This window comes from Chlorocebus sabaeus, chromosome 12 (genome assembly GCF_047675955.1).
Source record: "Chlorocebus sabaeus isolate Y175 chromosome 12, mChlSab1.0.hap1, whole genome shotgun sequence".
Lineage (NCBI taxonomy): Eukaryota > Metazoa > Chordata > Mammalia > Primates > Cercopithecidae > Chlorocebus > Chlorocebus sabaeus.
This window is the reverse complement of record NC_132915.1, coordinates 9,931,340-10,003,428: the sequence shown is the minus strand read 5'-3', so window position 1 is coordinate 10,003,428 and position 72,089 is coordinate 9,931,340. Positions and strand designations below refer to the sequence as shown.

General features: G+C 45.4%; 1 long non-coding RNA gene across 1 annotated transcript; it reads right to left on the bottom strand.

Annotated features, from left to right (window-relative positions):
• Positions 1–21,823: 21,823 nt before the first annotated feature.
• Positions 21,824–54,142, bottom strand: LOC119624390 (uncharacterized). Its single transcript, XR_005240476.2, has 6 exons — positions 53,955–54,142; positions 53,615–53,715; positions 41,369–42,703; positions 31,704–31,771; positions 27,545–27,722; positions 21,824–24,451 (listed from the first exon to the last, which is right to left on the bottom strand). It is a non-coding gene; the product is annotated as an uncharacterized lncRNA (long non-coding RNA).
• Between the last annotated feature and the right edge of the window lie 17,947 nt (positions 54,143–72,089).

Genomic DNA, 72,089 nt, shown 5'->3' with positions numbered 1-72,089 from the left:
CCCGACTACTCCTGCCAGCAGGGCTTCCCAGGGGTCCCGAGCAACGTGGGCAGCTTCTCTTGGCAATCGGAGGTCGCTTCGGGCCAAACTCCCCTCTGGGGGCACGCTGGTGTCCCGGGCGCAAATGTGGCCCCCGCTGACCTGGAGATGGCAGTCAGCGCGCCGGGCCAGCCTTACGCAGACGTCCCTTGCTCTCTGCCCTCGGGCTCAGCACTGCTTCCAGGTCCCACTTGCCACCAGCCCTTCCCGCACCTGGAAGCTGACAGTGCTGGGCAAGTTCGTCCCGGGGCACCCAGCTTGCTCTACGCGCACGGGGCCTGGGTCCTGCCGGAGCCAGGGCCGCGCCTTCCCGCCACAGAGCAGCAGCCGAGGTGGGGCTGGAAGCCAGGGGAGGCGCCTGGGTGAGCGGGGACCTGGGACGAACCCTCTCCGTCCCCGCCCCAGCAGCTCTGGCCCCACCCCGCGTCTCAGGCTCTTTCCTGGCCGCAGCCACAGCCACAGCCTTCGCAGGGTCCCGCTGAGCGCTGGGATCGGGTTCATTCTCTTCCTCCTGAATCCAACCCGCGCGGGAGGCCCCAGCATCCCCGCCCCAGCGGCGGCTGTGGGGTCTGCACCTCTGGGGGCTGCACAGCAAACCCCTGGAAATGACCTGTCAGTGTCGGGCGATGGGAGACAGATGAACTAAGCTAGGGCTCATCGTGAGAGTTCGCATTACGAAAACTGAAGAGGAATATCACGATTTATATAACTTTGTCATAGAAAGGCTTGCAGACATACTTTTCAGGGAAATGAAGCTGTTAGGGCGGAAGGGCCTCGGGGTGCGTGGGATCTAGGGGTTTTCCTTAGATAGGATAAGAAAGGATTGACTTTATAAACTCGTCTGTCCTTCCATTTATTAACCGTGTAAACATGGAGCACTTACAATGTACAAGGTCCACTAGAGAGAAGGGGCACGGCAGGGTGAGGACAACTTTGTAGAAATGTATTATTTTGTAATCAGTAAAGAGCAATGATTTCTACTCACCCTTTCTGTGTCCCGCTGATGCTCCCTCTTCTCTGCCTCGTGGTGACTTCTCCCGGCCTGGCGTTTGTGCTCCTCCCTAATCCATCCTTGCTTCTGCAGCTTTAACCAACCTTCTTTTCCCTGCGTCCAGCCAAATGGAGTTCTTTCTGGAAGTTGAGCCTGTCCCTGCCGCTGGGCAAACAGTTTTCTGAAACAGTCCCCTCCCTGCCACTCACCTTTCGGGGCCTAACAGTAATCTCCACAGTAAAATTTAAGGGTGGGTCTGAGAGAAAGAAATACATTTCTTCTGTCTAAGGGTTCACAGGGTCTAGCATATAGTGTTTCTGCCCCGTGCAACATTTGTCCAGTCATGCTGAGACAGAGGGAGATGGAAAGAGAGAAGGGGGATGGGGGAAGGGGAGAACACCAGCACAAAGGTGATTCACCTGACAGGGAGGGTGGATAGTGCTCCCTCGTGGTCCAGGAAATAAAGACCCCTTTCATTTTTCAGGAGACCACACCTTTGGGGTTACTGAATAAGGATCTGGTGTAAATCAGAGATGAAATTAGGGAGACAAGTGACCTGACACAGTCTAAAACCAGAAGCCAAGCTCAGTGCTGCTTGTCCACAGGAATGCTTGTCACTACCATGTTTTTTGTTTTGTTTTGTTTTGTTTTTGAGGCAAAGTCTTGCTCTTGTAACCCAGGCTGGAATGCAATTGGAAGGCAATGACACGATCTCGGCTCACTGCAACCTCTGCCTGCCAGGTTCAAGCAATTCTCCTGCCTCAGCCTCCGGAGTAGCTGGGATTACGGGTGTGTGCCACCACACCCGGCTAATTTTTGTATTTTTAGTAGAGACAGGGTTTCACCATGTTGGCCAGGCTGGTCTCAAACTTCTGACCTCAGGTGATCCACCTGCCTCAACCTCCCAAAGTGCTGGGATTACAGGCGTGAGCCACTGCACCCAGCCTGTTTTTTTTTGTTGTTGTTGTTGTTGTTTTGAGACAAGTCTCCCTGTGTCGCCCAGGCTGGAGTGCAGTGGCATGATCTCAGCTCACTGCAACCTCCGCCTCCCGATTTCAAGCGATTATCCTGTCTCAGCCTCCTGAGTAGCTGGGATTACAGGCATGTGCTACAACGCCAGGCTAATTTTTGTATTTTTAGTAGAGACGGGGTTTAGCCATATTGGCCAGGCTATCTCGAACTCAAGTGATCCTCCTGCCTCCGCCTCCCAAAGTGCTGGGATTACAGGCGTGAGTCACCATACTCCCATGTTTTATCCCCAGGTTACCTTATCAACCTGGGAAGTTAGGAAAGAGCTGACACATTCGGGCATTGAGCATGTAACTGACATGTAATTGTGCATGTAATCCATCTGTCCTCTCCATTTGTCTGATGCAGGGATTGGTCGGTGGGGTGGGGCTCCTGGCTGTCAGGCTCTGGCCACACAGCCTGAAGTCCAACACTGGACCTACATCAGTGCTGCAGGCTCTGATGCCGAAGGGCTCATGTGTTCATCAGTAGACATCTTTGGAGCTGTGGCTCCTGCACATCTATGGCCACTTACTTTCCTAAAATGACAGTCTAAGCTGAAGCGGGCTATAGCATTTCTCACCAGACTGTGAGATCCTGGAAGGCAGAGTCCCACAGTCCAGTGTACCATGATCACTTTCAGGAATCTGTTGAGTGAGGAGAGGTTCTGGATATCTCATTGCCAATGCCACAAGAAGGCATGAGAGCAGAGCTGCCCGGCACCAGGAGTGGGCAGCAGTCAGCTTCCTTTTCCATGGCCTTTGGGAAATTTAGCAGCCCCCTGAAGCGTCCCCTTCACTTCCTAGGCTCTTTCTGAACCGAGATGTTGTCTGATCTGAGAAGGGCCCTTGCAGGCTCTTCCCTCCATAGGCCTGGGTTTCAATTCTGGCTCCCACACTTTCTTGACATAGGGACCTGGGCCAGCTTTCTTCTCTCATGGAGCCTGGTTTCTGAACTACAAGATGGCCTGTGAGTGACCAGCTCAGTTGGGGGAAATAAAAGCATAAAGAAATACATAAAAAGAGAAAAGCATAAAAATAAGAAAAACAATAGAAAAGAGCCAACTCTGCTGTTAATGGAAGATGGGATACACAGAACTCGAAAGGCAAATGACACCAGATGCGGTGGCTCATGCCTGTAATCCCAGCACTTTGGGAGGCCGAGACGGGTGGATCGCAAGGTCAGGAGATCAAGGCCATCCTGGCTAACACGGTGAAACCCCGTCTCTGCCTGGGAGGTGGAGGTTGCAGTGAGCCGAGATTGTGCCATTGCACTCCAAGTCTGGGCAACAGAGTGAGACTCTGTCTCAAAAACAAAACAAAAAAAAAAATCTTTCTTAGGTTTGCAAAATTAATCATTACTCTTCTTGATTTTTCCAGCTTTCAAAGTTGATTGCTGTTTTCTCATTTCCTGTTAAGGGCATATTAGATTTTTCCAATGTTGGCTACTACAATATCTCTAACTCTATATCCTCTTCTTGCAATAATTTTGACACTTGAAAACTAGAGTCTCTGTTTTCTCCCCTTAGATTTGCATGGGATTGTGACTAGGATGAAGTTGATTCTCTGCAGCTTCTAAGATGAGGTCATAAAAGAAGGTTATTGCCACCTGGTTTTCTTGGGAAGCTATGTCATGAAGAAGCCCAAACTAGTCCATGCAGAGACACCACATGGGGGGCCATGTGTAATTGTTTCAGCCAAAAGTCCAGTGAAGCCCTGGTCAACAGGCATTATCATTTTTTTTATTCTTTTAATTTAATTTAATCTATTATTTATTTATTTATTTATTTATTTATTTTTGAGACAGAGTCTTGCTCTGTCGCCCAGGATAGAGTGTAGTGGTGCGTTCTTGGCTCACTGCAACCTCGGCCTCCTGGGTTCAAGTGATTCTCCTACCACCTCAGGCTCCCGAGTAGCTGGAATTGTAGGCACCCACCACCACGCCTGGCTAATTTTTCTATTTTTAGTAGAGACGGGGGTTTCACCATGTTGGCCAGGCTGATCTCGAACTCCTGACCTCCTACCCACCTTGGCTTCCCAAAGTGCTGGGATTATAGGCGCGAGCCACTGTGCCTGGCCTCTTTTTTTTTTTTTTTTTTTTTTTTTTAATACATAGAGATGAGCTCTTGCCATGTTGCCCAGGCTGGTGTCGAACTCCTGGGCTTAAGCGATCCTCCTGCCTTGGCCTCCCAAAGTGCTGGGATTATAGGCGTGAGCCATCTTGCCTGGCTATCAATTCTTTTTTATTTTTTTGAGACAGAGTCTCTGTCATCTAGGCTGGAGTACAACAGGGAAATCTTGGCTCACTGCAACCTCTGCCTCCCAGATTCAAGCAATTCTCCCTGCCTCAGCCTCCCGAGTAGCTAAGATTACAGGAGCCTGCTGCCACGCTTGGCTAATTTTTGTATTTTTAGTAGAAACAGGATTTCATCACGTTGGCCAGGCTGGTCTCAAACTCCTGACCTCAGGTGATCTGCCCACCTTAGCCTTCCCTCAAGTCAATGTGCGCGACTCTTCAACCAGGCTACCCACAGAGCTTGCGCAGAATAAAAAATCCCGCCGCTTCTTCAAAGAAATGAGTTTCCATTTTTGAGAGTCTTATTTTAGAGAAAAATCAGTGGTTTGCCTTTCCTCTTATTTCTTCAATTTCCTTCACCACAAATAACTCAGTGGTCAATCCCGCCACATCGACACCTCTGGTTTTACCTGACCCGCCTTTGTAAGACAAGCACAAGAAACAATAGATGTATGTGTGGGAGTTAGCCCAATTGTTTTCTCCACTTCTCTCCCAGATCTGATTTTTTTAAAGATCTGCCTTTAAATTTGGAAGTCTCACTTTTGTAACTAAAGACTGAGAGTTCTAAAAAGACAGTTTGATATGTAGCATATATATAACGTATCTCATATATAACATATCATATATGTAACATATATCATGTATGTAACATATATATCATATATGTAACATATATCATGTATGTAACATATATATCATATATATATTTGAGACAGTTTCTCTCTCTGTCACCAGGCTGGAGTGCAGTGGCGCGATCTGGGCTCACTGCAACCTCCACCTCCCAGGTCAAGTGATTCTCCTGCCTCAGCCCCCTGAGTAGCTGGGACTACAGGCACGTGCCATCACACTTGGCTCATTTTTTGTATTTTTAGTAGAGATGGGGTTTCACCATGTTGGCCAGGCTGGTCTTGAACTCCTGGCCTTAGGCAATCCACCCACCTCAGCCTCTCAAAGTGTTGAGATTATAGGCGTGAGCCACCACGCCCGGCCAATTTGATATTCTGTAAGGGCTGTTTTGTAACAAAATGGAAGCAGTGGCAGGCAAATGAAAGAATGTGTCATGCGCGTCCATGTGAAGAGACCACCAAACAGGCTTTGTGTGAGCAATAAAGCTTTTTAATCACCTGGGTGCAGGCGGGCTGAGTCCGAAAAGAGAGTCAGCGAAGGGAGATAAGGGTGGGGCCATTTTATAGGATTTGGGTAGGTAAAGGAAAATTACAGTCAAAGGGGGGTTGTTCTCTGGTGGGCAGGAGTGGGGGTCACAAGGTGCTCAGTGGGGGAGTTTTTGAGCCAGGATGAGCCAGGAAAAGGACTTTCACAAGGAAATGTCATCACTTAAGGCAAGGACCGGCCATTTTCACTTCTTCTTTTGTGGTGGAATGTCATCAGTTAAGACCGGGCAGGGCATTTTCACCTCTTTTGTGATTCTTCAGTTACTTCAGGCCATCTGGGTGTATACGTGCAAGTCACAGGGGATGCGATGGCTTGGCTTGGGCTCAGAGGCCTGACAGAATGTACTTGGTTCTGAGCTCAATTTACAGTCAGAGTGACATGGTTTGGACCTTGACCCCTCCCCATTTCACGTTAAAATATAATTCTCAAAGTTGGAGGTGGGGCGTGGTGGGAGGTGTCACAGGAGTGGATCCCTCCAGAAGGGCTTGGTGGTCTCCCTGTGGTAATGGGTCAATCCTTGCTCTATTAATTCATGCAAGAGCTGGCTGTTTAAAAGAGCCTGGCATCTCTTTTGCTTCCTCTCTTGTCATGTGACACACTTGCTCCCTGCTCATCTTCCGCCATGAGTGAGTGTCCTGAGGCCCCCCAGAGGCCGAGTAGATGCGGGTACTGTGCTTATACAGCCTGCAGAACTGTGAGCCCAGAAACCTCTTTTCTTTAGAAATTGTCCAGTCTGAAGAATTCCTTTAGCAATGCAAAATGGGCTAATACACACATTGAGTAAAGAGATCTAGGGGCAATTTAAATACATTTTAAAAGTTATTTTTATTTCAAGAGTCATCTTGCATCAGTCGACTTCCTACTTACAGGCTGAAAGCAGTCACCACCCATTACTCAATAAACAGGTAAGAAGAAAATGGGTAATCTAGTCATCTTCCAGGCCCTGGGTGTTTCTTCCTTATGCATATGCTAAACATCTTGAACTCCTTTAACAAGCAGCTGGTTCTGGTCTTGATCTGTGTATGAGAAAATGAAGCCAAAGAACATATGGGCAGAATATGGCCTGTGCATTGTGTGTACCCGGAAGGGGAGAAGCCGGCTGTTGGTAGGGGGGCGGGGGACGGGGAAGGGGTATATGTGTGGGTATCCCATGGGAATTTTGTCTAGGTCCTGAAGGAAGACTTAAGTAATATATTAAAAAATAATAAGCCAGATCGTTTGATTAAAAATTCTCTTTCTTTTTTTTTTTTTCTTTTATTGAGACGGAATTTCGCTCTTGTTACCCAAGCTGGAGTGCAATGGCGCGATCTCGGCTTACTGCAACCTCTGCCTCCCAGGTTCAAGTGATTCTCCTGCCTCAGCCTCCCGAGTAGCTAGGATTACAGGCGCGGCCACCATGCCTGGCTAATTTTTGTATTTTTAGTAGAGACAGGGTTTCACCATGTTGCCCAGACTGGTCTCGAACGCCTGACCTCAGGTGATTCCCCTGCCTCGGCCTCCCAGTGTGCTTGGATTACAGTGTGAGCCACTGCACCCAGCCTAAAAAATTCTTTAGTGTATTAATTAGGATTTACTACATAGCTCTTCCATGAAATACACCTTTATAAGTGTCAGGAGGAAATATGTAGTATCCCTGAACCATGGAAATATGTTCAGTAGAGATGTAGGGAAGAACATAGAAAGACAGGACGATACGTAATAGCCGATGAGTCTCGAAGCCCATAGATAACACGGGTACCATACAATACAGGTCGCCAGAGTTTGTTTGTTTGTTTGTTTGTTTGTTTATTTATTTATTTATTTATTTTTGAGGCGGAATTTTGCTCTTGTTGCCCAGGCTGGAGTGCAGTGGCACGATCTCAGCTATCTAAAACCTCTGCCTCCTGGGTTCAAGCTATTCTCCTGCCTCAGCCTCCTAAGTAGCTGGGATTATGGGTGCACACCACCATGCCCAGCTAGTTTTTGTATTTTTAGTAGAGACAGTTTTACCATGTTGGCCAGGCTGGTCTCAAACTCCTGACCACAGGTGATCCTCCTGCCTCAGCCTCCCAAAGTGCTGGGATTACAGGCGTGAGCCACCGCACCTGGCCAAGTCAAAGTTGTTTTAATTTGCAGGGCTCAGAAAGGGCTTTGGAAACTTTTTATTAGATTTGAGGAGTAATGGGAGAGACTTCATGCAAATTCATGCAAAATCCATAAATGATAATAAAAGGTAAGATATGTTCTGGGGACGAGGAAGGGACCTGCTTGTGGATCACATGTTGGTGATCACTGATGACTATTTGAAAATGGCTGCAGATCCTGCAGCTTTTTTCTCCTGTTATCTGCATAATAGGCTGCAAGAGCAGCAGTAGTTCGATGGTATCTCCTCAGGTGACTTCCTGGCACTCATTCAGTCAATAGCTGATGCATGGCCTGCTAACTTGGTTATGTTTCACTTCCCTCTGAAGCCTGTTTCTCAAAGCCACTACTTCAGGACCAAATAGGCAGTCATTTGTAGATGCCTTTGTATGGGAAAAGAGATATCAGTGGGGACTTAGGAAATCATCTAATTAAGAGGCTTTCACTCGAAGGTCTAATTTGAATGAATTCACATTGTAAGAGGGAAGTGAACTGTTAGGATTGGCTGCAAGCTTTCCTGTGTCTCAGTCCGGTGCCTGTTAGCTCATGGCAGAAACACATACTTGTCAGTCAAAGAAAGTTATTATGCATTACTTTCTCCACTTCCAGAGAAGAATGCAAATGTTCCCTATGAAAGCAAAGGCAGTAGGAGGAGGGGGCGGGCTGGGGCTCTTGGCTTACTACCTGTCGCCCCTAAATCCTAGTCTTATTTAACACCGCTTGGCAGTTCTCATGTAGCATTTTTGAAGGACTTTCTTTCTTTCTCTCTTTTTTTTGAGACGCAGTCTCGTTCAGTCGCCCAGGCTGGAGTGCAGTGGCGCGATCTCGGCTCACTGCAAGCTCCGCCTCCCGGGTTCACCCCATTCTCCTGCCTCAGCCTCCCGAGTAGCTGGGACTACAGGCGCCCGCCACCACGCCCGGCTAATTTTTTGCATTTTTAGTGGAGACGGGGTTTCACCGTGTTAGCCAGGATGGTCTCCATCTCCTGACCTCGTGATCCGCCCGCCTCGGCCTCCCAAAGTGCTGGGATTACAGGCGTGAGCCACCGCGCCCGGCCTGAAGGACTTTCAATCCAGTGCCACCCCAAGGAAATACGTCTTCTCCGTAGCTGGCTGTCTGGAATGGACTCTGGGGGAGATTGGCCCCTCTGAATTCCTGGCTTTGCGGCACATGCAACCATCTGATCCAGACTGCTCCCAGGAAAGGGACAAAATTTGGCAGAAGGCAATTCCTGGGGGCAGAGGGCAATTCCTCGGAGCCCCCAGCAGGTGGCACTCTGGCAGTTGGGGAGGGAACTGGGAAGTGGTGGAGAGCCTGGGTTCTGGAGGGGAGGAGTAGAGTTCCCGCCGCAGACCAGTCCTTTTGATACTTGGCAAAGGCCCTGGCCCTCCAGGAAGCAGCTGTTGTCTTTAGCCTTGATATATCATGGTCATGTTTCTCATCTCAAATATTTTATGTATCTCTTTATTATGCTAAGCAGTAGCACTAATTAGTTGCCCCATAGAAGTTAGCACCCAGAGAAGAGCTGTTTCTCCATAAGCCATTTCACTTAGGATGAGTGTGTCAATGCACAGGGAAGACCCACTGCTGTAAAGCGGCATGGTCAGAGTCTAATTCTGTAGCACTGCCACTCATGACGCAGAGTCAGCAGCAGGGGCTTCCCCATGGGGAGGGCCTATTTGCTTAGCATCATTCCTGGGGTCATTTGTGTGTGCCACGAAGAGGGGGCACCCCTTTCTCTTTCCTAACTCTGATCTTGAGAAGCATGCAATGGGTAGAGGAACTTGCAAATCCCACTTGTTTGAAAGTGATGTCCCGCCAGGTGCGGTGGTTCACGCCTGTAATCCCAGCATTTTGGGAGGCCGAGGCAGGCGGATCATGAGGTCAGGAGATCGACACCATCCTGGCTAACACGATGAAACCCTGTCTCTACTAAAAATCCAAAAAAAAAAATTAGCCAGGCATAGTGGCGGGTGCCTGTAGTCCCAGCTACTTGGGAGGCTGAGGCAGGAGAATGGCGTGAACCCGGGAGGTGGAGGTTGCAGTGAGCCGAGATCGCACCACTGCACTCCAGCCTGGGCGACAGAGTGAGACTGTCTCAAAAAAAAAAAAGGGGGGGGATGTCCCTCCTTGAAAATTGCATTCATCAATTTAAATGTAGACATTTTGACCTTACAATATTCTGAAGATGGGATTAACAAATTCCTATTTAAAGCTACTTTTGCATTGTTGAGGAATATTGTTGCATGCATTTGTTAATTTGCTAGGGCTTCCGTAACAAAGTGCCACAACAGGGGGCTTTAAGAACAGATATTTATTCTCTCATGTTCTAGAGGCTGGAAGTCCAAAATCAAGGTGTGGGCAGAGTTGATTCCTCCTGAGTCCTCTCTTTGGCTTGCAGAAGGCCGAAGCTGTCTTCTCCCTGTGTCCTCACAGGGTTGTCCCCACTGTGTGTGTCTATGTCCTCATCTCTCTCTCTCTCTTTTTTTTTTTTTGAGACAGAGTTTTGCTCTTGTTGCCCAGGCTGGAGTGCAATGACGCAATCTCGGTTCACCGCAACCTTTCAAGCGATTCTCCTGCCTCAGCCTCCCGAGTAGCTGGGATTACAGGCATGTGCAACTGCGCCTGACCAATTTTGTATTTTTAGTAGAGAAGGGGTTTCTCCATGTTGGTCAGGCTGGTCTCAAACTCTCAACCTCAGGTGATCTGCCTGCCTCAGCCTCCCAAAGTGCTGGGATTACAAGCGTGAGCCACCACACCCAGCATTTTCTTATGGGACCCAGTCAGATTGGATTAGGGCCCCCATATCCATATGACCTCATTTTAAATTGATTACCTCTGTAAAGGCCCCTCCTCCAAATATAGTCACCTTGTGAGGTTCTTGGGGTTAGCACTTCAACATACGACATTTGAGAGGCACCATGCAGCTCAACACACAGCATCATCCGTTAGTCTCAGTACTCAGGGTCTGCTCTGTTAGGACCCACTCTCCCAGAGAATTGCTTTTAGACCTGGGTCCCAAACGATTTTTCCTTTAAAAAGCTGCTATTCTTATTTTTATTTATTTGTTTATTTTTGAGACGGAGTCTTGCTCTGTCACCCAGGCCAGAGTGCCGTGGCACAATCTCGGCTCACTGCAACCTCCGCCTCCCAGGTTCAAGCGATTCTCCTGCCTCAGCCTCCTGAGTAGCTGGGACTACAGGAGCCCGCCACCATGCCGGCTCATGTTTTTTGTATTTTGTTATAGAGATGGGGTTTCACTGTGTTAGCCAGGATGGTCTTGATCTCCTGACCTTGTGATCCGCCCACCTCGGCCTCCCAAAGTGCTAGGATTACAGGTGTGAGCCACCGCGCCCGGTTAAAAAGCTGGTATTCTCTTGTAACTTTCTTTATATATTGGCTGCAGCCGTAGTCATTGTGGCTCAACCTACATTTGCAGCTCACGTTCAGAACAGAACAGTGGTTCTCAAATTGGAATGTGCATTGGTGTTAGAGATGGGGTTTTGCTATGTGACCCAGGCTGGTCTCAAACTTCTGGGCTCAAGCGATTCTCCCGCCTCAGTCTCTCAAACTGTTGGAATTACAGGCATGAGGCGTCGCACCTGGCCATAATTTGCATTTCTGACAGGCTCCCCGGTGATGCAGATGCTGCTGGTCAGGGGCCAGATTGCCAGAACTGAGAACAGTTCATCCTTCTACTCCAGAGGTAGGCCACCAGGGGGCGCTGTGGGAGCGCCTCTGGCCTGGGCGATCACTGCTCCCGCCGTGTTTCAAGCTGCCTGGTCCTAGCTCGCTTTTTCTTTTTCTTTCTTTTTTTCTTTTTTCTTTTCTTTTTTTTTTTTTTTTTTTTTTTTGAGACGGAGTTTCGCTCTTGTTGCCCAGGCTGGAGTGCAATGGTGCGATCTCGGCCCACCGCAACCTCCGCGTCCTGGGTTAAAGCGATTCTCCTGCCTTAGCCTCCAGAGTAGCTGGGATTACAGGCATGAGCCACCATGCCCGGCCAATTTTTTATTTTTAGTAGAGACGCAGTTTCTCCATGTGGTCAGGCTGGTCTCGAACTCCCGACCTCAGGTGATCCGCCCACGTCGGCCTCCCAAAGTGTTGGGATTACAGGCATGAGCCACTGCGCCCAGCCCTTAGCTCGCTTTTATGTGGGCACCAATGCGCCTGGAACCTTCCTTACCACTCATTGACATCCTTGTCCTTGCAGGAGGACTCTAACCTTAAACTGTTACGACACAGCCTCATCTGTGACATCCAGATTTCAAAAGTAATAACATTTTAAATGAAATAAACTGGTAATGAATAAAATAGTCATGAACTGTCTTTATCAAATAAGGGACCTTTTGTTATCAAAGTGATCCATACATGCAAAAAAAGTCTAGGAATATAAAAGAGTCTGACTGCCAAGCGTGGTGGCTCACGCCTGTAATTCCAGCACTTTGGGAGGCCAAGGCGGGCAGATCACCTGACGTTGGGGGTTCGAGACCAGCCTGACCAACATGGAGGAATTAGCTACTAAAAATACAAAATTAGCCAGCGTAGTGGCGCATGCCTTGTAATCCCAGCTACTCGGGAGGCTGAAGCAGGAGAATCGCTTGAACCTGGGAGGTGGAGGTTGCAGTAAGCCGAGATTGTGCCATTGCACTCCAGCCTGAGCAACAAGAGCGGAACTCTGTCTCAAAAAAAAAAAAAAAAAAAAAGTCTTACTTTTGCATTCTTGTTCTTACATTTTGTCTGTCAGAGTCAATAGAGGATCCATTTACTTGTGAAATTAATTTCCTAACCATCTGCCATCCTTCCTCCTAACTCCATAATTTTCTTTTTCTTTTTTTTGAGATGGAGTCTCACTCAGCTGCTGAGGCTGGAGTGCAGTGGCACAATCTTGGCTCACCACGACCAATATCTCCCAGGTTCAAGAGATTCTCCCATCTCACCCTCCCGAGTAGCTGGGATTACAGGCACCTGCCATCATGCCCGGCTAATTTTTGTATTTAGTAGAGACAGGGTTTCACCGTGTTGACCAGGCTGGTCTTGAACTCCTGACCTCAGGTGATCCGCCCGCCTCAGCCTCCCAAAGTGCTGGGATTACAGGCGAGAACCACCGTGCTCAGCCCTAACTCCATAATTTTTGCATGGTACAATGTGACCTATTTCTGCCTAAAACTAAAATACGCTTGTGATTGACAGCAAGATAAGCATAAGGTTTTGCATGACTCAGCTAGGTTAATCAAAGAGGATGGTTGCTATTTTGGGAGAAACGAAGTTAATTAAATATATAACTAATTTTATATTAGAGAAAACTAATATAATTAAACTGCAGTTTTGAGTGGTATGAGTCAGTATAATGATTAAAAGGGGGAGTCATGAAAAAATACAATATTTATTAACTATGGGGGGGATTGACAAATGAAGTCTTCATAAAGTTTGGAATGGGCTTGGTTATGTGTAATCCTCATGAATTTTTTGTTCAAGTATTTAAAATGTTCAGTGAAAGCTATGTAACTGCATTACAAACTTTGTGATTTCTAGCAATCTTCCAAGTGAGGTGGAGAAATTAATGATCACGAAGGCACCTCTCTTGGCCAGAAGCAGTGGCTTACGCCTGGAATCCCAGCACTTTGGGAGGCCGAGGCGGGCGGATCACAAGGTCAAGAGATTGAGACCATCTCGGCCAACATGGTGAAACCCTGTCTCTACTAAAAATACAAAAATTACCTGGGCACAGTGGCGGGCACCTGTAATCCCAGCTACTCGGGAGGCTGAGGCAGGAGAATCGCTTGAACCCAGGAGGCGGTGAGCCCAGGAGGCAGTTGCAGTGAGCCGAGATTGCACCATTGCACTCCAGCCTGGCGACAGAGTGAGACTCTGTCTAAAAAAAAAAAAAAAGGAACCTGTGGAGGAAAACAATTCTATTAGAGGAAATAAAAGGCAGAGGGAGGAATGTCATATTATTTTGGTACAAGCAGATTTCCAAATACTTAATTAGCAAAGAGTGTTTATCAGAAATCTTTTTTTCTTCTGTATGTTTCATCACACTTCAAATTAGCAAAGACTATTGCCTTTCATCAACATCAGGATGAGGAGAGAGAAATTCTGCATGTTGCAAGGAAGAAGAAAAATAATGAGTAAGGAGGAGCTCACGGCAGGGATGATTCTTGGCAGAAGCAAGTGGTAGCGCACAGAGGGCGGTGGGCGTGAGGAAATGGTTCCTGTCCACCCCAGGGCTCAACCCTCAGATTTGTGCTTATGTCTGGTCTCCAGTCAGGAGCAGAGAAGAACTGAAGGATATAACAGGAAAATCTTTTGAGAGGGGCAACTGAGATCCTCAATCACAGGTTACTGTAAGGTGAAAATTGCTTGTTCTTTCTTTTTTTTTTTTCTTTGAGACCGAGTTGCTCTGTCGCCCAAGCTGGAGTGCAGTGGCACCATCTCAGCTCACTGCAACGCCCACCTCCTGGGTTCAGGCAATTCTCCTGCCTTAGCCTACTGAGTAGCTGAGACTACAGGTGCCTGCCACCACGCCCAGCTAATTTTTGTATTTTTAATACAGATGGCGTTTCACCAGGTTGGCCAGGCTGGTCTCAAACTCCTGACCTCATAATCTGCCCACCTCGGCCGCCCAAAGTGCTGGGATTACAGGCGTGATCCACCCCACGCAGCCTGCCTGCTCTTTCAAATGGAATCCTACAGTTTTCACCTCTGGGGTAGGTGCACTATTGTCTTCTTTATTGTAAAGGAAAACTGGCCTTTACATGGCGTCTCAGTTTGCTTGGGCTATTGTAACAAAGTACAGCAGGTCCTAGAATAAGGTCATTTTGTTTTTATTTATTTTGAGACAGGGTTTTGCTCTGTTGCCCAGACTGAAGTACAGTGGCACAATCATGGCTCAAGTGATCTTCCTCCATCTCAGCCTCACAAGCAGCTGGGACAACAGGCCCATGCTGCTATTCCTGGCTAATTTTTAAAAATTATTTTTTGTAGAAACTGGAGTCTTCCTATGTTGCCCAGTCTGGTCTCAAACTCCTGGGCTCAAGCGATCCTACTGCCTCAGCCTCCCCAAATGCTAGGATTATATTATATTATATCCATATATACCGCCCCTGGCCTCAACAGGGCTTTGTTATAAGGTCGATGAGAAAAGACTGATCCTCATCTGGGGCCACTACCTGTGTTGGAGTCTGTCTGCATGTGCTTCCCGTGTCTGTGTGGGTTTTCTCTGGTTGCCCTCGTTTCCTCCTTGATCCCAAGATTGTGCGCATTAGGTGAACTGATGTGTTTACAAGGTCCCAATGTGAGTGAGGGTGGGCGTGTGTGAGTGCGCCCTGCAAAGGGAGAAGTGTGCTGTAGCAATTTAACTCTTGTTTATATCAATTAGCCTATTGATTAGAAAATTGATTTTGTTATATCATTTCACTTAAAGTCAGTTTCCAAGAAACTTACTGACAATGTTAAGTGAGGGCTTTTTGTATCGCAGAATGGGCAGCTTAAACAACAGAAATGTGTTTTCCCACAACTCCGGAGGCCGGAAGTCTGAGCTCAAGGTGTCTGCAGTGTTGTTGTCTCCTGAGTCCTCTCTCCTTCGCTTTGCAGATGGGCGCACCTGCCCTGTGTCCTCATCTCCTCTTCTGATAAGGAACACCAGTCATACTGGATTAGGTTCCACCCTAAGGACCTCGGTTAACCTTAGTTATCTCTTTATTTTTTATTTTATTTTATTAATTTATTAATTTATTTTGAGACAGTCTCACTCTTGTCACCCAGGCTGGAGTGTAGTGGCTCACTGCAGCCTCTACCTTCCGGATTCAAGCGATTCTCCTGCCTCAGCCTCCTAAGTAGCTGAGACTACAGGCATGCGCCACCACACCCAGATCATTTTTGTAGAGGCAGGGTTTCTCCATGTTGGCCAGGCTGGTTTTGAACTCCTGACCTCAGGTGATCTGCCTGCCTTGGCCTCCCAAAGTGTTGGAATGACAGGTGTGAGCCACCACGCCTGGCCCGTTATCTCTTTAAAGACCCTGCCTCCAAATACAGTCACATTCTGAGACACTGGTGGTTGGGACTTCAACACACGAATTTTGGGTGCCCAGAGGACAGAGTGTTATCTGCCGCAGCAAACTGACACACACGGCTTCCAGCCAGGAACATCTTGGAGAAGCTTTTCTCAGAAAGTGAGTCCATGACTTGGCAACTGTACCATGCGTGTCCCCTCTGAAGGGGACAAAGGCCAACCAGTTATTAACGGCTCATGTGGGGTGCTGTTGGTTAATTAGAGTAAAGGGAGCCCAATGGTAGGTGTTCTACTTCCAAGGAACAAGACACTGATACATTTACAATGTTTAGTAACAGCTAAATCACAGATGTTGATGGGAGGCTGATGTCTTTGGTTTTAAAATGGTAAATATGTTTCCTGAATTATGAAAAAGCTCCTATGTAGCAAATGCTGAGAAATACCATGGTGACAGTATTTTTGTGAGCCTGTCACCACAGACAGAGCCAATGCAAAAATCCATCAGGCCCCTTCACCAGCCTCATGCTCTTCTTTATTCTAAGGAAGTGAGTGTGGAGAGGGCCATGGTCCAGTGTGGGAAAATAAGTCCTTTCAATGACACTTAAAATTTAAATGTAATGAGCATTAAATGAGCAAATGAATTCACAGGAGCACTTGGTGCTTCTGCCTGAAAGTGGAGAAACGCATGTTTCTGGCGAAGCAGAGACACAGTGGCGGGGTGACACAGCCAGCGCTCACAGAGCATCCCTCAGGTGGGCGATCCGCAGTGCAAGGCCACCACACAGCAATGCCACCACACTGGGAGGGGCTTTGTAGCAGGGATCCTCACACAGCAGCACCGCCATCACCTGGAAACGTGTCAGAAATGCAGATTCTTGGCCAGGTGCCGTGGACCATGCTTGTAATCCCAGCATTTTGGGAGGCTAAGGCGGGAGGATCACTTGAGCCCAGGAGATCGAGGCTGTAGTGACCCGTGATTGTGACACAGCACTCCAACCTAGGGAACAGAGCTGAGATCCTGTCTCAAAAAATGCAGATTCTTGGGCCCCATCCCAGATCCACTGAATCAAGAACTCTGGGTGTGGGCACAGCAATCAGTGTAGGTAGAGCAAAAACGTAAAACACACAGTTACATTTAATTTTAGATAAGTGACATCATTTTTTAATATGAGTATGTCTCAATTATTGCATGGGACATGTTTAATACTAAAATTATTTGTTGTTTAACTGAAATTCACCTTTAGCTGGGGTTCTGTATTTTCTTTCTTTTCTTTTCTTTTTTTTTTTTTTTTTTTGAGACAGAGTCTCTCTCTGCTGCCTAGGCTGGAGTACGGTGGTGCGATCTCAGCTCACAGCCACCTCCGCCTCCCAGGTTCAAGTGATTCTCTTGCCTCAGCCTCCCGAATAGCAGGAATTATAGGTGCGCGCCACCACGCCCGGCTAATTTTTGTATTTTTAGTAGAGACAGGGTTTCATCATCTTGGCCAGGCTGGTCTTGAACTCCTGACCTCATGATCCACCCACCTTGGCCTCCCAAAGTGCTGGGATTACAGGCATGAGTCACAGAGCCTGGCCTGGGGTTCTGTATTGTATCTGGCAGCTCTGCCTCCAGGGGATTCTGATTCATGCCGAAATTTGGGAAGCCCCAGCATGGAGGCTTTGCCTAGGTCCAAAGCCCTGTTCTGTCCATTTCAATGATAAAGAAAGTATCTGATCCCCACATTCATTTCCCTATTACCCTCTTTACCTCCCTGTTTCCCTGTTACCCTCTTACCTCCATCCATCTTGTCTGATTCCCTCTGTTCACTCATTTACATTTCCTGTGCCTGTTCACATTCATGACTTCTTAGTTCTGTCTGTGATTTTATAAAGATAACTCCCAAATAAAAATTGCATGGATCTACTGTTTATTGGTTGTGGCTAACTCAGCCAGAGGTTAGACTGTGCATATTTTGACACAGCAGCTTGCCCAGGTTCATAAGTGCATTTATAAGACCCTTCTGCATCCTGCCTGCGTATGTACACATTAAATAGGTCTAGTTACTGAGAACTATGAACTTGAAGGAAAGGTAAACTCCATGCTTAAAAACGGTAGAAGAACATGCTCTTCATTGATTCTGGGTTGGACTCAGCTGCATGGAACTGTTGATGCTTAAAGAATCTTCAATGTGGGAGGTAGAGGAAATGGTGTATTGTATTGTTATGACAGGTAATAACGAACCACCAAGGTTAACTGGATGATTGACTGAAGGTATTCATTGCCAAGGATCTAAGAGCATTATGTAATATTTTGCCAGCATGTTATACAGAGAAATGGAGATTAAGTATTCTCTATTCTTGGCTGGGCACGGTGGCTCACACCTGTAATCCCAGCACTTTGGGAGCTGAAGCAGGTGGATTGATTGAGCCTAGGAGTTTGAGACCAGCTTGGTCAACATGGCAAAATGCCATCTCTACAAAAAATACAAAAATTAGCCAGGCATAGTGGTGCACACCTGTAGTCCCAGCTGCTCAGGAGGCTAAGGTGGGAGAATGGCTTGAACCCAGGAGGTTGAGGCTGCAGTGAGCTGAGATCATGCCACTGCACTTCAGCTGGGCAACAAAGTGAGACCCCGTCTCAAAAAAAAAATTTTTTTTTCAAATATTCTCTATTCTTGTTAATGACACATTTAATTACAAACAGAAAATGTTAGCCCCTAATGTTAGCCCCTAATGTCTGATGAAGGCTTTTTGTTTTTACTTTTTATTTTTATAAGCTCTGTTGGACTTGTGAAAGCTTTTTAAATTTTCTTCTTTTTAAGCAGAATCTGATCAAATATTCAACATAACAGGAAACAGTGCATTTTATGCTTACGGAGAAGAAACTGTAGCGCATCATGATTCAGGTTTTTAATACATTTCTATTTTGCAGATTGGGATGGAGACAGTTATGTTTGGTTTGGACAGTGACCTCAGCGTGATGACTATCTGCCTGGCCTTAATGTTGATTAGGGTTTTCTCATGAAGGATCATTTCAAGATCCATACAACCAAGACTTCAGGACTGTTGGCAAAATAGGAGAAAGTAAGTCATTACGGTGATGCAGACACTCAAACACGTCTGCATCGGGAAACTACTTCATTTGGGTTTACAATGACCACTTTTTTTTTTTTTTTGTGACGGAGTTTTGCTCTTTCACCCAGGCTAGAATGCAGTGGTGCAATCTCAGCTCACTGCAACTTCCTCCTCCCGGGGTTCAAGCGATTCTCCTGCCTCAGCCTCCCAAGTTTACAGGCTCCTTGCTAATTTTTGTATTTTTTTTTTTTTTGAGATGGAGTCTCACTGTGTCGCCCAGGCTGGAGTGCAGTGGCGCCATCTTGACTCACTGCAAGCTCCGCCTCCCAGGTTCACGCCATTCTCCTGCCTCAGCCTCCTGAGCAGCTGGGACTACAGGTGCCCGCCATGCCCAGCTAAATTTTTGTATTTTTAGTAGAGATGGGGTTTCACTGTGTTAGCCAGGATGGTCTCGATCTCCTAACCTTGTTGATCCGCCTGCCTCGGCCTCCCAAAGTGCTGGGATTACAGGCATGAGTCACCGCACCCAGTCACCTATTTTTTGTATTTTTAGTAGAGACAGGGTTTCACCATGTCGGCCAGGCTGGTCTCGAACTCCTGACTTCAGGTGATCCACCCGCCTTGGCCTCTGAAAGCGCTGAGATTACAGGTGTGAGCCACCACACCTGGCTATAATGACCACTTTTTACATAGTAGTCAATATAATGCATTTGATGCATATTGATTTTTATCTTGTAGAAGCAGCCGTTAGACATAAACATGGACAAACCCAATATAGTTGCAGAATAGAATGCAAGTGGGCAAGTCTCAGTGCTGTCAAAATTGGAGTGCTGCTGGCCAGAGCTAGGAGCGGCCGCTGTGCCGGTGACCGAACAGCAGGTGCTGCTGCTCTCACACAGCCCAAGGGCAAATTAAATTGACAAAACAAGAAACGGAGTTTTGAGGTTATTATTTGAAAGTGTAAAGATAAGCAATAAAAGAATCAAAATGAACTGAGGATTTATAGAATAGTAATAAAAGGGAAACTGTAGGATTTTAAAGAAGAACAGAGTTAACCACCAGAAAACACCACAAGTGTTCCCAGCTTTGAAAGTTTTACCTTTTTTTTTTTTTTTTGAGTTGGAGTTTTGCTCTTGTTGCCTAGGCTGGAGTGCAATGGTGTGATCTCGGCTCACCACAACCTCCGCCTCCCGGGTTCAAGTGATTCTCCTGCCTCAGCCTCCCGAGTAGCTGGGATTACAGGCATGCGCCAGCACACCCGGCCAACTTTATATTTTTAATAGAGATGGGATTTCTCCATGTTGGTCAGGCTGGTCTCAAACTTCCGACCTCAGGTGATCTGCCCACCTCGGCCTCCTAAAGTGTTGGGATTACAGGCATGAGCCACTGTGCCCTGCCTAGGAAAGCTTTTCTTTACCAATATATCTGAGTGGTGGGGAGGTGGAGAGGACTGCAATTTAATTGACAACAGAAAGAGGAACAGCAGAAAAGTTTGCTTTCACTGTATTTAGGAGCCCTCCAAAAGGAGTGGCTCCAGGAGCCGCCAGGGGTGAGAGTTCATACATCAGCATCGTAAAAGCGGGGTGGTAAGGACTTCAGGGGAAAGTATGGAAGGTTTTCAGAGGGCTTGCTTACACAGGGTTTAATCTTGGTGTTAACAGGCACCTTGAGAAGGGAGGTATGGCAGCTTCATGATCAGAAATCTGCCTTTAACGAGATATGAGAAGCTCAAAAAAGGCCTCTAGGCTGGGCGCAATGGCTCACCCCTGTAATCCCAGCACTTTGGGAGGCCAAGGCAGGCAGATCCTGACTTGAGGTCAGGAGTTCGAGACCAAATCTGGCCAACATGGTGAAACCCTGTCTCTACTAAAAATACGAAAATTAGCCGGGCATGGTGGGTGTGTACCTGTAATCTCAGCTCCTCGGGAGGCTGAGGCAGGAGAATCGCTTGAACCCAGGAGGCAGAGGTTGCTGTGAGCCAAGATTGCACCACTGCATGCCAGCCTGAGTGACAGAGAGAGACTCCATCCCAGGAAAAAAAAAAGTCTCTAGCTGTGTCTGCTGTATCTCAGATGTCTTCAGTCTAAAGCAGGGATCTCCAACTCCCAGGCCATGGACTGGAGCTCGTCTGTGGCCTGTTAGGAATGGGGCCACACAGCAGGAGGTGAATGGTGGGTGGGTGAGCCAGCATCACCTGTCAGGTCAGCAGCGCCACTAGATTCTCATAGGAGTGGGAACCCTGTTGTGAACTACACATGTGAGGGATCTACGTTGCCTCTTCCTTGTGAGAATGTAACTAACGCCTGATGATCTGAGTTTCATCCTGAAACCGTCCCCCCACCCAACCCTGGGTTAAAAATTGTCTTCCACAAAACTGGTCCCTGGTGCCAAAAAGGTTGGGGACTGCTGGTCTAAAGCGATCTTTATTCCCTCCTGGTGGGTTGTAGGTCCTTTTACTGGGAAGCTGCATTCCAGGTGGGGAGGAGCAAGGCAAAGGAAATTTTCATTGTAAACTTTTCTGTGCAAAAGTTTACAATGTGCAATTTGACTTCCTTCCATGCTTGTAAATTACATCGATCAAAGAGAAAAGGGGAGAAGAGCCCCAGCCCAGCTTGATCCAGTGAGCTGTGGCTGGAAAGGAAGCTCTGGGCAGGGGCTGGGTGTGGTGGTGTTGGGTTCTGTTGGGGGACAGGCCAGGGAAGCTGTGGGACAGATGATGAATGTGATGGGATGCACCAGCAGAGGCTGGCGGGGCCAGCGCATCCCTCCTACCTTCCTCCCTTCTGTGGACACTTGGGGGAAGTCATAGGTGACTAGTGAGTTAATAAATGAGTTACCAATGAGTAATTAGTTACTGATGAGGTTTTAAGGTTGCAATTATTAATGAATCCATGAGTTATTAGAGGAGTGTTAGCTATTAATGAGATGCTCTCTAACTCCAGTTCCTATGGTTCTGTGTTCCAGCTTCTAAAAAGAATAAACGCGGAATCAATTTCCAAATGTTATGCTTTAAAATTGTATCTGTCAAACCTCACAGTTACCTCAAAGAAGACATTTTTAAAAATAAGTGGAATATTCACTGTTGGAAACAAATGCTCGGTGCCACAAAGTGAAACCATCACTCAGGCAAGTTTTCTCAGCAAGGCAATTTACTTCTGCAGAAGGGTGCTTCTTGCATCAATCAAGATCACAGCAGCACACTGAACAAAGGAGGGAAAATGTTTTTATCCCTAACACAGTCTCTACCTCTGTGTCACTCCCCCAGGACTGGGGTCAGACCACACATTCTAAGTTGACCCGATTGGCCATTTGTGAAGACTTTTACAAATAAGGAAGGGAAGGGGGATGTGAGTTACAGTGGTGGGACATGCAGTTTCTGTGGGAAGAATGGGTGCAGAGTGGGTAACCAAGGGAACAGATGTGAGTTATTGATTAGAACTGGCGGGAAGGTTGTTCACAGTAACTAGGGACAAGGAAGCGTGGAGAACAAGGAAGTTGAGTTTGAGAACAAAGAATAAGGAAGTTAACAGACTAAATCTTTGAAGAGGAATTTACCATATCTTATAATTTTCCCCTTTCAATTTTTATAGTCCCTCCTCTTCAAACCTTTTTAACATGTCTTGGCTTTGCTGTTCGACTTGACCCTCTGAAAGGAAAAGCTTATCTGAATAAGGTGGAGGAAAGCTAAGGGAGGTTATAGTACGTGCTGTTTCTATAAGCCTCTGTACTAGCCCACGGATACATGGTATGACACAACACCCAACAAGAATGAGTACACCTATTATGGCTGCAAGAGAAGTAAGAATTGAGTCTGTGATTCCTTTCCATTTACCAAACCACCTTTCTAGCCATCCTGAAAAAGGGTCATTGGCTCCAGAATGTTTAGCTAATTCACTGGATAAAGCAGTAAGGCCTTTTAAGGCCCTTGGTATGCTCCCACTGGGGGCAGTATTGTTTGGGATGAAGGTACAACACTGAGTTTTGATCATAACACAAACTCCACCTTTTTTGGCTAATATCATGTCTAGGGCCATTCTGTTTTCCCAAGCCATCTGGCTAGTAGGCCCTAACTGTTCGGCTATTCCTTTGACAGCATCTCTAGTGTAGTTAATAAACTGCTGCTGGTTATAAAAGATGTAATTTATCCAATCTATATTTTTATTGATAGTTACCCACCAAAGTACTGATTCAAATCCTGCAGCTATCTGGTCTTGAGCTTTGAATTTGTCTAGTACTCCTGTGGGACTCCAACTGTGTCTAAATAAACTTGAGAGTCAAAAGACCCCTAAGGGGCTTCTCTTATTTTATGGTGGTGTGGCTTTTTCTGGTTGAAGAAATGAAAGGGCGAAAGGGACAGCCAATTGTACAAGAGCATGAGTACCACTCTAGTTACTTGGCAGAGTATCCAGTAAGGGTCCATCACAATACCACCATACATCCGCTCAAGGATGACTAAGGGCAGACTGATGGGTAAGCTCTTGGAATGGCTTAAGCTCACTACATCCTGTTAAACTTCCAAGGAATGCCAAGTTCTCCCTTGTCATTAAAGACATGAGGTGAAACTGACATTGGGAGACGGAAGCTGGATGACCCTTGGGGGCTGACCCGCAGGGTGTTGAACTTCAGGATAGAGCAGAGAGACAGCTTGGCATGATTTATTGCCCCAAACTGTAGAATCCTGGAAGAGAGCTACCATACAGCCTATGCTTGGTCGACTGGAGGACCATCTGAGTAGAAAGAGGACAATCTGGGCCTCTGGCCTGCTGCGCGCACAAGCATAACAATTGCTTTTGTTTAAAGTGTGTACGGAATATTTAATCCATTCCATCAGGCATTTGCATCTTGATATCCTGTTTCAATTGCTAAAGTTTGTTTTAGGTCATTTACTTCTACAATATCTATTTTGGTTTTATCTTTGGGTGGAGGAAGAACAGAACATTGGGGGATAGTGTAGAAGGAGATGTAGGAGGTGAATGAATAATAAAACATATCTCAAAAGATCCAATAAGATGTGTCCCTGCTATTTTGGCTCCCATGCCATATAAGCAACTTAAAGTAGGTTTAGGGTCAGTAGAAGTGGGAATGAGAATAGAAACCAATGAGAATTACATTGGTTATACTGGCAGTTGTGGGAGGTACTTCCTTTAGTGAAGCAAATGTATGGTTTTAAGGACACACAACCACCTGTTGATGAGGTCCAGCCTTGATAGTCAGTTGTCCACATAACATCATTCCAGCTATGGCAGACCTGTTTTCCTGCATTCATTAAGGAACAAGGGTCTTGATAGGGGGAGCCTTTTATCTTAAAGGGGCAGAGATATTTCTCTGAGGCTGAGTGTTGCTTTTGACTTTGGAGATCTCCACAGGGTATAACAAGACATGCATCAAAGGTAATAGTTTGGGGTGAGCTTGACGTGGTTACATTAATAATGAGGTGGTCAGCCATAGAATGAGGAAAGAAGAAGGAGTAGTAGAATAGATGAAAGAGAGTTAAACTTTTCTTAGCATTAGTTTGGTAGGGTTTTCCCCTGGGATAACGGCTCCTGACTCCAGAGGTGGTGGTGCTTTCTTGACTCAGGTGTGATGGGTCCATCCTTTTTCTGCTCTCTGGACTGCGGTTTCAGTGGTTAGAAGCAGCAGGTAAGGTCCTTCCCAGGCTGGTTCGAGTTTCTCCTCTTTCCAGCTTTTGATGAGGACATGATCCCCAGGCTGATGTTGATGTACTGAGAACTCCAGGGGCAGTGCCTGTGTTAGGAGACCTTTGGTTTTAAGAAAAGAGAAAGTAGAATCTGTCTGATGTAAGGTTTTTATTTTTACTTTTTATTTTTATAAGCTCTGTTGGACTTGAGAAAGCTTTTTAAATTTTCTTTTTTTTAAGCAGAATCTGAATATTCAATATAACAGGAAACAGTGCATTTTATGCTTAAGGAAAAGAAACTGTAGCATATCATGATTCAGGCTTTTAATACATTTCTATTTTGCAGATTGGGATTGAGACAGTTATGTTTGGTTTGGACAGTGACCCCAGCATGATGATTATCTGCATGTCCTTAATGTTGATCAGGGTTGTTCTCATGAAAGATCATTTCAAGATCCATACAACCAAGATTTCAGGACTGTTGGCAAAATAGGGGAAAGTAAGTCACTATGGTGATGCAGACACTCAACATCTGCATCGGGAAACTACTTCACGTGGGTTTATAACAACCCCCCCCCCCCTTTTTTTTTTTTTGAGACGGAGTTTTGCTCTTTCACCCAGGCTGGAGTGCAATGGCGAGATCTCGGCTCACTGCAACCTCTGCCTCCTGGGTTCAAGTGATTCTCCTGCCCCAGTCTCCCAAGTAGCTGAAATTACAGGCACCCAGCTACTTTTTGTATTTTTAGTAGAGACAGGGTTTCACCATATTGGCCAGGCTGGTCTCAAACTCTTGACCTCAGGTGATCCACCTGCCTTGGCCTCCAAAAGTGCTGGGATTACAGATGTGAGCCACCGTGCCTGGCTTAGATGATTTCTTCACGGCATATATCATTAAAAATGTATCCCAAACACTAGACATTAAATGGGAATATCATACTCCTTGGTACCCACCTTCATCAGGTAGGGTAGAAAGGATGAATCAGACCCTGAAGAACCACTTAACCAAATTAGTTCTAGAAACTCTGTTGCCATGGATTAAATGTCTTCCTATTGCCTTGTTAAGAATCTGAACTGTCCCTTGGAAAGATATTGGCCTTTCTTCTTATGAGATGCTCTATGGATTGCCTTATTTACACTCCACCACTAACATTCCTACATTTGAAACAAAAGACCAATTTCTCAAGAATTATATACTTGGTCTCTCCTCTACTTTCTCTTTAGAAGGCCTGGGAAATGAAGGCTTAGGTACCCTAGTTGGAGGCTTGGGTCCTTTGAACAGGGGTCTGGACCCTTTATAGTTTTTGGCCCCCTGGAGACCTTGTTTAGAAGCATATGGGTTTGGAGCCATCTGCTGGAAAGCAGATAACACGAATTCTGCCTTTTGTTTCTGCTTTTCTTCATCTCTCCTCACATAAACTTTTTGAGCTTCTCTGAGAAGTTCACTTAGGGGTTGGTTTTCCCAGTCTTCTAATTTTTGTAACTTTAAAAAAATGTCTGGCCAACTTTTAGTGACAAAATGTAGCTTTAACATTCCCTGTCCAAGGAGAGCTTCCAAATTTAGGCCTGCGTACTGTCTCATTTGCTCCTTTAGCCTGTCTAAGAATTTCATAGGCCCATCATCTTTTTCCTGTTGTATATTAAATGCTTTAGAGAGGTTTGGGGTTCGGGGTACTGATTCTCTAATTCCTTTTATTATCATTTCCCATAGGTCTTGCATATTTTCTCAGTGAGCTGCATTATTATTGTCCCACTTGGGGTCTTGGGTGGGAAATTTTTTATCTGCAGTAGGACGTTTTGACCAGGAGGGTGTTCACGTTCCCAAATTGCCATAGCAGCCCCACAGATTATGCTTCTTTATTCCCCTGAAAAGACAATACCTTGGTTGGACATTAACTTGACCCAAGTGTATAACTGAGGTCCCAGTAATTGATCGACTTGATCTGACACCCCATAAGGGTCACCTAACAATGGCTTTGGTTCCTTTTTCAAACTTAGGACTTCTGAACTAGTTAAGGGAGCATTCACAAAGCCAATAGCTCCCCCTCCTTGTGGCACTTCTTTTAAGGGGAAGAGGGTAGGGGTTGACTCCTTAGGTATGGAGGGAAACGGGAAATTCTGGATATTCTTTTTACATTGTTATACTTCATGCTGGAGTCCTTTTAGGGAGGAGTACTTAGGCTGGGAGGGAACAGGCTCATGGGATGATGATTCCAAAGAATCAGGATTGTAAGGAGGAGGAATCATGTGAGCGGGGGAAGGATCTGGAGGGGGATCCAGGACAGCAGCAGCTGCCTGAGGGTAAGGTTTAGGGGCACTGAGTAGGGGAAGATGGTCTAGGGGATCCCATGTGCTGGAGTCTTTAGGCATGGGAGCTGGCTTTCTGACTCTTCATTTTGAGGTGCTAGATTGGGTTTTTCCCTAGTTGTCTTTCAGGGAAAGAGGAGGACAGGTCCCTGCCTCCAACAAAGAGCATAGTCCAGTTCTTCTTGAGAAACCAGGCTTTTATCATTTACATATTGAATTAGAAGTTGACACATCACATGGTCATTCAACCCAAGCTTTGGCCAGAAGATTGAGGGTTTGAGGACGGGTCCCTGAGTCCAAATAAAATAGCAATATTTTATCATTTGTTGCCTTTTCTTATGTTTAGTCCTCTCATTATCTTTCCAATATTTCAACATGAGACCTAGGGAACTATCAGGGAGAATATCTTTATTGCTATCTTTATCCTTTTTACTCCCTGTCTTGCTTGGTGTATTTCCCATGTTGGGTCCTAGTTAGGCTCAATCTCTTGTATTAGAGACTTCTTACCTATTCTTCTCTGGAGGCTTGCTGATGTTCAATCTCTCATACTAAAGACTTCTTGCCTATTTTTCTCTGGAGGCTTGCTGAGGCTGAATCCCTTGTATTAGAGATTTCTTGCCTATCCTTTTGCCCCACCTGCTGGAGGCTCCTTACACCCTTCTCCCTTCACTTCATCTGCTCTGGCCACTTCCCTCATGCAGATGTTTCAGGCCCCTCTAAGCATTGATGGTGAGTCCCCTGCTGGGACCCCCAAAGGGCCACCCTAAGACATATGAGGTGACTATGGAACCACAGATTGGACTCACTTGCTCTGCACAGCAGTCGTGCTTGTTACCATTCACGCACTTTAAACCTCCAGAATATCCCGACAACCAAGGAAGTACTTTGTTGCTGCTGCGACGTTTCTTACCTTAGTCTGTGCACGGAGTTATCTGGTCGCCATGGTGTTGCAAGCCTTTTTCTCCTCACGTTGCTGAGACTCCGGGTTTATTTGTTGCACTGGGTGGGTCCTGATCCCTCACCCTGAGGCCGTCTAAACAAGGCAGTCGGACGTGTCTCCTCACGAGAGTTGACTGGAGACCCCTTAACTGGAGGAGAATGGGGATCCTGGATGAGCCCCCATATTTGTTAGAAACAAATGCTCGGTGCCCATAAAGTGAAACCAGCACTCAGGCAAAAGTTTTCTCAGCAAGGCAATTTACTTCTGCAGACGGGTGCTGCCTGCATCAATCATGATCGCAAGAGCACACTGAACAAAGGAGGGAAAGGATTTTTATCCCTAATGCAGTCCCTACCTCTGTGTCACTCCCCCAGGGGCTAGGGTCAGACCACACATTCTAAGTTGACCTGATTGGCTATTTGTGAATACTTTTCCAAATAAGGAAGGGAAGGGGGATGTGAGTTACAGTGGCGGGACATGCAGTTTCAGTGGGAAGAATGGGTGCAGAGTGGGTAACCAAGGGAAAGATGTGAGTTATTGATTAGAATTGGCGAGAAGGTTGTTCACAGTAACGAGAGGCAAGGAGGCATGGAGAACAAGGAAGATGAGTTTGAGAACAAAGAATAAGGAACTTAACAGGCTAAATCTCTGAAGAGGAATTTATTGTATCTTACATTCACCATCCATCCATTGCTCAGCAGAAAGCCTGTGCTTGGCTCAGGGGTTATGCTATGAGTGCCCACGAAGGCTCTCAGGCATTGGGACATCAGGCGGCAAGTACACATGGTAGCCCCAGGTGTGAAAATGCCCAAGGAGAACATCAAGAGAGGCCACGCTCTCAGCCACCACCTCCAGAGACAATGGTTAAAGAGAGCTGGCTCACTGGATTAGTCAGGTTTCTCCAGAGAAACAGAGATAAGATGATCTATCTATCTATCTATCTATCTATCTATCTATCTACCTACCTACCTACCTACCTACCTACCTATCTGAATGTAAACCAAATATAAAGTCTAAGCCTCCTAACTGACTGAATGGGTCAGTGGCCAAAGGGATTCCAAAGACATGGGAAAAACGAGTTCAGGTCATGATGGGAAGGGAGGAGGGGTCAGATGTTCCTCATTATACTCCCTCCCTTTTGGAGGTTAGAAAAACTGACCAGTATTATCATTAAAATAGAAATCCAAGACTTACAACACAGATTCTGTGTAGGAAATGAGATACCCACTCCAAACTTGGTGGTATAACGTCCCATGACAGATAACAGGCCCTAAAGGAAATCAAAGTATTTTACTCCAAAATTTACTTTTCTTTGACACATTTTGAAATGGCTCTGTAAAGCCATTGTGTGTGTGTGTGTGTGTGTGTGTGTGTGTGTGTGAAATGGAGTTTCACTCTTGTTGCCCAGGCTGGAGTGCAGCGGTGTGATCTTGGCTCACTGCAATCTCCCCCTCCCAGGTTCAAGTGATTCTCCTTTCTCAGCCTTCTGAGTAGCTGGGATTACAGGCACCTGCCACCACAACTGGCTAATTTTTTGTATTTTTAGTAGAGATGGGGTTTCATCACATTGGCCAGGCTGGTCTTGAACTCCTGACCTCAAGTGATCCACCCGCCTTGGCCTCCCAAAGTGCTGGGATTACAGGCATGAGCCACCATGCCCCGCAAAGCCATTTCTTGTGGGGAAAATCTACACTCTGTAGAAAATCCACTTCCCTTTCCAGGTCTTTTCCTGATCCAGGAGAGATTTAATTAAGAGTCTGGCACTTTTTAAGGTCTGAGAAGAGACTGTTACCATCTATTATCTCTGAAGCATGCTACCTGGAGGCTCCATCTATATAACAAGAACCGTGGCTTCTACAGTCCCCCTTATCTTAATCCCAAGCATTTCTTTCTGCTGACTTCAACCCTTCAGTCAAAGTTTAACTCTTCCAACTAATTTGCAATCAGGAAATCTTTGAATCCGCCCTATGACCTGGAAGCATCTTGTTTCTAGATATTTTGCCTTTCCAAGCTGAACCAATGTATAGCTTACTTGCATTAATTGATGTCTTTGCCTATAACTTCTCTCTCCCTAAAATGTATAAAATCAAGCTTTAACCCAACCACCTTGGGCACAAGTTCTCAGAACCACCTGAGGATCATGATCCTCACGTTTGTCTCAGAATAAACCTTTTCAAATATTTTACAGAATTTGGCTTTTTTCATCAGTCTATCTATCTGTCTATCTATCTATCTATCTATCTATCTATCTATCTATCTATCTGTCTGTCTGTCTGTCTGTCTGTGTGTCTGTCTGTCTGTCTGTCTGTCTGTCTATCTGTGGTGAAAGGAAGATAAATCCTGGGATTTCCAAATCACTAAGCCAAAGGGAAAAGTCAAGCTGGGAACTGCATTAGGCAAACCTGCCTCCCATTTTACTCCTAAATAATTAACTACAAAGATAAAAAAAGCTACATGTCTCCCTAAAATGTATAAAACCACGTTGTACCCCAGCCACCTTGGGCACATGTCATCAGGACCTCCTGAGGCTGTGTAATGGGCACATCCTTAATCTTGGCAAAACAAACTTCCTAAATAGATTGAGAGGTTTATTTTGAGGCACTGGTTCATATGACTGTGGGACTGGCAAGTCTGGAATGTGCAGGGCAGGTGGCAGGCTGAAAACTCAGAGAAGAGTTGAAGCTGCAGCTCGGGCCCAAAAACAGTTTGCTGGCAGAATTCCCTCCTCCATGGGGGAGGTGAGCCTTTTTCTTAAGGCCTTCAATGGATTGCATGAGCCCTGTAGGGGAGGAATAAAATATCTTTCCTCTATCCATCTTAGGGTTCACTGGATGAGGCCCTGCAAATTAGACTAATGAAAGATGGAGAAACAGGAGAGAAACAAACCAAAGTTTGCTAAAGTGTGCTTACACATGCGAGGACTCAGAGATGAGTCATTGAAAAGGGTGGTTAGTACATGTTCTTAGGGCCGGGCACGGTGGCACACACCTGTAATCCCAGTACTTTGGGAAGCTGAGGTGTTACAGGAAAAGGGTCCTGATCCAGACCCCAAGAGAGGGTTCTTGGATCTCGCACAAGAAAGAATTCAGGGTGAGTCCATACAGTAAAGTGAAAGCAAGTTCACTAAGAAACTAAAGGAATAAAGAATGACTACTCCATAGGCTGCTGGTTGCCTATTTTTGTGGTTATTTCTTGATTATATGCTAAACAAGGGGTGCATTATTCATGCCTCCCCTCTTTAGGTCATATAGGGTAACTTCCTGATGTTGCCATGGCATCTGTAAACCATCATGGTGCTGGTGGGAGTGTAGCCGTGAGGATGACCAGAGGTCACTCTTGTGGCTGTCTTGGTTTTTGTGGGGTTTAGCCCACTTCTTTACTGCAAGCTGTTTTATCAGCAAGGTCTTTATGACCTGTATCTTGTGGTGACTTCCTATCTCATTCTGTGACTTAGATTGCCTGACTGTCTGGGAATGCAGGCCAGCAGGTCTCAGCCTTATTTCACCCAGCCCCTATTCAAAATGGAGTTGCTTTGGTTCAAACTCCTTCGACAGAGATAGGTGGATCATTTGAGTCCAGGAGTTCAAGACCACCCTGGGCAACACGGTAAACCCCCGTCTCTACAAAAAAAATACAGAAAAATTAGCCGGGCATGGTGGCATGTGCCTGTGGTCTCAGCTACTTGCAGGGCTGAGGCAGGAGGATCACTGAGCCTGAGAGGCGGAGGTTGCAGTGAGCTGAGATCGCATGGGCATTGCAGAGAGTCCATATCGAGCCACAGCACAGCACTCCAGCCTGAGTGACAGAATGGGGCCCTGTCTCAAAAAAAAAAAAAAAAAAAAAGAACTTGGGCTGAGATTGTTGCATCTCAATAAAGAACAGTAACTTTGTAGAGAATTGACAAGACAAAGGAAAGAGGAGTTAGGCTTTTAGGGGCAGCAAATAGACAAGGTTAATGTCTGGGGAAAAGGCAGGAAAGGGCTTGTGTGAGTAGAGTCTTCCTTGGTGCTCTCTCATCTCAGTGATCTGGCTGTTATCCCCTTCCTGATACAGCAAAGTGGGGAGCACCTTCACAAATGGAAATTTGTGCTCTGTTTTAAGGTAGCGAGTGGGACAGAAGAGAGCTCACCTCGTCTGCTTTTTTTCAGTTGCCTTCAGCTCAAAATGCCCACAGGCTCGATTCTTCAGTACAAGTAGCTACAGGGTGACAGGAGAGAAGGTAACCCAGATGGTTCTGCACGTCTCTGGTTTAGCTACTAAAGGATTGAGTATACAAACAGACAATGGCCAGACTGTATAAAAAAACAGAGCCCTGCCCCACAGTCTGCAGCAAGCTGCCCAGGAAGCCAATGCTTTCTCTACAGGAACCAGCCCAGGTAGGCAGTCCATTACAGGTCAGACTTGTAGGAAGTCAGACTGCTATCTCTAGTGACAATCCAGGAAGCCAACCAATAACTCCTGTAACAGCTGGCCCCAAATGGCCAGGGCTTGATCAGTAACTGACAGCTTCCCATTTTTTGTTCCTGTTTCCAACGTAGGACCAACCAGAGAATGCCAGATATGCTTGTCACATTTGACCTCAACTCCCTCCCACTGTTGATTCTGTATAACAGGAAAGGGGTCAACACATTTGCCAAAAGGCTGCACATGCTTCTGGGAACTGGCTGAGCTCATGGCCTTGGCTAGTCTAGAGGCGCTAGAATGCGCTCCCTGGTCCTGCACACAGACATGGACTTGAAAAGGCCCAGCGCTTCCTGCACCTGGGCCCTCAAACACCTCTTTAAGTGTTTTTTGTTTTGATTTCCTTCCTTCCTTCCTTCCTTCCTTCCTTCCTTCCTTCCTCCCCCTCCCTCCCCCTCCCTCCCCTTCCCTCCCCTTCCCTTCCCTCCCTTTCCCTCCCCTTCCCTTCCCTTTCCTTTCCTTTCTGTCTTCTTTCTTTTTTGAGACAGGGTCTCACTCTGTCTCCTAGTGCGGAGTGCAGTGATGTAATCATGACTCACTGCAGGCTCAGCCTCCTAGGCTCCAGCAATTCTCCCACCTCAGGCTCCTGTGTAGCTGGAACCACAGGCATGCATCACCACGCCCAGATAATTTTTTTATTTTTAGACACATGGCCTTGCTATGTTGTGCAGGCTAGTCTAGAACTCCTGGGCTTAAACTATCCTCCCATCTCAGCCTCCCAAGGTACTGGGATTACAGGAGTGAGCCACCATGCCTGACCTGCCATGTGCATTGTAGAATTAGTTTATTGAAATTGAAAAAAACCCACAAAACCTCAACATTTTATTGGTATTCTAGAAACCTTCCAGATTATTTTGGGGGTGAACTGACATCTTTACAATGTTGTTATCCCATCTATGGACAAGGTCTCTTTCTCCATTTACTTACTCCTTTTTTTTTTTTTTACTCTGTCCCCTAGGTTGGAGTGCAGTGGTGCAATCTTGGCTCGCTACAACCTCTGCCTCCCAGGTTCAAGCGATTCTCCTGCCTCAGCGTCCCAAGTAGCTGGGACTACAAGTGCATGCCACCATGCCTGGCTAATTTTTGTATTTTTAGTAGAGATGGGGTTTCACCATGCTGGCCAGGCTGGTCTTGCACTTCTGACCTCAGGTGATCCACCTGCCTCAGCCTCCCAAAGTGCTGGGATTACAGGCATGAGCCACCATGCCCAGCCCACCCTACTCAGTCTTTTACAACCTTTTTAGACTTTCAAAATTGACTCCATTAATATCATGTACTTTTTGGGATTGGTTAATTCCTACCTGCTTTATAATTTTACACAGTTGTACATTTGTGAAGAGGAACACTAGTGATTTTTTTTTTTTTTTTTTGAGATGGAGTCTTACCCTGTCACTCAGGCTGGAGTGCAATGGTGCAATCTCAGCTCACTGTAACCTCCGCCTCCCAGGTTCAAGCGATTCTCCTGCCTCAGCCTCCTGAGTAGTTGGGATTACAGGTGTGTGCCACCATGCCTGGCAATTTTTTTTTTTTTTTTTGTATCTTTATATTAGAGATGGAATCTCACCATATTGGCCAGGCTGGTCTCGAACTCCTGCTCTCGTGATCTGCCAACCTCGGCCTCCCAAAGTGCTGGGATTACAGGCGTGAGCCACTGCACCTGGCCCCACACTAGTGATGTTTATGAGTTAATATTATTCCTGGAAACCTTTATAAACTCTTCTAAATTTTTTTTTTTTTTTGAGACAGGGTCTCACTATGTTGCCCAGACTAGAATGCAGTGGCACAATCATGCAGCCTCAACCTCTTGGGCTCAGGTGATCCTCCCACCTCACCCTCCCAGGTAGCTGGTACTACAGGTGTGCACCACCACACACCTGGCCAATTTTTTGTAAAGATGGGGTTTCTCCATGTTGTCCATGCTAGTCTCAAGCTCCTGGGCTCAAGCAATTTGCCCACCTCAGCCTCCCAAAGTGGTGGGATTACAGGCATGAGCTGTGATTTGGCCTTACCTCTTCTAATAGTTTTAATACATTACATGTTGTTGTGTTGAGATTTATATGTAAACTATCACAACTCCTGCAAATAATGACAGTTTTCTCTTTTTCTTTTCCAATACTCATTTGGATGGCAACTTTAATTTCTTAATGTCTTGTAACATTGGGTAACACCCCCGGTACTACATTGAAAAGTAGCACTAACAATAGGCATAATTGTTTTGCTTCCAGTCTGAAGAACAGTCATCTGAAATTTCTGAATTATCTATTTTTGTTGTTGTTGTTGTTGTTGTGTTTTTTAAAAATGTAATGTTTATCAAGGTGAGGACATTTCTTATTTTTTATATTCTGAGAGTGTATTAATTTAAATCATAAATAGGCATTGAGGAAACACATTAAGAGAAAGACCTGCCACTCAGGAACCAGGGAATCTGACCCAGGAGGGACTCACAGGGGATTCCTGGGATGATGGCAAGGGAGGAGCTGGAGGGCATGGGGCTGGCCCGGAGCACCGCTGACAGTGTAGATTAGTGACATGCCGATGGCGTGACCTCGGCTGTATTTCCTCTGCCTGGCCTCACTTCATTCTCAACTACTTTCAAAGCCTTATTTCTCTGGCCTTTCCATTGGCTTTAGTGGCTCACCAATAGCCCTCCAATACCTTCAATAAATTTCCTTAGGATTGCCAGGAACATTTTCTATTAACTGCACCAAAAACTTAAGTAATACAGAAAGTGAGTTACGGAAAGCAAACTGTTAAGGAAATGTGGGTTGTGTGGGCTTAGCTGTCTGACTCAGTAGTCACAAAAGGTAATGAAAATCCACTTGCTGGCATGGCATTGGACAGCTTAAGGAAAGAGAAAAAGAAACCTCAAAGTCTTACATTCTGAAATTGAGGCACAAAGTGTAACCCAGGGTCCTTTTGAAATGATAAAGTTCAGTCCTGCAGGTTGCTGAATTGTAAAGCCCATTGAGTTTACAGAATCTTAGTATCACTTAGGTGAAGGTTAGAGCATTGCTCAAAACTCTTAAGAATTAGATTAGATCTAGAAGAGAAGCCAGAGCATCCAGACTGCTCTCAACCCCGCGTCCCCTTGCCCCCAGGCCCTCCTTACTAGCTCACATCCTGCCCTCTTCATATAACCCGAACTTCTTTCCTTGCAGAAGACCCTGAAGGTCTCTTGCTCAAGCAAGTTCCATTGCATGAAGAAGTGGCTCCTCACTCACCAGTCCTTGCATGTTACCCTGATGATCTCTGAACTATCTTTGATTACACTCAGATCTTCACATGCCTAGGAAATCAACCACAAAGTCAAATCCTAGAATAGGCCAATCTGGGCAACTAAGTGAGACCCCGTGTCAAAAAAAAAAAAAAAGTCGTTACAATAGAAGACTCTTGATAGCTTCCCTCACCATTGGCAAAAAAGCCAAAAGCAATAGCAAATCCATGAGGGAAATTCAGAGGATGTTGGCCGTTAGTGACCAAAGATGCATGGATGTTGATTCCTGTCGTAGTTCTATTTAACCTCCAGTTTGACGAGCATGAAAAGTGGACGGATGGTGGATAATGACAGTGGCTTATGACTCATTAATAATCACAGTTGCTTTTCCAGATGTGAGCTTTGTAGTGGAGCAAATCAAAACACCCTCAGGCGTATAGAATGCAGCTACACATAAGGAAATATTTTTTTCTTAATCCCAAATTAACAGGAAACAACCGAGAGGGTTTTTTTGACCACGAAGCACATCTTCCGTGTCTTGCCTTGAGGGCTTCAGGGGTCTGGCTCTCCCCAGCCATCTGCTGTGCACATCCCACAGGACACCATCTGAGACCTGCACCACCCTGCCCTTGAACATCCTTGCAAGTAAGGTTGTATGAGATAAATGAGAATGGTCCCACACTTTGAGAAGAGTTTGGGTTTGGCTTACACACACACGAGTCTCTGCCATGCCCCACCGTGAATGGAGCTGTCAAGAATCCGGTGGACGAGATGACCCACTTGACAAAACGGGTCAGCTGCTAACCCAGTGCTCATGGATAAGATGTCAAGGAAGGCACTGCCCAATCGCTGGTGTTAGCCATGATTAATTCTGCGACTGACCTCAGAATCTGAGGCAGAATCATGACAAAATTAGAGGAAAAGAATGGACCTCAGCCGGCAAGTAGCAGAAAGATATACATGGATGTGGGACAGGGAGCGGTTACTGTAGGGTACATTTTTGTGGCTACCTAGTAGAAACATTCATCCTGTGCTGGATAATTCCCTGATTTCGGGAGAACTGGCCCTTTCCTCCCAGGATGGCATGGAGTGGGCCAGATGCTTCCTGCCACAGTCTCTGGACCACCGCCTGTGGTGTGTCCTCCTGGGACTCGAATCTTGAGGGAGTGATGGAAAGATGGGGACAGTAATGTTATTCATTGGTAGTGGCAGCAGCCAGGCCAAGGGTCCAGGGCCTGTGTGCCCAACGGTCTCCACTTGACCCCTACAGTGTGAGCATGACTGCCTGGCCCCTCTTCCTTCCCTACTTCTTCTTTTATTTATTTATTTTTTTATTGAGACAAAGTTTTGCTCTTGTTGCCCAGGCTGGAGTGCAATGGCGCATCTCAGCTCACCGCAAACTCCGCTTCCTGGGTTCACGTGATTCTCCTGCCTCAGCCTCCTGAGTAGCTGGGATTACAGGCATGCGCCACCATGTCCAGTTAATTTTTGTATTTTCAGTAGAGGTGGGGTTTCTCCATGTTGGTCAGGCTAGTCTCAAACACCCAACCTCAGGTGATCCATCTGCTTCAGGCTCCTAAAGTGCTGGAATTACAGGCATGAGCCACTGTGCCTGGCCCCTTCCCTACTACTTAAACTGGGGAGAGGTAGTGGGAATGACTCACCCTAGGTGAAGGCAGTAAGAGGATACATTCTCAGTAAAGAATTTCAAAGGCTGTCCTGCAGTCTTTCCACGTTCTGTGAGCTACCATGTCTCTTTTAAAAAATATCTCTTTTGGTGGGGCTAGTCTCAAACACCCAACCTCAGGTGATCCATCTGCCTCAGCCTCCCAAAGTGCTGGTGGCTCATGCCTGTAATCCCAGCACTTTGGGAGGCAGAGGTGGGTGGATCACTTGAGGTGGGGAGTTCAAGATCAGCCTGGCCAACATGGTGAAATCCCATCTCTACTAAAAATACAAAAATTAGCCATGTGTGGTGGCACATGCCTGTAGTCCCAGCTACTCAAGAGGCTGAGGTGGGAGAATCTCTTGAACTCAGGAGGGAGATTGTAGTGAGCCGAGATCATACCACTGCACTCCAGACTGGGCAACAGAGTGAGACATTGTCTCAAAAAAACAAAACAAAACATAACAAAACCTCTTTTTATGATCAAGCCAACCGGTTGTTTTCTGAGGTATGCAGAAAAGAACCCAATACTGTGCATTTTTCTATCTTCAGAGTGATCACCTAGGTATGAATTTTTATGAAGAAACTTTTGTTTGATCTACAGAAATTCCTTACATTTGACTTGTTTCATTTTCTTCTATTAAATTCCAGAAAATTGCCGGGCATGGTGGCTCATGCCTGTAATCCCAGCACTTTGGGAGGCCGAGGTGGGCGGATCACCTGAGGTCAGGAGTTCGAGACCAGCCTGACCAACATGGAGAAACCCTGTCTCTACTAAAAATACAAAATTAGCTGGGCGTGGTGGCACACGCCTGTAATCCCAGCTACTAGGGAGGCTGAGGCAGGAGATTTGCTTGAACATGGGAGGTGGAGGTTGTGGTGAGCCGAGATTGCGCTATTGCACTCCAACCTGGGCAACAAGAGCAAAACTCTGTCTCAAAAAAAAAATTAAAATAATAATAATAATAATAATAAATTCCAGAAAATTAAATTCGAGAACTTTATTTAAAAATTGCATACATAATATAATCTGATTTTTGTGAACAATTTTTTATTCTTCTATCTGTGTTTAGGGACGCACTGAATGTTGTTCGCTGGGTGCTACCTAATACTGTTGTTGGCTGATGGGAGTTAGGATGATGGTTTATGTTCTTTGTGTTTTTTTCTGTTATCACCTGTATTTTTAAAAAATAATCAATTATTTGAAATAAATAATAATGTTAAAAAAGCATATTCTCAAAAATTTAATAATGTGAAAGAAAGTAGATTGCAAAATTGCAGGCTAATGCCTGTAATCCCAGCACTTTAGCAGGCTGAGGTGAGTGGATCACTTGAGGCCAGGAGTTCAAAACCAGGCCTGGCCAACACGGCAAAACCCCATCTCTACTAGAAATACAAAAATTATCCGGGTGTGGTAGTATGTACCTGTAGTCCCAGCTACTCAGGAGGTTGAAGCAGGAGAATCGCTTGAACCCTGGAGGCGGAGGTTGCAGTGAGCTGAGATGGTGCCACTGCACTCCAGCCTGGGCGACAGAGCGAGACTCCGTCTCAAAAAATCAAAACAAAACAAACCTGCATATTATGCTATTATACAATTATGTAAAGAAAAACGATTGGGAATAATTACATTTAAATATTTCTAGTTATTTCAGAGAATTGAGAATTTAGGTGAATTTCTTTTTTTCTTTTTGAGACTGGGTCTGGCTCTGTCACCCAGTCTGATGTACAGTGGCATAATCTTGGCTCATTGTAACCTCCACCCACCGAGCTCAAGCTATCCTCCCACCTCAGCCTCCCCAGTAGCTGGGACCACAGGCATGAACCACCATGCCAGGCTATTTTTGTTTTGCTTTGTTTTGTTTTAATAAAGACAGGGTCTCGCCATGTTGCTCAGGCTGGTCTCGAACTCCTGACCTCAAATAATCCACCCACCTCACCTCGGCCTCCCAAAGTGCTGGGATTACAGGCATGAGTCACTGCACCTGGCCTAAAGGTGATTTTTTTTTTTTTTTTTTTTTTTTTTTTTTTTGAGACGGAGTCTCGCTCTGTCGCCCAGGCTGGAGTGCAGTGGCCGGCTCTCAGCTCACAGCAAGCTCCGCCTCCCGGGTTTACGCCATTCTCCTGCCTCAGCCTCCCGAGTAGCTGGGACTACAGGCGCCCGCCACCACGCCCGGCTAGTTTTTTGTATTTTTTAGTAGAGACGGGGTTTCACCGTGTTAGCCAGGATGGTCTCGATCTCCTGACCTCGTGATCCACCCGTCTCGGCCTCCCAAAGTGCTGGGATTACAGGCTTGAGCCACCGCGCCCGGCCTAAAGGTGATTTTTAAAATAGCTTTTATAGATTCTAAGTTTTAAAAAGTTAATATATGTATTACTCCTTTGTATTAGGTCAGGATTTTCCCGAGAAATGGAAGCAATAGGATGTGTGTATATATAGAAAGAGATTTATTATAAAAAAAAAAATTGGTTCATACAATTGTGGAGGCTGAGAAGTCCCAAGATCTGAATCAGCAAGCGGGAGACCCAGGAGAGCTGGTGGGATATATAGTCTCAATCCAAAGGCCGGAGAAGACTGATGCCGCCCCTTGAAAGGCAGGCAGGCAGAGAGAGCACATTCAACCTTCATCCACCCTTTTGTTCAACTGAGGCACTCAACAGATTGATTTGATGATCCCACATTGGGAAGGGGCAACTGCTTCCCTCTGTCCACCAATGCAAATGCTAATCTCATCTGCAAACACCCTCACAGACACACCCAGAATAATGTTTAACCAAATATCTGGGTACCCCACGGCCCAGGCAAGTTGACAAATAAAATTAACCATCACACTCATTATAATGGAAAAAAAAAAAAAAAAGGCACTGAAAAGACACAGAGTGATCTTTCAAAAGAAGCATTTGGACAAGTTGAGTGGCTGCTTATTTGAACATTTTTACAAAGTGTGGAGGGAGGGAACCACATGTTGAGACCTTTCTCAGGACATCAGTAAATATTCTAGATAACCTCACATCTTTGTGTTTGTGGAGGGTATTCAATATGAGAAGTGGCGAGGCAGAGAGTCCTGGGATCCAAGCAACCTCTGTTTTGATTTTAGTATCTTCTGTTCATGGAGTTGCCAGGGTCAGCCTGCTACAGCACTGGGTACTTTTTTAGATGTGTGGAGGGGGTATGACTCCTGTCTCCAGATGAAGAAACGAAAGGTCCAACACAAGTAAAGACAGAAGATTTAAACCCAAGTTTGAATCAGCATTTGAAAGGAAAATAAAGACTGGTTGCTGGGGTGGTTGAGAGCTTGTTTCCTGGGCCTGAAGCTCTATCTCCTGTCTCTCTTGGATGCTGGACAAGAGCCGGTGGAATTTTTCTTTCTAATCAGGGCATTTTTATTGCAACACATACGTACAAAATTGGAATGTATTTTACATATCCTTCAATGGGCTTGAAATATTAATTTCTCGGCTATTTAAGATAAAATTGATCGTAGAAGCTCAGAGAACAAGGTGTAGTGAGTGAAGCAGTGAATTACGCACCCCAGGGCTGCTGTCTACCTCCACTTCCAGGGCAGGTGGAGAACAGCCACTGTGGCAGGGAAGTCTGTCTTTGGCAAAATTCACACCGTCCCATGTCTACTAAATAAAAATCATCTATTAAATCTTGCAACACAGCCATTTTCTTTCAAACAGAGAGTCTTGGGGATTTCCCATACTTAGAATTAAATTAAAATAATCTATCCCGCCAGATGTTCTGCTTTTGTGTCTGGACTATGTGAAATGGTGAGGAGAAGAAGCGTTTCTGCCAAGTGCCAACACATTTTAAACACTGAAGCAAGATAGGCTCTAATTTGCCTTAAGATGCAATATTTTTTATTCAGCCAGGTAAGTTTTTAGATTCTTAGACTAATGGCAAAGAACACATCCCAATTCTTAGCCTTCTTTTTACTACTGGCTACACTAATATGATTTTAAGCACATTTTAACATGTAGCTAGTAAGGTATCCTCCTAATCCACACACTTGGGGTTTTAGCACATTGAATTTCTTCTACAACTTCCCTCCTGGACATGGCCCACTGTCTTCCCCATGGCAAAACCTGTTTACGACAAGTCTTTTATGACACTGAGTACCATTGCTTATGACACTCAGAATTCATGGTTTTGAGATTCAAAAGTCTTTTCTTCCAAACTATTATTTCTGCAGAGACCTTCAAAGTCCATTTTAAGACTCAATGTACTATCTCCATAGGTTTCTCCCACCCCCTCCTCTAGGGCAGTATTCTGTGCAAGAAATGTGCAAGGGGAAAAGAAAAGGTACAGACAATATTTTTAAGGGTAAACAGCCTTTATCCCAAGTATATGGCAATACACATATAATAAGCAAATTATATAATAAGCAAATTACAATGGGAAGGGGAGACAGGAAAAAAAAAAATATATATATATATATATATTTACACTCACCAGACTATGGAGGATTCATCACCAGACCAGGAAGCAACAACCTGGGCTCCAGAGTCGGCCACCAGTCCGTGCACGATGAGGAGAGTCTCATGAAGCTTTGGCGCAGTCTGGGACCCTAGCTCTCTTTGTAACACGTTGTTTGGCATGAGGCCCAGTCATGAGGGCCCTTTGTGACTGGGCTCAAGGAACACAAAAAGGTCAACTTGTTTTTGCGATTGTCTGTTGTTTTTCAATAAATAACACATAGGAATAGTTTGAAATAGAGATTTCTCTGAAACAGGGCGGGATAAATGCCTCAAGTGACTCATACAACCTGTTCCCGGACTTGGTGACCATTGTTTGTGTCCACATTCAATTCAGTTCAAATTTAATATTTAACTTTTACTCCACAGGCAGGAAGTGAGGATGTCAGCAGGGAAAAAAGGAATGACTGGATATGAAAAACATACTGGCCAATGTGAAACTAGACCAAAAGCATTCTTTGAGTTTTGCCAACTTCATGAGTTTTGAGTTTACTAAAACTCATGAGAATGACTTTACTCAATTTCAGTACTAGCCAAGGACTCCAGGTACCAGAGGCAAGAGAGCCGAAATATGAAGTGAGACTATGTGAAATATAAATGGAGAATAAATTCTTTTTTTTTCTTTTTGGAGATGGAATCTTGCTTGTTGCCCAGACTGGAGTGCAGTGGTGCCATCTCGGCTCACTGCAACCTCGCATCTCCCAGGTTCAAGTGATTCTCCTGCCTCAGCCTCCCGAGTAGCTGGAACTACAGATGCCTGCCACCACACCCGGCTAATTTTTGTATTTTTAGTAGAGATGGGGTTTCACCATGTTGGCCAGGCTGGTCTTGAACTCCTGACCTCGTGATCTGCCCGCCTCGGCCTCCCAAAGTGCTGGGATTACAGGCATGAGCCACCACACCCAGCAGAAAATGCTTTAGTTCAGCATCAAAGCAGGAATTATTACAGCATTTATGGATATTTAATTTTATTTGATACACTTGGATGCAACTTTACTCATCACCATTTTTAAACCCATATTTAAAAGTTTTAAAATTTGGGTAGAGGCAGAAAGAGGAGGTTGAGTTGGAGATGTTGGAGTAGTCAGCAGCTCGGTCATTGGTGCTTGTGGGCTTTGTTTGATCCAGACTTTGACTCTCTCTGGAAAGGGAGGGAGGCTTCAACTCTCTCTGGAAAGGGAGAGAGAGCCACTGCCACCCATGGTTCTGAGCTTGAAGTTGCTAGGACTTCTTTCAAACCTGTGTGCTGAGGAAACTCAGATGTTGGCCTCAGCTCCTAGGCTGAATTCAGCAGATTGGCCCATGAAAAATCCTATATCGAGACAAAGCAAAGGATCTGTCAGAAAGCAACACCTAATGTCCTGGGCTTGACACCAAGGAAAAAGACAGGTAGTGGAAATCCTGCAATCTGAAAAGCAGACAGAAAGGTGACAAAGCAGCTGAAGACAGGTGGTGGAGAGAGGAATAATAACCCTGCTCCTCCATCTAGAAAGGACAGTAAGAATCACCAGTAGCTTAACAGAAGACCAAGGATCAGAATTCCCTGATGAAGACTGTTTGTAAGAAGAAAGAGGACAGGGTTACAACTCATCAGCAACTGCATGGCAAGCCATGCAAGATAAGGGGACTAACAAAACTTTTCCAAATAGTCAAACTGGAACTCTAGTTTATGAAGTCCCAGTTTAAGATCTCAAGTTACAGCCAGGTGCAGTGGCTCACACCTGTAATCCCAGCACTTTGGGAGGCGGAAGCGGGTGGATCATCTGCAGTCAGGAGTTCGAGACCAGCCTGGCCAACATGGTGAAATCCTGTCTCTACTAAAAATACAAAAAATTAGCCAGGCGTGGTGGTGGGCAACTGTAATCCCAGCTACTCGGGAGGCTGAAGCAGGAGAATCGCTTGAACCCGGGAGGCAGAGGTTGCAGTGAGCCAAGATCGTACCATTGCACTCCAGCCTGGGCAACAAGAGTGAAACTTCACCTTAAAAAAAAAAAAAAAAAAAATGAAGCTAACCAGAACGATGCCAGAGCCAAATGCAGTGAGCTGCCATCACCAGGTGTTCTTCCCTAACCACCAAACCACAGGGTTCCTGACACGGTTTGGATCTGTGTCCCTGCCCAAATCTCATGGAGAATTGTAATCACCAGTGTTGGAGGTGGGGCCTAGTGGGAGGTGATTGGATCATGGGGGCAGATTTCCTTCTTGGTGCTGTTCTTGTGATAGTGAGTGAGTTCTCATGAGATCTGGTTGTTTAAAAGTGTGTGACATCTCCCTGCCTTCCTCCCACTCCTGTCATGTGAAGTGCTCACTCTCCCTTTGCTTTCCAACATGATTGTAAGTTCCCTCCCTAGAGGCCTTCCCAGAAGCTGATGCCATCATACTTCCTATACAGCCTGCGGAACTGTGAGTCAATTAAACCTCTTTTCTTTATAAATTACCCGGTCTCAGGTATTTCTTTATGGCAATGCAAAAATGGACTAATACACTTCCTGTTGCCTTTAATCCTTTTTTCTTTAGATAAGAAAATAAGGACATTTCAACCTAAAATCTAAAGTGCAGATATAGGCCAGGCACATTGGCTCATGCCTGTAATCCCAGCACTTTGAGAGGCTGAGACAGGTGGATCATTTAAGGTCAGGAGTTCAAGACCAGCCTGTTCAACATGGTGAAATCCCATCTCTACTAAAAACACAAAAATCAGCTAGGCATAGTGGCACACGCCTGTAATCCCAGCTACTCGGGAGGCTGAGGCACAAGAATTGCTTGAACTCAGGAGGTAGAGGTTGCGGTGAGCCAAGATCATGCCATTGCACTCCAGCCTGGGCAACAAAAGCAAAACTCCATCTCAGAGTGAGACCCTGTCTCAAAAAAAACAGAAAGTGCAGATATAAAATAAGATAAAGTATTTATGTTTAAATTTAATTATGTTTATAGATGTCAATTGGTCTGAAACAAATTCACCAGGGAATTAATCTATTTGCATAGAACTGCTAATTAATGTAAAAACTATGCCCGGATGTGGTGGCTCATGCCTGTCATCCCAGCACTTTGGGAGACCAAGGGAGGCAGGTCACCTGAGGTCAGGAGTTTGAGACCAGCCTGGCCAGCATGGTGAAACCCCATCTCTACTAAAAATACAAAAATTAGCTGGGCATGGTGGCATGTGCCTGTAATCCCAGCCACTTGGGAGGCCGAGGCAGAAGAATCACTTGAACCCAGGAGGTGGAGGTTCCAGTGAGCCGAGATCATGCCACTGCATTCCAGCCTGGATGACAGAGCAAGACTCCATCTCAAAAAACAAACAAACGAACTATATATATACATATCTATCTATCTATACACACACACACACAATTAGACCTCATCTCATTTGCTTTACATGTTGCTTTATGTGTTGGGTGCACTGTGATGTAATGGTAGCATCAGTGCAACTTAAAGTAATTAAATTAATAATTGTACTTGATAGTAAGTGTTCTCAACTGAGTAACTTTTAAGTGAAACCATTCATGTTTAGACATAGGGAGTGGTAAAGGAACCAACTTTTCTATTGAGGAAAATAGTAATAAGATTATCAATCATGGACAGTAAATGGCTGAAAGTTAGTGAATCAGATTATAAGCATCTAGCTAAGAATATAAAGATTGAGAAGTAGGTAAACATCTAAATGTTTAGTATACTAGAAATAGCCAAGACAGTAATATGCCAACAACCTGATGTACTGTAAAATGAAAAGATGAACTTTTCCTAATAGTTGCATTTTAGTAAACTGTACAGTGATGAAGGTGGAAAGGGTACTTGGGGCTCATTAGAATGAGGCACAGTATACCCCAATAGCTCTCTTTCTCAAATGCATTGGATAGGTGTCTGTCAACAAATACACCAAAACTATTTTTATAGGAACATTATTTAATAGTGACTCAACAGCTTTCAAAATACATTTTTGTATTATAGCACTGCACAAGCTATTCTTTTTTTTTTTTTTTTTTTTTTTTTTTTTGAGACAGAGTCTTGCTCTGTCGCCCAAGCTGGAGTGCAGAGGTGCCATCTCAGCTCACTGCAATTTCCCCCTCCAGGGTTCAAGCGTTTCTCGTGCCTCAGCCTCCCAAGTAGCTGAGATAACAGGCACATATCACCACACCTGGCTAATTTTTGTATTTTTAGTAGAGATGGGGTTTTGCCATGTTGGCCAGGGTGGTCTCAAACTCCTGAGCTCAGGTGATCTGCCTACCTGGGCCTCCCAAAGTGCTGGGCTTACAGGCATGAGCCACCATGCCCAGCCTGCACCAGCTATTCTTACGGTGATCTGGCCTCATTGTTTCTGCAAAGCTTGCTTTGGGGAGAGGACACTTACTTTGGGGAGTTGTATAATGTGAAAATTTTAAAAAGTAGGCAAGAAAGAGCCGTGTAAATACATGTAATAAACTTGTAGCATATGTAAAGTTTTCTTGGTCTTTATCCTACAGGAATGAGATATTTTAGTATGAATTTGCTGAATGTAAGAGTGTGGACTGTTTTTTATACTATGGTCTAATTTTAAAGGTCCAAAACAAAGTTTTAAAAAGTTTGCCCTTGTGCTAAAGTGCCAGTGTCTGTATATTATACTTGATTTGGTTATAAACTATATTTCAAAGTAAATCCTAGTGTAATAAGTTTTAGAAGTAAAAAGGCTTCAGTTGCTGAAACACTATTTGTAGGAGATGTGAAATGTAGTGCAGGTCAACTTTTCTTTTCTTTCTGTAAGCCTAAAGATAAACTACTAATGGGTCCTTTCAACCTTAAAGGTTCCCTTTGGCTTTCACCAAGTCTTACAACCTATGATACAAAGATAGTTTACTGTATGGTGCCAGCAGTGTTTGTTTTTCATTTGGTCAAAATAAGTGCAACCCAGGGCACCACTAATGCAAAAGATGTAAACTCTTGTATAATACCTTGATAGGATGTTTCAACAACCTTAAGGGTAAATGCTATATATAAATTAACCCAATAGCAAGTTAAAAAAGTATGTGGGTAAATCTAAAAATTCTGATTGTAACAAAAAGCTGGTTCTTTGACACGATAAAATTCATAGATCATTAGTGAGATTAACCAAGAAAAGAAGAGAGAAGATCCAAATAAGCTCAATTAGAAATGAAACAGGAGGTATTACAGCTGATATTGCAGAAATACAAAAGATTTAAAGGCTGCCTTGAACACCTATATATGCAGAAACTAGAAAACCTAGAGGAAATGGACAAATTCCTGGAAGTATACAACCCTCTTAGATTAAATCAGGAAGAAACAGAAACCCGGAAGAGACCAATAACAAGCAGTGAGATTGAAGCAGTAATAAAAAAAATTGCCAACAACAACAAAAAAAGTCCAAGACCAGATGGATTCACAGATAAATTCTAGCAGACATTCAAAGAATCAGTACCAATCCTACGGAAACTATTTCAAAAGATAGAGACAAAGGAAATCCTCCCCAAATCATTCTGTGGAGCCAGTATCACCCTACTACCAAAACCAGGAAAGGACATAAGAAAAAAAGAAAACTACAGACCAATATCCCTGCTGAATATAGATGCAAACATCCTGAACAAAATACTAGCGAACTGAACCCAGCAGCATATCAAAAAGATAATACATTGTGATCCAGTGGATTTCATCCCAGTGATACAGGGATGGCTTAACATATGCAAGTCAATAAATGTGAGACATCATATAAATAGAATTAAAAACAAAAACCATATGGTCATCTCAATAGATGCAGAAAAAGCATTTCATAAAATCCAGTATCCCTTTATAATAAAAACCTTCAACAAAATAGGCATAGAAGGGACTTACCTGAAAGTAGTAAAAGCCATATATGACAGACCCACATGCAACATCATGTTGAATGGGGAAAAGTTGAAAGCATTCCCCCGGAGAACCGGAACAAGAGAAGGATGCCCCCTCTCACCACTTCTATTCCACACAGTACTGTAAATCCTGGCCAGAGCAATCAGAGAAAAGAAAGAAATGAAAGGCATCCAAACTGGAAAAGAGGAAGTAAAACTGTCGCTATTTGCCGATGATGAATGTATACTTAGGAAACTCTAAAGACTCATCCCAAAAGCCTCTAGATCTAATAAACAAATTCAATCAAGTCTCAGGATACAAAATCCATGTATACAAATCAGCAGTACTGCTATATACCAACAACGACCAAGCTGAAAATCACATCAAATCAAGAACTCAATCCATTTTACAACAGCTGCAAAAATAAAATACTTAGGAATATACTTAACCAAGGAGGAGAAAGCTCTCTACAAGGAATACTACAAAACACTGCTAAAAGAAATCATAGATGACAGAAACAAATGGAAACACATCTCATGCTCACGGACGGGACATATAAATATTGTGAAAATGACCATACTGCCCAAAGCAATCTACAAATTCAATGCAATTCCCACCAAAATATCATCATTCTTCACAGAACTAGAAAAAACAATCCTAAAATTCATATGGAACCAAAAAAGAGCCTGCATAGCCAAAGCAATACTAAACAAAAAGAACAAATTTGGAGGCACCACATTACCTGATTTCAAATCATACTACAAGGCTATAGTTACCAAAACAGCATGGTACTGGTATAAAAATAGGCATGTAGGCCAGGCACAGTGGCTCACACCTGTAATTCCAGCACTTTGGGAGGCTGAGGCGGGCAGATCATGAGGTCAGGAAATCAAGACCATCCTGGGTAACACGGTGAAACCCCATCTCTACTAAAAATACAAAAAATAAGCCGGGTGTGGTGGCAGGCACCTGTAATCCCAGCTACTGGGGAGGCTGAGGCAAGAGAATCGCTTGACCCCAGGAGGCAGAGGTTGCAGTGAGCTGAGAGTGCACCATTGCACTCCAGCCTGGGAGACGAGAGCTAGACTCGGTCTAAAAAAAAAAAAAAAGAAGAAAAAAGAAAACTAGGCACATAGACCAATGGAACAGAATATAGAACCCAGAAATAAAGTCAAATACTTATGGCCAATTGATATTTGACAAAACATACAAAAACATGAATTGAGGAAAGGACACTCTACTCAATAAATGGTGCTGGGAAAACTGGCAAGCCACACGTAGAAGAATGAAACTGGATCTCCATCTCTCACCTTATACAAAAATCAACTCAAGATGGTCAAACACTTTTAGTCTGTTCTCACATTGCTATAAAGAAATACCTGAAACTGCGTAATTTATAAAGAGAAGAGGTTTCATTGTCTCATGGTTCCATAGGCTTTAGAGGAAGTATGATGCTGGCATCTGCTTAGCTTCCGACGAGGCCTCAGGAAACTTTCAATCATGGCAGCAGGCAAAGGCGAAGCCCGCACAGGCATGTCTTACATGGCTGGAGCACAAAGAAGAGAGAGAGAGACGGTGGGGAGGTGCCACACACTTCTAAACAACCAGATCTCCTGAGAACTCTATCACGAGAACAGCACCAAGGGGATGGTGCTGACCCATTCATGAGAATGCCACCCACACGACTCAGTCACCCTTCATCAGCCCCCACCTCCAACACGGTGGCTTACAATTCAACATGAGATGTGGTGCACGCCTGGACACAGACCCAAACAACATCAGACTGAAATCTAAGACCCGAAACTATAAACATTCTAGAAGATAACATCAGAAAAACTCTTCTGGACATTGGCTTAGGCAAAGAATTCACGACTAAGACCCCAAAAGCAAATTCAACAAAAACAAAGATTCATGGAACCTAATTAAACTAAAAAGCTCGGCGCAGCAAAAGAAATAATCAGCAGAGTAAACAGAAAACCCACAGAGTGGGAGAAAATACTTGCAGACTGCATCCAACAAAGGTCTAGTATCCAGAATCTACACAGAACTCAAATCAGCAAGAAAATAATAATAATAATAATCATCATCATCATCTCATCCAAAAGTGGGCAAAGGACATGAATAAACATTTCTTGAAAGAAAACATACAAATGGCCAACAAACATGAAAAAATGCTTAACATCACAGATCATCAGGGAAATGCAACTTAAAACCACAGTGAGATGCAACCTTACTCCTGCAAGAATGGCCATAATTAAAAAGTCAAAAAACAACAGATGTTGGCATGGATGTGGTGAAAAGGGAATACTTTTACACTGCTGGTGGGAATGTAAATTAGTACAACCACTGTGGAAAACAGTGTGGAGATTCCTTAAAGAATTAAATGTAGAACTACCATTTGATTTGGCAATCCCACTGCTGGGTACCTACTCAAAGGAAAACAAGTCATTATGTGAAAAAGACACAAGCACACGCAGTACAATTCACAACCGCAAAGACATGGAACCAACCTAAGTGCCCATCAGCCAATGAATCGATAAAGAAAATGTGGTACATATACACCAAGGAATACTACTCAGCCCTAAAAAGGAATGAAATAATGTCTTTTGCAACCACTTGGATGGAGCTGGAGGCCTTTGTTCTAAGTGAAGTAACTCAGGGATGGAAAACCAAATATTGTGTGTTTTCACTTGTAAGTAGGAGCTAAACTATGAGGATGCAAAGACACAGAATGGTATAATGGACTTTTGACTCAGTGGGGAAGGTGGGGAGGGGGCAAGGGATAAAATACTACACATTGGGTACAGTGTACACTGCTCGGGGGATGGGTGCACTAAAATCTCAGAAACCACCACTAAAGAACTTATTCATGTAACCAAAACCACCTATACCCCCAAAACCATCTAAATTAAAAAAATAAATAAATTCTGATTGTTAATGCCCTAGTTTCTCCTTTGGCACATTTTTGATGTTTATGAGCAGACACCTAAGTTGTATTTCTCCAAATAAATACAGATGAAATAATATTGCCCAAGTTAAATACTGATATCCGGCCAGGCGTGGTGGCTCAAGCCTGTAATCCCAGCACTTTGGGAGTCCGAGACGGGCGGATCACGAGGTCAGGAGATTGAGACCATCCTGGCTAACAGGGTGAAACCCCGTCTCTACTAAAAACACAAAAAACTAGCCAGGCGAGGTGGCGGGCGCCCGTAGTCCCGGCTACTCGGGAGGCTGAGGCAGGAGAATGGCGTAAACCCAGGAGGCGGAGCTTGCAGTGAGCTGAAATCGGGCCACTGCACTCCAGCCCGGGCTACAGAGCAAGACTCCGTCTCAAAAAAAAAAAAAATAAATTAATTAATTAAATAAATAAATAAATAAATAAATAAATACTGATATCCTAAAGATAAGTTTCCATAGCACTTAATGTGCAGAATATAAATTAGAAGCATAAAATTAGAAAAATAAAAATTTCTTCCTTTCAAAAAACGTGTTAAAATTTAATTGTACCAAGACCTTTAGCAGCAGATTCAGTAATAAAAGTCATTGAGATTTAGGAAAATATTTGAAATACTGAAATGTAATTTAATCTGTATTAACTAGTTTCCTAAATATAAAAGCATCTCAGATAATCAAAGTTTAATATTTATTCAAGAAATGAAAGACAGTGATTACTGTAAATATGTGTGGGGATTTTTTGTAATTTTACTTTGAGGCTTGTTTTTCTTTTGATTTTACAGGTCTCTTAAAACATACACACATACACATGGACACACATGTACACAGACAAGCACACAAACACTTGCACATTTGCACACACTTGCACATTCATGTGACACGTGCACACATACGGACATGCACAGACATGCACATGTGTGCACATGCCTGGCAGTGTGAAGGTGACAGATTATTTCAACATCTCTTCTATTAAGACAAGACCAACTGTTATGCCAATCCAGGAATTCATGGGACAATTTCTAAAGGCAAAAATTTAGGCTGGCATGGTGGCTCATGCCTGTGGTCCCAACACTTTAGGAGTTGAAGTGGGAGGACTGCTTGAGGCCAGGAATTTGAGACCAGCCTGGGCAACACAGCGTGACCTCTTCTCTATAAAACAAATCAGCTGGGTGTGGTGGCGCCCACCTGTAGTCACAGTTACTCAGGAGGCTGAGATGTGAAGATCACTTGAGCCCAGGAGTCAGAGAGGCTGTAGTGTGCTATGATCACACCATTCTGCACCAGCCTGGGTGACAGAGAGAGACCCTATCTCAAAAAATTTTTTTTAACAATTAGCATTTTTAGATTTTGGGGAGTTCCTTTCAAAATTCAAAATTTTAAGTAATAATACACTTATCAAGCTTCTGTATTTATCAACCTCGATTTCTTTTGCAGTGGCTTTCCATTATGAAAGATGAAGGTTTAGCTGATTAAGGCTACTTATCTTCTTCCTCCTAATTTGTTGTGCTTATGTTATTATAGTCAGTTTTCCTATAGGTTAACTAGGTTTAATATGCTTGAACTTGAATTTCTTGTTCTGTAAACTTAGACTGTATAAACTTCCACACGACGATGTGAATGAGGGTCTTAGTCCCCCTACCCTTCCCTCTTTCCCCCCAGCTTCTGTATCCTACGTTCTTCCAGTTAGACACGTATTTATTTTTTTACTGATATATATTTTTTCATTTTTAACAGGTGATATTTTTTACATGCTACTAATTTCACCCATTGTCAGTAAATCTGTAGAGTTGTGTAACCATCACTGCAATATAGTTTTAGAATATTTCCATCAATCCAGTATACTTTTATTTCCCTATTGTCAAAGTAAATATCATTTAATCCAGTCCTGTAACCATATTTGAGTTTTTCAGGTTTCATCTATAAATTGATTGAATACATAACACCAGAGTCCTATTAATACACTATCTTGAAACATGTCCAGAGTAAAACGAAAGGCACAGAATTAATCAGAAAACATTCTATTGAAAGTATCGATCAATAGAGTGAAATTAGACTTCAACAGCTGCAGCCTGTTACCGCCTAAGAATAGGCTGCATGAGGACTCACGAGGACCTGTTGTTGAGGTTAGGACGAAATGTTTGGCTAAATTCCCTTGAGAACACCACGCTGTCCTGGGATGGAAAGCCACGCTCCGGTCATTGCCCACTCCCCGCCTTCCCTCCCACCTCCCGCCCTTCTGATCCCATCAATCGCTCTTTTTGGCAGGGTCGAGTGGTGTCAAAGCAGACGGCTGCTCACTGCCTACGTAGCCGTATTTTTGTGAGCGGAGCTGCTTTTGTGAGCGCTGCCTCCCTGCAGCATCTCTGCACTCACGCGTGGAGTCGCCGAGAAGCTGCCCGGCCGCTCCAGCAGCCTCCACGCCTACAGGGCTGCGTGCCCGGGATCGCAGCGCCTTCGCGTCTCCTTCCTGCCTTTCTCTGCCCTCCCGCCAGCGAGCGCGTGGCGCCCCGGAGGTGCGAGGGTGACCAGGGTGCACCCCTCTACTCCTAAGCCAACGTAGGCAGGAGACTTCCAGTTTCTGCCGCAGCATTTCCAGCCCCGCGAGCCCTTGCAGCTCCTCACCGTGGCTCAGCAGCCAGCCCAGCGCATCCTCTTCCGGGGCTAGCGCGCACTCCCTCGGCTCTGCTCGCCGTGCCTTGTCTTTCTGCCCCTTGCAGATGCTCTCACTCTATCCTCCCTTCCTTTCCTCTGCCGGGGGGGGGACTCGCTATGCAGCCTCCCGGTGCTCAGTCTGACCCCTCAGCCTGCCGTACCCGCAGGCTCTGCCTTAGGAGCCCGGGCCCCAGCCCTTGCCCTCCCGCCCGCCACCACGTCCCTCCTCCCGCCTGGAGCTTCCAGGGCCCTGCCGCGGGCCCCTGCATCTCCCGCCAGGCCGTCTCTCTCTGCCTCGGTCTCCTGCAGCCCAGCTCCGCCTCATTCTCCATTCCTCGCCCAGAACCCTGGACATTCTGTCCGCGGTCGCCGCCTGCGGTTCCTCCCCATCAGGCAGGCAGACGCCAGGCTCCGCCAGGTCACAAAACTGCTCCTGCCGAGCCGGAAGGCCTCCACCTGGTTGACCTTGGCAGCCAGCCCGGGCCTCCTCGGTCCTGACTCTGGGGCCGCTGCCTCCCGCCAGCGCTGTCTTCGCCTGGTTTCAGGGCCCGCACCGCCTTTGCTGGTACAGCCTCATGGCCCGACCCCTGGCCTCCAGACCCCAGGATCTCCCCCTGTACACTGGCCCCTGCTCAGGCCTCCCGTGTCAGCTCGGGGCACCTCTATCCTTGCACTTGTTCAGACCTCCAGTGACCTCTGAGTCCTCCCTCTCCTCCTGTTTTCACATCCCACCCTCCAGCGTCCTCCCCTCTCAAATTGGATCTAGATTCCTGCCCCCTCTCATCCCCCATGGTGCTACCTGCCAGTGCCCTCTGCCTCTAGGGTGTCCTTGCTTCCCCTCCTGGGCCTGGCTGGGATCCTTGTAATGTGGTGTGTGTGCTCCCGACGGCTGGCTTCCATCTAGGAAAAGGTCAACATCAGGAGGCTGCCTAGGAGGTCGCCTGGCCCACGACCTTTCTAACCCATGTCCACCTACTGCCATCCTCCACATGGTGATCATGGCCCCTCCTCCCTGGACCCTTCAAACCTGCCTCCAGTTCTCCCCGAGGGCCTTTGCCCCAATTAGTCCCTGTCTTAGCTCAGGGTGCCACAACAGAATCCAGACAGGGCAGCTTAAACAACAGAAATGCATTTCTCACGGCTCTGGAGGCTGGAAGTCCAAGATCAAGGTGCCTACAGATTCCATGGCTGGTGAGGCTTCTCTCCTTGGCTTGCAGATGGCCTCCTTCTGGCTGTGTCCTCTCATGGGAGAGGGGAGAAGGGAGGAGGAGGGGTAGAGGGAGAGGGAGAGAAGGAGCGGGTGAGGGGAGGTAACCCTGATGTTTCTTCCTGTTCCTATAAGGACACAGTTCTGTTGGATCAGGGCCTACCCTATGACCTCACATAACCTTTATTACCTCCTTATAGGTTCTGCCTCCAAATGCAGTCACACTGGGGGTTAGAGCTTCGACATAGGAATTTTGGGAGGACATAGTTTAGTCCACAACTTTCCCTCTGCCCAAGTGGCTCTCCCTTGAATATCTGCAAGGCTGACCTGTTTGCCCCTTGAACTTAGGCCGTGCGTTGCTGGAGTCCTCTTTACTAAAACCACCTGGAGTTGGGGAAGTAGCCATCATGGAGGAAAAATTAGGCTGCAATTGTCAATGGATGCTAGGTGGTATAAAACAGAGGTAAAACCACCACCCACAGAACAAAAAGCCCAGGTGGCCATTTGTAGCAAGAGATGGACATTGGTGCATCCACCCGACACCACATTTCCAAGGATGCTGCATTCCCAAGTGAGCTGCCAGACCAAAGTACAGACGGTGCTGATTTAAGCATCCGTGATGAAGCGGTGAGCAGATACACGTGGCGAGAAGGAGGAAAGTTAAGGAGCTTTGAGAGGAAGACTTCTGTAGGCAGCTGTGTGCTGTGAGCCCCTCCTCCTGCCTTGTCAAGGATTTGGGTAGGGGGAGCTTATCTTCTTGCCTCAGGCTTGGTGAGGTTCAGCTCAACTGAACCTCTGGGGTTTGGAGGATGCAATGGTTGTGGGATAACTCCTGCCCAGGGAAACACAGAGGGCGGAACAGATGGGCTGGCAAACTGCTCCTTGGTGGGAAGGTGTGTGGGGAGGTGTTTCTAGGTACCAGTATGAGCCAACTTACTTCTGGATCCGTGTGAATGACATTTCTGTTTTCCCTTTGCTTCATCCCTCCACGTGCTCCAACCCAGGGGACCAGGGAGCACTGATGGCAGGTGATCAGAGAAGGAACCAGAAAGAGAAAAGGACCGCATGAGGCCTTTCCAAAATCACTGTTTTGGAGAATGATTTATGTACAAGTTGCACCTATTTTAAGTGTGCAGTTGCTAAGTTTCGACAAATATGCATACTCAGGTAATCACCACCACAGAGGAGATTCAGAATGTTTCCATTGCTCCAGAAAGCTCCCTGGTCCTCTGCAGTCATACAGGACACCACAGGCCCCCAGATGCTGTTACTAAGGTCGGCAAAATGCCATTGCCGCCCTCTAATTTCACTGTGCTGTCTTTGTTTTACTTTATCCAGGTCAAAAAAACCTTGGGGCTGGTTTTTTGATTTTTTTTTTCGAGACGGAGTCTCACTGTGTCACTCGGGCTGGAGTGCGGTGGTGTGATCTAGGCTCACTGCAACCTCCATCTCCCTGGTTCAAGCAATTTCCCTGCCTCAGCCTCCCAAGTAGCTGGAATTGCAGGCACATGCCACTGTGTCCAGCTACTTTTATTGTATTTTTAATGGAGATGGGGTTTCACCATGTTGGCCAGACTGGTCTCGAACTCCTGACCTCAGGCAATCCGCCCACCTTGGCTTCTCAAAGTGCTGGGATTACAGGCATGAGCCACCGCACCCAGCCCAGGACTCTGTATCTTAACCTCCGAAGGTTGGAGGCTGGGGATAAGCAGATTTGAGTTTGTACAATCACCCTGCTTGCAGGGCGGAGAATAGATGGTGGCTGAGCAGTGCATAAGGGCATGTGCAGGGTGAGCAGGGGGAGGGTATCAAGGTGGTCCAGGTGGGGGAGGATGGTTTGGAACAGGGTAGTGGTGGCAAAGAAAAGAAGCAGGCCCAGAGATGTTCAGGAGGTCAAATGAAGAACATGTATGAGACACGCGGCAGTTTTTAAAAATGGCCACAAATTCTTTGCAGCCCCTCCCATCAGGTGGAGAGTGGGGGGGTGTGTTCCCACCCTTTTAATTTGGGCAGGCTGCTCTTATCAACAGAATATGGCAGAGGTGACCCTATGTGTGATATGATGATTTTATATATATATACACACACACATACACATATACATATAAGTTGTAAACCAATATATATATACACACATATATGCATACACACATACACACACATACATGTGTATATGTGTGTGTGTGTGTCCACAGTTTCTGGCTTGTATTAATAACTCCCATAACCCTTGTTACAGTGTTTTGTTATAATGTTGGGACACTTTGGGGCTCAGAGGCAGGCCTCAGGAAACAGAACCTCTCTCAGCCCTTCTCCTGCCCATCTTTCATCTGTCCAAGGCAGGACTTCATCTGATTGTGGTCAAAAGACTCGCAGTCCACAGAGGGCCCAGCTCCCGACCCTCGAGGAAGGAAGGCTACATAGAGAGGCCGAGAGAAGTCTGAACAGACAGCAGGACTTGCCAGGTTTAGATCATGTGCTTTTTGTCCTATCACATTTCTACGTGGTTGTCAATCATCCTAGGAAATGAGTCCTCCATAAAAACCCAAAAGGACAGAGTTTGGAGAACTTACCTCCAGATTGCTGAACACGTGGAGGCTGACAGGAAGGTAAGCAAGAGCCCATCCACATGCCGGAAGGGTGGCGCACCCCAACTCCACAGGGACGGAAGCTCCTGCACTAGGGACCCTTCCAGACCTGCCTGTGTATCCCTTCATCTGGGTGTTCATTTGTATCCTTTAACATATCTTCATAATAAGGCTGGGCGTGGTGGCTCACGCCTGTAATCCCAGCACTTTGGGAGGCGGAGGTGGGCGGATCACCTGAGGTCAGGGGTTTGAGATCAGCCTGACCGACATGGAGAAACCGTCTCTACTAGAAATACAAAATTAGCCGAGGGTAGTAGCACATGCCTGTAGTCCCAGCTACCCAGGAGGCTGAGGCAGGAGAATCGCTTGAACCCGGGAGGCAGAGGTTGTGGTGAACCGAGATCACACCATTGCACTCCAGCCTGGACAACAAGAGCAAAACTCTGTCTCAAAAAAATCAAATAAAATATCTTCATAATAAACAGGTAAATACAAGTAAGTGTTTCCCTAAGTTCCATGAGCGGCTCCAGCAAATTAATGAAAACCAAAGAGGGAATTATGGGAACCCCACTGTGAAGCCAGTCAGTCTGAAGTTCCAGAGGCCTGGACTTGCAATTGAGGGGAAGGAGGAGAGGGGGCTTGCGGGATTGAGCCCTCAACCTGTGGGATCTGACGCTATGTCCAGGTAGATAATCTTGGAATTGAATTAGAGGACGCCCAGCTGGTGTCTGCTTCTTGGCATGTAGGGAAAAAAAAAACCCCTTCATTTGGTCACAGACGTCTGCTGTGTTGATTGGTGGTGTGTTGGTGTGAGAGAAGAAAAAAATTAGTTTGTTTTTTCCCAAACACTATGAAATTTCTGATTCTGGACCATAGAAGACCATGCAACTGCTGCCTTCATCATCAGACACTCTCACAGCTGCGGGTCCGTTTGTAAGAATCCACATCCACCTGAGGCAGCCATGCTGGCAGGAAGCCCAAGCTTCACAGAGAAGCCACACATCAGAGCTCCAGTCCTAGATGAATTCAGGCTTCAAGTCAAACCTTCACTCACTTCCTTTGGTGATTCTAGCCCCTGCCATTGGAGTCATCTTCACTGTGATCCCAGACACTGTGGGGCAGACAAGCTGTCCTCTCAGGGCCTGTTCAAAGTCCTGACCTCAGAAGCTAGATGGCATTGTTAATGTAAAAGGAAGAAGCTGAGGCAAAATTAAAACTGACAGTTTATTTGGGCCATGGTTGAGGGCTGTGCCCAGGACACACTTCCCAGGTTGCCTTGGAGAGTGTTCTGGGGAACAAGGGGGAGGCTCTGGTTTTCAAAGAAAAAAGGATGAATCAGGAGAGGGGATATTACAAAAGCTGTTTGTCAAGAATTCTCTCTGGCTTACAAAAGTAACATTGGTTAGTAATTAGCTACACATTGTTGAACCAACCACAGGATGTATGGCCTCTTTTTTTTTTTTTTTTGTGAGATGGAGCTCTGTCAGCAGGCTGGAGTGCAGTGGTGCGATCTTGGCTCACTGCAATCTCTGCCTCTCAGGTTCAAGCAATTCCCCTGGCTCAGCTTCCCGAGTAGTTGGGACTACAGGCACACACCACCACACCCTGCTAACTTTTTGTATTTTCGTAGAGACGGGGGTTTCACTATGTTGGCCAGGATGGTTTCCATCTCCTGACCTCGTGATCTGCCCACTTTGGCCTCCCAAAGTGCTGGGATTATAGGCGTAAGCCACCTCGCCAGCCAAATGTATGGCATTTTGTGGCTACTTGGTGTTAGTTAGTTTAGAGTCCGCATAGCAAGGGGCTTCAAAACGTAACTATTTACCTCAAAGGGGAGACATATGACTGCTATTTCATTCCAACACTTCTCTGGGCCTGATAATTTAAAGGGGCTCATATTCCTCAGATAAAAAGTTTGTTTTCTTCTTTTCTTCTTTCAGCATAATAAAATGGATGTTGTTTTACACCACTGATTTTTTTTTAACTTTTAGTTTATTTACTTTTTAGGGATGGGGTCCTGCTCAATCACCTGGTCTGGAGAGCAGTGGCACAATCACAGCTGACTGCAGCCTCAAACTCTTGGGCTCAAGAGATCCGCACACCTCAGCCTCCAAGTAGCTGGGACTACAGGCACCTGTCATCTCAACCAATATATATATATTTATATTTTTTGCAACAGGGACAAAGATAAAGATACAGGAGGTGTTGGGGTGAGTTGCAGAGAAGATGCAATAAGTTTTATGATCTCGTTTCCTGTCAGAATGGTTTTCGTGAAGGAGGTAAGATGTCAAGAATGACGTGTGAGACATTGGCAGCTCCTTTCTCGCTGGCAGTCAATTGGAGCAGGGATTGGAAATGTGAGTGGACTAACCCTCCTGAGTAGTGATGACATGCCTGGGAAGGGGTCCTGATCCAGACCCCAAGAGAGGGTTCTTGGATCTCGTGCAAGAAAGAATTTGGGGCGAATCCATAAAGTGAAAGCAAGTTTATTAAGGAAGTAAAGGAATGAAAGAACCGTGACTCCGTAGGCACAGCAACCCCAAAGGCTGCTGTTTGGCTATTTTTATGGTTATTTCTTGATTATGTGCTAAACAAGGGGCGACTTATTCCTGAGTTTTTGGGGAAAAGGGATGGGCAATTCCTGGAACTGGAAGTTCCTCCCCTTTTTAGACCATATAAGGTAACTTCCAGACGTTGCCATGGCATTTGTAAACTGGTGCTGGTAGGAGTGTCTTTTAGCATGCTAACATATTATTATTATCAGCATATAATGAGCAGTGAGGACGACCAAAGGTCACTTTCATCACCACCTTGGTTTTGGTAGGATTTGGCCAGCTTCTTTAGCACAACCTTTTATCAGCAAGGTCTTTGTGCTCTGTATCTTGTGCTGACCTCCCATCTCTCCTGTAACTTAGAATGCCTAACCTCCAGGGAATGCAGCCCAGTGGATCTCAGCCTTACTTTACCCAGCCCCTATTCAAGATGGAGTTGTTCTGGTTCAAATGCCTCTGACAATTAAAGGGCAGATGGGGGCTGGAGGAGACCAAACCCCAGCAGCTGGGGTGTCCAAGGCCATTGGCTGTCGTCCCACGGAGCACTGGGTGGAAGTTGAGTCTGTCCTGGAGAGTACAATAGTGTATCTAGATCATAAAGTGCTTTGAGTTCAGGACGAGGAAAAAGAGCCTTATGAAAAACGATAGGACTTAATTATTTTTCTGGACTATTTATCCTTCATCTGTCTTTCTACATAAAGACAAATTCCAAAGAATATTCATTGATTTAAATAATTTTCTAGTGGAAGATTCAGCATTTGGTTTCTAGAGGAATGAAAGGTACATGCCTGAAAGGACTTTTCTCTCGTTAAAAAGTGTGATTAGGGGATTACCCAGAACACTCTGCGTTGCGTTTCCCTGTGGCTTTCATTACAGCTGCTCCTTCCTCAGCAGGTTCCATAATTATACAAATGTCTTAGCCTTTCAAGTGTTTCATTATTCATTTGTTACTCACCAAGATCACCTAAGGCCTATTCAGCTGCAGAGATGGCTCGCTCAATTCACTGGCTGTGGGTTTAATTTTTGATTTGGGTCTTTTATGTTTCATAGGAAAGATGAAAATGAAAGATAGCATTTTATGCTTGCAGACTTAGCTTTTATTCTTTATAGTCTTTATATGTGATCCTGCAGACTGTTCGGTGCTTGATTCTAGTTGTACTTGCTTGCAAATGATAGGCCCCGTCATTGTAAGCAATTTTGTCCACTTGAAATATCTCATTTACTGTCATTCCTTCATGTAAGCAACAGTCTCTCCCGCATCGTTTGGGTCTCATGGCCATGGTACCATATGCTTCTATTTAATCATTCTGTAATAAAATGTTCAGTGAAACGCATTTCAGAATCCCAATTCCAATAACAAATATTATTTATTTATTTATTTATTTATTTATTTTTTGAGATGGAGTTTCGCTCTTGTTTCCCAGGCTGGAGTACAATGGCACAATCTCGGCTCACCACAACCTCCACCTCCCGGGTTCAAGCAATTCTCCTGCCTCAGCCTCTTGAGTAGCTGGGATTACAGGCATGCACCACCACACCTGGCTAATTTTGTATTTTTAGTAGAGACGGGGTTTCTACATGTTGGTCCGGCTGGTCTCGAACTCCCAACTTCAGGTGATCCTCCCACCTCAGCCTCCCGAAGTGCTGGGATTACACGATGTGAGCCACCACACCTGGCCAACACATGTTATTTATATATAACTTCTAAAAAAAATTATACAGTGCTTCTCAGCGGTAGGTATATGGGGAAATGATTCAGTCATGTGAAATGGAAAAAAGAGATAAATCCTTCTGTCAAACAACAAGAAGCTAACATCTTTTCAGTGGTTAATTATTCATTTGGCTATTTGATTGTCATTTAGAAGAGTTCAGAAATATAAATACCTATGGGGTCAAGCAAATATAAATGCGTGTTGTGCTGGGATATATAAAACAAGAATGAAGAGAAACACACTTATAATCACACCATATTTTTAGAAAATTAATCTTTTATTTAGAGAAAATTGTATACTCGCTTGCAGTTTTAAGAAATAATACAGAGAGATGGCTGGGCGCGGTGGCTAACACCTGTAATCCCAGCACTTTGGGAGGCCAAGGCGGGTGAATCACGAGGTCAGGAGGTTGAGACCATCCTGGCTGACACGGTGAAACCCTGTCTCTACTAAAATATAAAAAATTAGCCGGGGGTGGTGGCGGGCACCTGTAGTCCCAGCTATTTCGGAGGCTGAGGCAGGAGAATGGCGTGAACCTGGGAGGCGGAGATTGCAGTGAGCCAAGATCACGCCACCGCACTCTAGCCTGGGTGATAGAGCGAGACTCCGTCTCAAAAAAAAAGTAATAATAATAATACAGAGAGATCCTGAGTAGCCTTCACTGAGTTTCTCCCAATGGTAACATCTTGTAAAACAAATATCATGGTAAGATATTGATGCTGGCATAGTCAAGATACAGAACATTTCCAGCACTCCAGGGATCCCTCATGTTAACCCTTTTTGGCCCCTGACCTTCCCATCCCAACCCTAACCCTGGGCAATCAGTAATCTTCACTAGATTATTCCCCATTTCTATAATTTTGTGATTTCCTTTTTTCTTTCTTAATTTTGGAATTTCGAGAATGATATATAAACAATCATATAGTAAATTACCTTTGGCTTTTTTTTTTTTTTTTTACACTCAGTATAACTGCCTTGTGATTCATACAAGTTGTTGCATGAATAGTGTGTTGATTGCTGAGAAGTATTCCATGATATGGATGTACAAGAGCTTGCTTAACCATTCATCCAATGAAAAACCTCTGGTTTGCTTCTAGTTTTTGGTTGTTACAAATAAAGCTGCTCTGAGCATTCACATATAGACTTTTTTTTTTTTTTTGAGACAGAGTCTTGCTCTGGTGCCCTGACCAGAGTGCAGTGGCATGATCTCAGCTCACTGCAACCTCCGCCTCCCAGGTTCAAGTGATTCTCCTGCCTTAGACCCCCGAGTAGGTAGGATTACAGGCTCCCACCACCACACCCAGCTAATTTTTGTATTTTTATTAGAGACGGGGGTTTCATCATGTTGGGCAATCTGGTCTTGAACTCCTAATCCCAAGTGATTTACCCACCTTGGCCTCCCAGGTGCTGGGATTACAGGTGTGAGCCACCGGACTCGGCCACATGTAGGTTTTTGTAGGAACATAAATCTTCATGTTTCTGGGATAAATACCCCAGAGTTTACTTGCTTGTTTGTAGATTAGTTGCATGCTGAGTTTTGTGAGAAACTGTCAAAAAACTTGGCTGAAACTATCCTGAGTGGCTGTCCCACTTTGCCTTCCCACCAGCAGTGTATGGGTGATCTGTTTTCCCAGCGTCTTCACTGGTATTTGGTGCTGTCACTGTTTTGTATTTCAGTCATTCTGTTAGGAGTGTAGTGATATCTCGTTTTGCTTACTTTACGTTTTCCTAATGGCTAATGGTGCTGAGAGTCTTTTCCTATGCCTGTCTGTCATCTGTAGATCTTTGAAATGACAGCTCATGTCATTTCCCATGTTCTGGTTACTCCATCTTTTAAAACAAGGAACCAAAGAGGGTGGCACTTGGTGGTTTGTGAAGAGACTGCCACATAGATGACCATCTCACAGTGACTAAAAGCCACTAAAGCTTTTCTCTTTGAAGAGTTTTACTATGGCTTAGTGAATTGCCAATGCACTCAATTTAGTAATCACTGACAGGCGCCCAGAGACAAAAGCAGTCCTTGTCTTCTGTCGGTTGATGAACTCTGAAATCTAGGGTCAGGATCTCTCATAGCAAAGAAACAGAAAACACATTTGCTTTTATCGAGCTCTGCCCATGCCCTTCTTTCTGTAACGAGGCAGGGAGACCCCTGGGAGCTGTGAGAGGCAGAAGGAGATGAGGGAGCACACAGGCTTCAAATCCCTTCTCTTCCTTTTTCACACTTAAATTTTCACTTAATTTTTTCCTTTTTCTTTCTTTTTTTGTCTCTCCCCCTTTCTTGAAAGTTTCGCTTCAATCCAGAGTGGTTACACAAGTAAGAACTCCCTGGTTTGGACTCCAAATCTGTATCTTCAGCAAGCATCCCAGGCCATTCTTATCTTCTGCTAAGCTTGGGAAACAGTGCCTCATTCTGCTGTTTCTGAGTATCGATCTCTGCTCTATAATAAGGTAGGTTCTTTGGGAGATGGGCTATCAGGCCTCTGAAGTGTCCATCAGTGCCATTTAGTGCACACATTGTGGCCCAGTGTCCCAAGGTTAATGCCTGTGACCATGTCTATCAGCTCCTCTGTTAACGTGTCCCGTTGGGATGTTCACGAACATTCTCAGAAGAGAGGTAGGAACAATTCTTTTCCAATCGCATGTGTCTGACTTGTCTGACTCATCTCAGAGTTCAACTTTCTGCTTCCTTCCTCCTAACCAGGTTATGCACATAATAAACTTTGTTAATTTAGAAATGTTAAATAACATGTCTGAAATAATTTGTGTGAGATATTCCCAAAGATCCTAATCACAAATCTTTCTGCCCTGTGCCTTAGAAATAGATTCTCAAAAGAAAGGTGAATGGTCGCTTGAAGTTCTAACCAGCTGAATGCACTAGCAAAACCTGTTCATGCTCTGATGGGGTTAGTTCTCATCATAGTCAGTTCTCATCACTTGTTTGTTTGTTTGTTTGTTTTTGAGACAGAGTCATGCTCTGTTGCCCAGGCTGGAGTGCAATGGCATGATTTCAGCTCACTGTAACCTCCACCTCCCGGGTTCCAGTGATTCTCATGCCTCAGTCTCCTGAGTAGCTGGTGTTACAGGCGTGCACCACTGCACTTGGGCTAATTTCTTGTATTTTTAGTAGAAACCAGGGTTTTACCATGTTGGCCAGGCTGATCTCAAACTCCTGACATCAAGTGATCCGCTCACCTTGGTCTCCCAAAATGCTGGGATTACAGGTGTGAGCCACTGCGCTCAGCCATCATAGGCAGTTTTAATGTCTGCACTGAAGGGCCTGAGACAACAGCGATTTCACCCCCACCTCATGTTTTCCCACAGGGCCTGGAGAAGGGCCCTGTTGGTGGCAGGCATAGCTAAGGACCCAGCTTTCCTGTTTCTAAACTGTGAGAAATTTTGAATTGCTTCCTCCCTCTCTCAGTTGGTACACAACAATTCAGATAAGAGCTCCCTAGAATACAGAACCCAAACAAGCCACAAGTGCTTGTCCAAATTGCTGTGTGCCGTGGTCGGACAAGAACCCTGGATTGAAAGGACTTTTGCAGACAGTCCTCCAGAGTAAGTGTCCTCCTGTCCAGGTGCCTGTTCTCATGGCTCAAGGGGAAGGGACGAAGCATTCAACAGTCTTGTTTCTGGATGGGGACTGGGAATTTCCCCTCTATATCCCATGTCACTCAAACTATATGTGACGTGCTTCAAGCTGTCTTTCCCTGCCAGCAGCAGGTCCCCTCTCATCGTGGGAGTCTGCACGAAGGAGGGGACGCACTGCGTAGTGACTGAAAATACAGGTAAGAAAAGATGACTGTGCAGGGAGAGGGCTGGGGTCACAGGCTCCTTGAGAAGCATCAAGCTTCTACTTTAGTAAAAAGCATTAAAGGTAAGTCAATGGAAAACCAGGAATCCTAAACCGCTTTGCCTGCCTGCCAGCAGCCCTTACCTGCTGTGGGGCACCGGGTCAGGGAGCAGCATCAAGACTTCAGAAGCCCATCATGAAAATTCAGAGTGTCTTCATTCCCTCCTTGCCTGCATTTAAAACCAATCTATCCCCATCAAAATGGTGTTCAGGGCCTCCCATAGACCAGGAGGAATGCTCAGGCTACCCACATTACCTTAGGCCTGTGAGGGTTGATCATCCCAATGGGGTCATTCTTGTTCTACCCAACTAAAGCAGAGAAAAGAAGCAAGAAGCCGGGGGGTTGTGGGGTGGTGTGGGTGGGGGAGGGCGGTGGGAAAAGCGCTCATGGACCAAAACATTACTCCAAGGGTGTCATCCCTTGCAAGTCTCACTGCTGGAACTGCTCGTTGAAATCTGAAACCAGTTTTATCTCTAGCTTCTGAGATAAGTTGCTGCAATTCTAGGACTAATTTTTCCCATTGCCGCTGCTCAACAATCAGAGCTTGCCAGCTCCCCAGAGCTTCCCAGTGCCAATGAACTTTCTCAAAGAGCAATACGTAACCTTGCGGAGCTTACCAGCCACCTGTTCTGTGTGTAGGCCCCAAATTGCGAGTCTGTCTTCCCAAATGAAACATTAAATTTAGATATTTGGGTCTATATATTTATTTTGACTGTGACACGCTCTACGTATTTTACATTTTTACCATTCCACATCAATTCCTCTGTTTGTTTAGATATATATTTTTTTTAAATTGGCCAGGCATGGTGGCTCAGGCCTGTCATCCCAGCACTTTGGGAGGTCAAGGTGGGCGGATCACGAGGTCAGGAGATCAAGACCATCCTGGCTAACACGGTGAAACCCCATATCTACAAGTACAAAAAATTAGCTAGGCGAGGTGGCAGGCGCCTGTAGTCCCAGCTACTCGGGAGGCTGAGGCAGGAGAATGGTGTGAACCCGGGAGGTGGAGCTTGCAGTGAGCCGAGATCACACCACTGCATTCCAGCCTGGGGGACAGAGCGAGACTCTGTCTCAAATAAATAAATAAAAATAAAAAACTCAAACCCTTGGCTGGGCGTGGTGGCTCACACCTGTAATCCCAGCACCTTGGGAGGCTGAGGCAGGTGGATCACTTGAGGTCAGGAGTTTGAGAACAGCCTGGCCAACATGTGAAACCCCGTCTCTACTAAAAATACAAAAATTATCTGGGTGTGGTGGCGGATGCCTGTAAGCCCAGTTACTCGGGAGGCTGAGGCAGGAGAATCACTTGAACCTGGGAGGTGGAGGTTGCACTGAGCCAATATCACACCATTGCACTCCATCCTGGGCAACAAAGAGCAAGACTCTGGCTAAAAAACAGACAGACAGACAAACCCAAACCCTCTAAAAAAATCCAAGAAATAAATCAACAGTGTGATATAAAAATGAGTCACTACTTCAAAATGGAATCCTCCTGAGATAATGCCTGTTTAGAAGAGTGCCCAGGGTATATCAGGCACAAAGGGCTTACCAGTCATGGGGACTGTTAGGTTTCCAGATTATGAGGATGCCCATTGTAGTTTTCACATTTTCGACAAGAGGTGGTCATATGAACCTCACCTCACCCTATGCAAACCTTGTTTAGCTATCAGCCAAGTAGGCAATCATAACTCCATTAATATGATATGAATGCAAACCTTTCCATTTGAGTTACCATTTTGATTCTTCTGTCTAGTTTTTCTGTGTTAAACATATTATAAATATGAGCCTGTTTTCTAAATCTCAAAGCGTATCTAAAATTCTCATTTCTTCGAAGGGTATGAAATTCTAATCAGTTTTGGGAATTTGCTCGTGTTGTCATTTATTTGACAAATACCTTCTCTGGAAAAGCCACTTTGTGTAGTTCTGATTTCTCTCTCTCTTTTCTAAATGCCTTTGATACATTTAAGCATATTTTTATAGTCAGCCATATCAAATAGTAAGCAAGGAATGAATTAAAAACGCACACATACTTTATTCTCTCAATCACAGGTCAGCAAAATTTTTCCATGAAGGGCCAGATAGTAAATATTTTAAGCTTTACAAACCTCTATCACAACTACTCAACCTTGTTATTACAGTGGGAAAACAGTCCTAGACCAGTCCTGAATGAACGAGCATGGCTGTGTTCCAATAAAACTTTATTTTGGACATTTATTAGAGTCACTAAAACTTGAGCTTCACATACTTTTCACATGTCACTAAATATTCTTCTTCCCCCCACCCTCCCACCCCCCAGGCATTAAAAAATGTAAAAAAGCTATTTCTAGCTTATAGGCTACATAAAAGAGGTGGGGGGCTGTAGTTTGCTGCCTTCTGCTCTAAACTGTTGATGATTATAACCAATGAATTATTACGAATCATTTTAGTGCCGTCACTAACTGTACACAGATGCCCACACGGCTAGATGACTTAGAGAAAGGGCCCCAGTGCTGAGGACATTTCCTCTCAACAAAGCCAGACAAGTGGAAAAATAGAAATGTTGATTACAAATCTATTTTCTTCGGTTCCAGTGATCTCTCTTTGCGGCTAGCTCCTGTTTATTTCTGATCCATAGTCTGGGATGGGCTATCTTACATGAACTTCCTGATGATCAGAAGATCTCTTTTTCTCTTCCGTATTTCTCATATTGAAACTACCGGCTGGGCGCGGTGGCTCATCCCTGCAATCCCAGCACTTTGGAAGGCCGAGGCAGGTGGATCACCTGAGGTTGGGAGTTCGAGACCAGCCTGACCAACATGGAGAAATCCCATCTCTACTAAAAATACAAAATTAGCCGGGCGTGGTGGCACATGCCTGTAATCTCAGTTACTAGGGAGGCTGAGGCAGGAAAATTGCTTGAACTTGGGAGGCAGAGCCTGCAGTGAGCCGAGATTGTGCCATTGCACTCCAGCCTGGGCAGCAACAGCAAAACTCCATCTCACAAAACAAACAAACAAGCAAACAAAAAACACACAAAAAACTACCTCCCGCCCCACCCCCCCCCCCCGCAATTTTGTAAAATCAATTAAGAAAAAAGAAAATAAAATCCAACTAGGCTTGAAACAGCCATCGTGAGGCCAGCTTGCCCTTTGGCCTACTTCTGGGTTGCCGCTCTGTGGATAAAGTCTGAGTGCTGCTTTAGGTTCTGCTCAGCGACAGACACCAGCTGGTGTGGAGGGCCCAGGAGGAAGCTGGCTCAGGAAGAAATGCAGTTTCCACATCCTGATGATTTCATACCCTCACCCCGACCAATTGGCCATCCAAATTTCCTAGCCCCTCACTCTCCACAAATTCCCTTAGAAACGCTTGCCCAGAACCCTTCAATGAAATGGATTTGAGGCTTGAGAACTACCCCCCGTTTCCTCACTGAGCACTTACGATGACAAAAGTATGTCTCTACTGCAGCCCCTCTATGGGTGTGTTCGTCTGCTGCACAGCGGGCCTATGACCTGGGCATCATCTCACACTCTGACCCGTGAGGCAGCCACTGTACAGCCTCCTAGGCTTCTCTGGAGCCCTGTTTCTCTGCCGTCTGATTGCCTCTGGCCTGGCCCAGGTCTCTGTCGGCTCCAGCCAGCACATGGCCTGTGTGCAGCTGGGCTCCTGGCCGCCTGCCTTCTCTGCTTTCTATCTACCTGCCTTCACTCAACTCCAAAGGGAGCATCTGACCAGGACTCCTCCAGGTGTAAGACCCCGCCCTGACTTCCCTGTGGGTTGCGGGTGTCCATTTCCTCTTCCTCGAATATACACCTTGCCATTAGGTGACTGTGTAACCAATTCATAGGCAAAAGAATGTGAATTCCTTTTTTTTTGTTTTTGAGACAGAGTCTCACTCTGTCGCCAAGGCTGGAGTGCAGTAGCACAATCTCGGCTCACTGCAACCTCTGCCTCCTAGGTTCAAGCAGTTCTCTGCCTCAGCCTCCCCAGTAGCTGAGATTACAGGTGCCTGCCAGCACGTCCAGCTAATTTTATTTTTTTTGTATTTTTAGTAGAGATGGGGTTTCACTATCTTGGCCAGGCTAGTCTTGAACTCCTGACCTTGTGATCCACCCACCTCAGCCTCCCAAAGTGCTGGGATTGCAGGCGTGAGCCACCGCGCACGGTCGAGAATGTGAATGCTTAATCCTCTTGTGCCTCAACTTCTTCTACTGTAAAATAGGGCCAATTATGGGAGGATTGCCTGAGAGCATTACCAGGTACACTAAAGATGCATGAGAAATATTAGTTCCCTGCTCCTGTTTCGCCTTTTTAGTCTCATCCCTGAGGCCAAGAGTGAAGTTGAAGAAGACACTTAATTCTCTGTGACACATTCTTGAATAATGAAAAGCAAATATTGAAGTCTTTTATTCTCTAGCCTTGACAGCCTTGGTCTTTTTGGCCACATTGAGACGTCCTGGCTCCAGGTTTCGGTGCTTGAGGGCAGCTCTCTACCAAGGGTGTGCCTGATGCAGCACCCACTGAAGACCCAGCATCTGCAGCTGAAGGTAGCACCTTGAATGCAGTTTGGGCAGAGCCTTGTCTAGTGGGATTATTTTTCCCTTAACGCAACCGAATTTTTTAATAAAACACTCAGCATTACCCCTCAAGGAATGAGAGAGCTGTAGTTTCTCAGTTTGGTTATATATATATATACACATTTTTTTTCTCGCTCTGGTTGCACAGGTTGGAGTGTAGTGGCGTGATGTCGGCTCACTGCAGTGGGCTCAGGTGATTCTCTCACCTCAGCCTCCCAAGTAGCTGGGACAACAGTCACAAGCCACCATACCAGGCTCATTTTTTGTATTTTTAGTGAAGACAGAATTTAGCCATGTTGCCCAGGCTGGTCTCGAACCCCTGAGCTCAAGTGATCGGCCTGCCTCAGCCTCCCAAAGTGCTGAGATTACAGGCATGAACCACCACGCTCGGCCCCCAGTTTGGCGTATTTTAAAATAAGGAAATGGGTAATGAAATCATTTTGAAAGAAAAGTGCTGGAAGAACTGTTTTGTACAAAATGTTAAAAATTTAATGAGAAAAGGAAGCTTTGTAGACAGAGAGCTGGGAAGTGGCTGGAACTCTGGTCATTATTTGAGCAAGCTCTTTGCTCCTGTGTTGTGACTGACACCACAGCTTATCTTGATAGAGCTATGAGATGACTACGCTCATTACATGTGTTCATTCATGCCAAGTATCGTGTGATATTGCTACTAGCATCTTGAAATGAATTAAACTATAATTTCGATAATTTTCAATAAAATATATGACAATTTTATCAAAGGGAATGGGGGGTCTTCATGTTACAATAAATGTTTCCTTTTTTGTTTGTAATTCTGAAGGAGATGTTTGTCTTCAAATTTGACCCCCAGGAGACAGGCAGCTGGTGCAGCACAAGCTCTCCCGTTCTCCCGTGCCTGCTGAGGAGAGGGCGAAGTCTAGATGCGGGGTCGTCAAGTAAGCTGTCAGCTGTGATAGCTTTGGAGCTGTTAACCACTGCACCAAAGCTAACCCTTCCCTCTGAAAGATTTTCATCCTGGACCCACGAACCTGTCCCTTCCTTGCAGATGTGTGACTGTCCCCGCTTGCTCCTCTGTGGACATCAACTCCTTTCCGAGCGTAGACATCAACTCCTTGCCCAGCCTGTTGCTCTCATCGCACCTACATCAAGACTGGCCTGCTGCCTATCTTCCCATCAGCTAGAAAATCACCACCGTGAGATCTAAGCTAGGAGTCCTCTTCTCACAAAAAGCGGCTTCCACATCACGAGAGTTGTACAGCATGGTCATAGGTCAAGATGCTGAAGAACAGGGATCAAAATCCCCAGTGAGATGCCAACTTTTAGATAGGCTGACCCAACCCAAAATGTCTGGCAGAACTCTCATGTTGTGTAACTTTGGGTCAAAAAGGAAATTTTGTGGCCAAACTTAAACTACATTTTTTTTTCTTGTTGAAAGTACTGAGACTTTCTGCCAGGCACGTTGGCTCACCCCTGTAATCCCAGCACTTTGGGAGGCCGAGGTGAGCAGATCACGAAGTCAGGAGTTCGAGACCAGCCTAGTCAGCATAGTGAAACCCCATGTCTACTAAAAATACAAAAAATTAGCTGGGCATGGTGGCACGCTGTAGTCCCAGCAACTCGGGAGGCTGAGGCAGGACAATTGCTTGAACCTGGGAGGCAGAGCTTGCAGTGAGCTGAGATCGTGCCACTGCACTCCAGCTTGGGCAACAGAGTGAGACTCCGTCCCAAAATAAAAAAAAAAAAAAGGAAGTGCTGAGACTTTCCGAAAATGTCTATTGTTTGATAGAGAAAAAGTTTATATAAAGATGAGACAAAAACATCCAAGGAATTTTCTCTTTGGAGAAAATGTTTTCCAGTGGAAAACGACATGCAGAGAAGGCCTTTGGTATGTTGCTGGTGGACTGATCCGAGACTCCCCAGTCCATTTTCAACAAGCATCAGTGTTGAAGCTTTGACTGACTGTGATGTCAGGGAGGATGCCTGCAGGCCAGGGAGCTTTCTCCCAGACATTGCCACCTTAGTGAGGTCTCTACTTCTGCCTGGTGTCCACAGTTATTTTCCATAGACCCATAGCTATACACTCAACCAAACTCTTCAGAGACCCCAAACACAAATTTTTTTTTTTTTTTTTTTTTGAGGTGGAATCTTGGTCTGTCACCCAGGCTGGAATGAAGTGGCACAATCTTGACTCACTGCAACCTCCACCTCCTGAGTTAAAGCAATTCTCCTGTCTCAGCCTCCTGAGTAGCTGGGACTACAGGCACACGCCACCATGTCTGGATAATTTTTGTATTTTTAGTTGAGATGGGGTTTCACCATGTTGGTCAGGCTGGTCTCGAACTCCTGACCTCAGGTGATCCGCCTACATTGGCCTCCCAAAGTGCTGGGATTACAGGCATGAGCCACCATGCCTGGCCCTGATTTTTTAAATTTGGAGTGAATAAAGGACTAGAAGAAGCACAGTTCTGCTCTGTTGCACATTCTCTGCCCTCACTATGGGAAGTCCGTTATTCTTAGGAGGCTGTGCTGGGGTGGAGGAGAGGGGCACATCAGACATATTAAAGGCACCTTCCCAGATGGCGGCCTCAGGAAGCATCTATGAATTGGAAGCTGAGAGCTGTGTCCTATTGTGGCTGATGCGTCCATCACTCCCATATGTGGACCTCAAGTTGGCCAGAGCAGCTTCACTGTGCACGTGGCTGAAACACTGAAAACTCCATACTGCAACTTGTAGGCTCTTTTGTCTAAAGTACTCCCAGGCCATTTCCCTTTCATTGGTGTCAATCGTTCTGCCAAGATGCAACATGTGTGTTGTGACTTCAGCCCCTGAGT